General features: G+C 34.9%; 5 protein-coding genes, 1 long non-coding RNA gene and 1 pseudogene across 12 annotated transcripts; 4 read left to right on the forward strand and 3 right to left on the reverse strand.

The window, feature by feature from the left end:
• Window positions 1–8,206: 8,206 nt before the first annotated feature.
• On the forward strand, window positions 8,207–18,668 carry UPL4 (ubiquitin-protein ligase 4). Of its 5 annotated transcripts, none has more exons than XM_016327807.3 (19): window positions 8,207–8,269; window positions 8,436–8,592; window positions 9,305–9,971; window positions 10,084–10,194; window positions 10,353–10,469; window positions 10,587–10,745; window positions 10,849–11,010; window positions 12,188–12,340; window positions 12,422–12,543; window positions 12,631–13,783; window positions 13,919–13,996; window positions 14,876–16,102; window positions 16,233–16,460; window positions 16,552–16,656; window positions 17,380–17,460; window positions 17,559–17,630; window positions 17,746–17,874; window positions 17,972–18,055; window positions 18,173–18,668. In XM_016327807.3, exons 3-19 carry the CDS (start codon window positions 9,339–9,341, stop codon window positions 18,236–18,238), a joined length of 4,680 nt encoding a protein of 1,559 aa, XP_016183293.1. In that variant the 5' UTR covers window positions 8,207–8,269; window positions 8,436–8,592; window positions 9,305–9,338; the 3' UTR covers window positions 18,239–18,668. The 5 variants fall into 5 exon arrangements, with proteins under 5 accessions (XP_016183293.1, XP_016183296.1, XP_088361498.1 ...); XM_016327810.3 differs by having other exon boundaries at window positions 17,562–17,630; XM_088505372.1 differs by lacking the exon at window positions 8,207–8,269 and having other exon boundaries at window positions 8,388–8,592.
• Window positions 18,669–24,471: 5,803 nt separating this feature from the next.
• LOC148573711 (uncharacterized) lies at window positions 24,472–27,177 on the reverse strand (annotated as a pseudogene).
• An 18,446-nt stretch (window positions 27,178–45,623) lies between these two features.
• On the forward strand, window positions 45,624–47,613 carry LOC148573712 (uncharacterized). Its single transcript, XM_088503469.1, has 4 exons — window positions 45,624–45,810; window positions 46,418–46,693; window positions 46,796–47,292; window positions 47,365–47,613. Exons 1-4 carry the CDS (start codon window positions 45,624–45,626, stop codon window positions 47,611–47,613), a joined length of 1,209 nt encoding a protein of 402 aa, XP_088359595.1.
• A 288-nt stretch (window positions 47,614–47,901) lies between these two features.
• Window positions 47,902–48,294, forward strand: LOC148573713 (uncharacterized). The gene is made up of 3 exons (XR_015904871.1): window positions 47,902–47,928; window positions 48,007–48,075; window positions 48,151–48,294. It is a non-coding gene; the product is annotated as an uncharacterized LOC148573713 (long non-coding RNA).
• A 793-nt stretch (window positions 48,295–49,087) lies between these two features.
• Window positions 49,088–49,715, forward strand: LOC148573714 (uncharacterized). Its single transcript, XM_088506444.1, has 3 exons — window positions 49,088–49,149; window positions 49,273–49,338; window positions 49,423–49,715. The coding sequence occupies exons 1-3, from the start codon at window positions 49,121–49,123 to the stop codon at window positions 49,709–49,711; spliced, it is 384 nt and encodes a 127-aa protein (XP_088362570.1). The 5' UTR covers window positions 49,088–49,120; the 3' UTR covers window positions 49,712–49,715.
• Window positions 49,716–52,723: 3,008 nt separating this feature from the next.
• On the reverse strand, window positions 52,724–54,709 carry LOC148573715 (protein FAR1-RELATED SEQUENCE 5-like). The gene is made up of 4 exons (XM_088504198.1): window positions 54,632–54,709; window positions 53,455–54,179; window positions 52,898–53,301; window positions 52,724–52,809 (listed from the first exon to the last, which is right to left on the reverse strand). The coding sequence occupies exons 1-4, from the start codon at window positions 54,707–54,709 to the stop codon at window positions 52,724–52,726; spliced, it is 1,293 nt and encodes a 430-aa protein (XP_088360324.1).
• Window positions 54,710–56,181: 1,472 nt separating this feature from the next.
• LOC107625223 (obscurin-like protein) lies at window positions 56,182–63,957 on the reverse strand. Of its 3 annotated transcripts, XM_088505384.1 has the most exons (8): window positions 63,473–63,957; window positions 63,211–63,258; window positions 61,370–61,954; window positions 57,685–59,340; window positions 57,460–57,598; window positions 57,196–57,343; window positions 56,857–57,102; window positions 56,182–56,639 (listed from the first exon to the last, which is right to left on the reverse strand). In XM_088505384.1, the coding sequence occupies exons 4-8, from the start codon at window positions 59,327–59,329 to the stop codon at window positions 56,361–56,363; spliced, it is 2,457 nt and encodes an 818-aa protein (XP_088361510.1). In that variant the 5' UTR covers window positions 59,330–59,340; window positions 61,370–61,954; window positions 63,211–63,258; window positions 63,473–63,957; the 3' UTR covers window positions 56,182–56,360. The 3 variants fall into 3 exon arrangements, with proteins under 3 accessions (XP_088361510.1, XP_088361511.1, XP_088361512.1); XM_088505385.1 differs by lacking the exon at window positions 61,370–61,954 and having other exon boundaries at window positions 63,473–63,924; XM_088505386.1 differs by lacking the exons at window positions 63,211–63,258; window positions 63,473–63,957 and having other exon boundaries at window positions 61,489–61,606.
• Between the last annotated feature and the right edge of the window lie 7,094 nt (window positions 63,958–71,051).

The raw sequence follows: 71,051 nt of genomic DNA on the forward strand, positions 1-71,051 counted from the left end.
GCTACTGTTGAACTGTTTTTCATTTTGGATGACTATAATAACTCTAAATACTGCTGCACTTTTGGTAGTTTAGTTAGTTCTTTGAATTGTGATCTAACTCTTTTCTGCAGGATTCAAGGCATTGTTTTCGTTGATAATGCTTATTATCCGCCCTTGATGACAAAAGGGGGAGTAATAGCAATAGTGGTAAATGATTGGAAAAAGTGTCCTAGGAGTCCTAGAAATTTTTTGCATTGCTGCAGCTACTAGTATTTCTTTTGGGATTTTTGTCTGATTGCTGCATTAAAACTTGCTTTCACATGTTGAATCTTTTTGCTGCTGATATTAGCTTAATGTTGGACTAATTATGTGGTGTTGTTTGTTTGATATTCCCTAGACAAAATAAATGTGTGTAGCTCTTTATTATGCTCTCTTTAAGTACAATATAAAACAGGAACAAAGAGGAAAGCATAAATCCAGGGGGAGCTAATCTTGAAAAGAAAAGGGGGAGCAACATAAAAGCAAATGACAAAAATCAAAGGAAGTTTCTAAACCTTACTCAAACTCATTTCCTTTTGGTTATTGCTTAAATCATGTTTGTCATCAAGGGGGAGATTATTAAGTTGAGAAATTAACTAAATTAATTAGTGATGACAAACATTATTTTTGGGCAAAATAAATAATTAGTGTTGAGTGTTAATAATTATATGTTACTAATTATTTATTATATGTTGCAGGCCAAAACTTAGTTTAGCAGCCCAAATTGGTATGAAAATAATATAGCAAGGCTGATGGATCAATAAAACAAGCAAAGCCCAAAAGAAACAAAGCCAAAGGAACCAACGGGGCAAGCAAATCAAACCCGATCCAAGCCCGTGCCCATCAATTCAAGTTAATCCCACCAAGCTTCTCATGCAAAATTGAAGTCTTCACTCTTTCTCATTGCTTCCAAAGCAACATTTCTTTCTTCTCTGTCCCAGTCAAATCACTAAACTTAGAAAAAGTAAGAAAGAGAGCTTAGCCACTAAGCTAGTCATGAAAGAAGAAGGAAAGAGAAGGTTAAGCAAAGAAGGGTGAGGTCTAATCATCCATATCAAGAAAGGATCAGAAAGCTCAAGGTAATCCATTTCCTCTTACATGCAACACACTTTCCTCTCTTCATCTTCAACCCTCTGTATCTCCGTTTTGAGGTATCTGGAAAAGAGAATTTATGTTCCTCTCTGTTGTAAATCTACAGTCTCAAACATGTCTTGGGGACCAAGTTGGTTTTCAAGGGCTAAGATCAAGTTGACCATTGAAAGACTTTTGTGGTTGCTGCTTTATGGCTTTCGGTCAAGATGAAGAAGTCAGAAGCAAAGTTTCTACTCTAAGGTTTAATGAGAAAAAGTGAATCTATGGGTTAGTGAAGCTCAAGACTCAAGGTGTTGACCTTGGAAGAAGAACCCAGCACCATGCAAGGAGATAAAAGAAAAATTTCTGCTCGTTCAGAAGCAAGGAGAGAAAACCAGAGTTTGAGAGTTGTGTTCTGAAAAGGAAGTTCCTCTACTTGGATAATGCTTTCTTTCAAAGAAGCATTCGGCCAATACTGAAGAGCTAAGGTTTGCAAATCTGGTTTCGCACATAGCTAAGAGGCTGTTGATGAAGTCAATCTCCTTCATGTTTTGCAGATTGTGATGTACTTTTCTATGTTTATCTTTCTGTAATTTCTTGTGAGAAAAGGCATTGTGAGAAAGTTTAAGAAAAAGCCATGAGTGGAAAAAGGTTGAGAGATACACTTGAGAGAAAAGCCTAGAGTTATTTTCTGATTTCTTTAGGTATGTCTATGTCTTGTATCTTGTACCTGTGAGGTATCCCTTTCTTAGTTGGATTAACACTAAGAGTGAATAGTTAGGTCTTAGCATAGCCAAAGTCAAGTTAGGTTAGAACTTGAGTGTAAAAGAATTGTGTCAATCCTGTGGAATTGGTGTATGTAATACTGTTAACTATAGTGGAAATTTCTCCATTGTTGTGGAGGAGACTGGACGTAGGTTGCATAGCACAAGGCAACCGAACGAGGATACATGCTGGTGTTAGCTTTACTCTTCTCTGCTGTGTTCTGTTATCTGATATTCATGAGACAAAAATAAATTGTCTCATAAATTTCCGCTGCTGAGTACAAACAGAATCAGAATTGAAAGTTTATTTTAAAAGGGTCATAACTGTAACTGAAAAGGAAGGCATAGATTCAACCCTCCTTCTCTAAGCCTACCACAACCTTCAAAGTTGATTGTTGTTGTTGTAGGCGCATAAACAAAACAATAACAAAGAGACGTAGAAACAATGATAGGAAATCAGTTATGGCCTCAGAGATGCTTGTTCTTCCGGATTAATACTTCTTACTGACTACTTTAACAATGATTGATTCATTCAATGGCAATGCTGTAAGTGATTAAGCCATGGGTCATGGTCATTAATCTCCTCAATCCAAACCAAACACCAGCCGTGATAGTTCAATTTGGAAGAAGGTGAAGCTCACACAATTCAATCTTCTAGATCGGAGAATGATGCTCTATTATTCTAGCCTTGAACGCCACAGGGACCTCAATTACCCATGACTAACGAGATTTTATGTCACATATTCCAATTAGTCCAAATAACTTGTTGGAACATGTGATGTACTCTCAAGCTGTGGCTCAACACTATTCGGGTCAGGACTCGTAAAGAACTCATGTAGAATAAGGGGTCATACTTTCGTTCCACCCCAGATTCGTAAGAATGAAGAACGACAATACAGCATAGAATGGAATCAAACATATATTAAAGTAGAAAAGTAATAATATTAATCCATTGGAATGAGTAGAGCTCCTATCCTTAACCTAGGAGATTTAGCCGCTCATACTTTACAAAGAAAATAGAAAAAGTAATGTGTTTGTGCTTCTCCCCTCCTGAGAGGCATAATCCTCAAGCGGAAGGAAGTCCCTTCTTTATAATAAAAAAATCTAAGACTAAACCTAAAAGATATTGTTTTTAATTAAAAATTACAAAAAGAAAATAAAATAAGTTAAGAAGTGCTAAAATTCACTTTGGGGCCCACTTGGTGAGTGTTTGGGCTGATTCCTAGCGTTCAAATCATGTTTTGGGCGTTTCCTGCTCCCTGGTTTGCGTTAAACGCCAGTTTTGGGCGTTCAACACTGGCCTTGTTCCTTCTTAGGCGTTGAACGCCAGAAAGAGAGTAAGTTGGGCGTTTAACGCCTGTTTTGGGCAGTTCTTTCCAAAGAAAAGTATAGACAATTATATATTGCTGGAAAGCTCTAGAAGTTAGCTTTCCAACGCCATTGAGAGCGTGTCAATTGGTCCTCTATAGCTCAAGAAATATTCATTGAAATGCACAGAGATCAGGATTTGATAGCATCTGCTATCCTTTCTTTGCCTCTGAATCATACTTTGCCAAAACTTGCCAATTTCACCCAAAAATCACCTAAAATCATAAGAAAAACACAAAAACTCAAAGTAGCATCCAAAATGTGATTTTTGCACTAAAACATACTAAAACATAATAAAACTTGATAAAATATGCTGAAAACACTAAGAAAATGATACTTAAAAGGTATAAAATATCTGCTCATCACTGCTCTCTATTTATTACGAATCCTATTAAAACAGGTGAAGTTTCACTCCAAAAATTGTTATCTACATAACAATCTTTCATAAATAGATACGTCACAATAGTTAACGGTACATATAAGAATCACCGTTAAATTTTTCATGATAAATTGATAGAGGAACATAACGTGTCTACTGTTTGCTATCGTGGAGGACTAATATTGGTACTTTATTTTTTTAAGGGCTAATTAAATCAAAGTAAAAAATTTCAAGGACCTAATTGTCACTTTATTTAATTTTTTATTGTTTTATATTTTTTATCTACATAGGACCGCTTTTACGGATTCAACCAGTAAACTAATAAATCAATAACTTGATTAATTTGATCATCGATTTGATTCTGACAACTATACTCACTCTCACCGCTGTTCTCCATGCCCCCTGTTCCCCTTCGTCGTCATTCTTGTCCGTCGTTAATTTGCCTATTGCGTCTTTGTTTGTTGCTGTATTTCACAGTCACATCGCCGCCACCAGCATAATCTTCTCCTTCGGTAGACACTTCAAAAATTAATGTAAAAATTAACTCATATTCGCTAAGGTTCTATATGTGTTTACTTAAAACTAGTATTTTAGAATCTCTTTTAAAGAACTTTAAACAAAACACTCCAAACATTAACGCTAACATATTTCATCATATACAAATTTTAAAATCAGAAGGATTTTTAAGTTCTTTTTTTCGGATATTGAAAAAGAGAAAAAGTAATATACAAAATCTCCTTTTTTGCTTCTCATGTACTTTTATCTAGTTCAAAACAAATAGTTACGAAAATTCTAATTAATTTATAGATTTTTGTATAAATAGAATCAATATTATATCTTAACTACAAATGTCAAGAAAAATTTAGAAGATTCTTGTAGGGAAGGAATCTCTTCTCTGCCTGTTTTCTGTTTATAATTTAAACACGTTTTTTAAATTCAAAAATGTTTGATATCTAATTAATTTTATATTTGTTGTTATTATATATAATAATAAATAAAAAATAAATTATAAAAAATGATACACTAAGACTTAGTTTGTACATATTAAAATTTAAAAATCTAATATAAATATTAAGTAATTTTTAAATTTAATTTTTAGATTTATTTTTATTATAATATTTTTAAATTTTAAAAATTATTTTATTAAATATAATTATTATTTATATTTACTAAAATTATTTTTAATTTAATTTATAAAATATAAATATTATAATTTTTAAAAAATTATCTCTTAAAAATTAATTTTTATAAATTATTTTTAAAAAATAAAAATTTTAGCAAAACAAACATCACAATTCACAAGACACCAAAAAAAATAATAATGCTCCACATCCATGTAAAGAATCTAACCAAGTCATCCAAGCACTTTTTTGTTAACGCACATCCTCCCTCCCCCAAGTTATGTGAAATAGATGCGTCTCCTCCCCCTCCTATTAATGTAACAAAATTACGTAAAATTTCTTCTTCAACGTAAACATTCTTCAACGTTAATGATTTGATTGCAATTTTTGGATCTTCTTTGCTGCTCGTCGTTCTTCTTCTTTTTCTTCTCTGTTACTCGTCGTTTAGTATTATACAATGTTTTCATTTTAATAACATGTTCGGTTCATTATGCAGACAGTTGTTCGAATTTGAATTTATATAATGGATAATGTTCCGTTCATTTAGTACTATACAATTGTTTCGCTTTAATAATGTGTTCGGTTCATTATGCAGATAGTTGTTCGAATTTGAATTTATGTAATGGACAATGTTCCGTTCATTTAGTACTATACAATGGTTTTGTTTTAATAATGTGTTCTGTTCATTATGCAGACCAGGTGTGTTGTGGATGAACAATTTGTCCCAAAAGTTGGTATGATTTTCAAGACATTAGAAGAAGTTAGAAAATTCTACAAAAATCATTCCAAACTTGCTGGTTTTTCATTTGTGCATTTTGATAATATATGATTTATTTTGTCTTTTGCAGTTGAACCTTTTAGACGGTGGATCAATGATTCAGTCAAGCTCAAGTCTTTACGATGCACATGATATGAATTATCCTAGAGAGGATTATAGGAGTTTCAATTTTTATTAACATAAATTTCCATTCATGTATGAGCAATTTTTGGTTCAATGAAATAATAGCAGGGTTAATTTTTTATTGATGTTAGTCTTTATTGAATAGTCACTTTTTTGTTTTTGAAATTAGCTTTCTAAAATTCTTTATGGAATAGTCACTTCTTTGTTAGTCATTTTATTCTGTTATGTCAAAGAGTTTAGGTGTTTCTGAAATTGAATACTGATATAAACATTTTTTTCAAATTAGCTTTCTGCAATAGTGATATATGCACTTTTTCGATTCATCTGGTCTATTATTTTCGGTTCATTTGTATTTTTGGGGCTCTTAATGTTTGATATATAACATTAGATTTTCATTAACATTTACATTAATATTCATATATATACATTAAAGAAGAAGTGTTTGCTTTTTTAAACAAGTTAAACAAATTAGTGTTAATTACAACGAGTCAAAAAAACTACAACCTATTTGCTATCTATATTGCCAAATTTGAATTTACAGAAAGGACGTGAGAGGGCAGCAGATGACTTGGGGAGTCTTATGACTTCAGATGCGTGAATCACTTGGTCTCTTATTTTGTTAATTTTGTTCGTTGACTGCTGAGCCTGATATATTCTGCTTCAACTCCCTCTCCGTCCTCCATCAAAGATTCTACCCCAGCATAAACGCTCATCTGGGATATTATTAATCCTTGAAAAGGATATAAAAAATAAAATCAGGCATAAGGAGGGGTGCACATGGGCCGGTGAAGCCGGGTTTGATGTGACCCAGACCTGACCCGAAATATACACCGGGTCTATTTATTAGACCCGAACCCGACCCTAGACCCGATGAAACCAATACACTTTCGGGCCACAATTATACCGAGTGAAAACCGGGCTGTTAACGTTACATTACGTTGATACCTTCTTGTAAGCTAGCATGTAAAAATATCCAAATTTCCAAGACTCCAACCATTATAACATGGTAAAATTCACTTAGAAAAATATAACAAGAACCAACCCTTCTTCAAAATTAAAGCATAACCACAATCAATACTAATATTGTCTAATAATACCAAATACTTAAATCAATACAAATAACATAATATTATGCATTAGTCTAAAGTCTTATGCATTCTAAACATAAAACATTAATTTATAGTCTTATAATGACTAATGACACAAAATATTAAGGTTTACAATACTTAAATTCCACATAAGAATAGTCATGATCCATCACTAATAACACAAAATATTAATTGTGTATGATGACCGAGCCACCGGGCCAACTTCGGGTGACCCGAGCTATGGCCCGGACCCGACCCGAAATAATGGCCGGGTCTATTTTTGAGACCCTTACCCGGCGCTAAATCCGATGAAATCACACCAAATTAGCCCTTAAAGTGTTTGGGACCGGGCCGGGCCTTCGGGCCGGGCCGGGTCATGTGCACCCCTAATTTAGGAGTGATTGAATAAAACGTGATAAACATTCAATCAACGAGAAAAATATTTTCTGCATGCAAATGAACTCAAGTGAACACTTAACAATCAAGTGAATCTAAATCACCAACTCCAATGAACCGAATTGCTTTCATGTTTGAATAAAACGTGATAAACATTCAATCAGTAAGAAAAATATTTCTGCATGCAAAAGAACTTAACTGAACACTTAACAATCAAGTGAATGTAAATCACCAACTCCAATGAACCGAACTCCATTCATATTTGAATAAAACATGATAAACATTCAATCAACAAGAAAAATATTTCTGCATGCAAAAGAACTCAACTGAACACTTAACAATCAAGTGGATCTAAATCACCAACTCTAATGAACCGAACTCCTTTCATGTTTGAATAAAACGTGATAAACATATTTCCATTCGTAAATCACTAACTCTAAAATATTTTTGTATGCAAATGAACTCAAATGAACACTTAACAATCAAGTGAATGTAAATCACCAACTACAATGAACCGAGTTATATATCACAAAAAGCAAATAACGACACATGTCCATTCGTATGCCCTAGTTATGGAGAAAAAAATGGAATCAAAAGAAGTCGATCTACTAAATGCACCAACTCAATCCACTAAACCTTAAATCGAACTAGGAGAAACGCGAATTTTGTGCGAAATTAAATGAACATAATAACAATAGTTTTTCTCATACTTGGAGAATCTCTATTCTTGTTTTTGTTTATTTTTCTTCTTCCTTTCGAAAGCTTGATGCGATTCTGGAGTAGCGGCAGTTTCTGTAGAGAACATAAACGAAGTTTGAGAGATTTTGAGAGAAATTTAAAAATTTTCAGTAACGATTTCGACAGTAAAAAATGAACGTTGTTTCATATTCAAGTGCGAATGATAACGTTGGAGGGAGAGAGGGTTTCACGTATATATACATCTTTCATTTAATGAGATTGAGTGTTTTTAGTTTTGGACTACTTAGATGGACTTAGATAAAAAATTGCTTGCATGTGTAGCCCAAGTGCCAAAAAAATATTAATAATCACAATAAATTGATATATGATTAATCACCTACATCTACATATAAGCATTTACACTTTCACCGCTCTATGTTGCAATCCAAGTTGCAAGCTTTTGTTTGCAATCACCCTCTTCTCTGGTTTTCCTCAATTACCTTTTCTTCTTTTAATTCAATTTAATTTTTTAGAAGTTGAATTTTTTAATAATCATCAACGTCGTTACCGTATTTATCTTAACGATTAATTCAATCTCATATTAATATTGTTATTCTTCTCTCTCTCTCTCTCTCTCTGTCTCTTTCTCAGAAGAAGCAATTTCGGCGAAGAACAACAAAGAAGAAGAAAGCGTTGGCTTTAAAAATCAACACACAATATTGGCTTCTCTTTTGTTTTCCCTTTTTCGTTCATATAAAAACTGGGTCTTCGACTTTCTCTCGAAGACCGATTAAGAACTGCAAACTAGGTACTTCAACCTGAGAATGAAACGACAATTGAAACTTGCGTTTTGAGTCTTCGAAAACTTCCATGATTGTGTTCTTCCACTGATCGTGTTCTTCTTGCTCTCATTGTGTATTTGTGTTCGTCTGATGATTGTTAAAATTGTTTGGTTCGTGCTTAATTCTTTTTCTTATTGCTTTTATTTGGTTTTTGTTTTCAATTTTGGCTTCTATGGATGAATTTTGGTTTGTGTTTTTGTCTTTCATGTACATGTGAATCTGTTGTTTTGGTCTTAGGTTTCTGGTTTTTGTCAAATTTTGAATCGATTTAATTGTTTGTTGCTAATGCGATTTACATGGTGAGAAACAAGGTGGCTTGTGAAGTTTTAATATTCGTAAAAGTGCATCATCAACACCGATAGCTAAACCAATTGCACCAACACCACTTTTTCTTTTGTTAAAAATTAATCATCCTACTTTTTGATTGATTGTTTTTAAGAATTTTGGATGAGTACTTCAGGCCACTTGTGCTATCTATAATTGAATGAAGCTGTGAAAACAGCAAGATTTTGTTTGTTCTTGAATGGATTTATGAACCAACAATATAGTTTTCTCTCTGACAACATGATGCAATAAATGTGTTTACTACTCACGATTCAGACTTAATTTCACTAATTATGGTTTAAGAATTTATGGAGATCAAAGAAATTGATATGATTATTGTGTATTACATTGCAGAGGGTTCTGATTCCATTGGGGATAATAGCAACTAATGGAAAGTCGAGGGCAAAAGCGTCCAGAAATGGTGGATGAACTTCCTGCGGATAAGCGGGCATGCAGTTCACTGGATTTTAGACCTAGTTCTTCAAATTCCTCAGTGCAAACCCATATGAATTCAACCCACTCGACATTGGAGGCCCATGATCATGACATGGACACTTCTTCGTCTGCATCGGCTTCAAGCCGATCAGAGGGAGAGCATGAGAAAGATTCGGCTTATGGTTCGTGTGACTCGGATGAAATGGATCAGCATCATAGTAGTCTCCGTGACTATCAGAGGCGGAGAATGTCAAGTGATCATGGGAAATTTAAAAGCATTATATCAAGCTTGAGTGGACAAACTGAACCTTCCGGTCAGTTAGCTGTACTTACTGAACTTTGTGAAGTTTTGTCGTTTTGTACAGAAGGTTCACTCTCCAGCATGACTTCGGACTTGTTATCACCGCTACTTGTAAAGCTGGCGAAGCATGAGAGCAATCCAGATATAATGTTGTTTGCTATAAGGGCCATCACTTATATATGTGATCTGTACCCTCGGTCAGCCGCTTTTCTTGTTCGCCATGATGCTGTGCCTGCATTATGTCAAAGATTGTTGGCTATTGAGTATCAAGATGTAGCTGAACAAGTAATTGTTTGTTTGTTTGTTTCTCGTTTGTAAAGTTTGCACCTTTTTTACTGTCATCATTTTTTTATAGAAGAAAAGGAATATAAGGTTGTTGGTGTTGTATTTAATGTAGTGTCTCCAAGCATTGGAGAAAATTTCGCGCGAGCAGCCACTTGCTTGCCTACAGGCTGGGGCGATCATGGCCGTCCTCAATTATATTGACTTCTTTTCGACGAGCATACAGGTAAGCCTTTAACACAATGTGGCATGGTCTTTATGAGTGATGACCATTTACCCCCTTTTTCCATAAATAAAATATGTCTTTTATGATTTTAATTAATTAGAGGAGTGAAGAATTTTATTTTTCTCATGATTTTCATTTCTCTTTTCTGCTGTCATTAGAGAGTGGCTCTGTGTACTGTGGTGAACATATGTAAGAAGCTTCCTTCAGAAAGCCCTTCACCTTTCATGGAGGCTGTCCCAATATTATGCAATCTTCTTCAGTATGAGGATAGGCAGGTACTAATGAATGGTCTTCAGAAATCAGAACATTGTCCTTTACTCTGACCAGATTGTTATATGTTGCGAGTTTCATCTTTCTATTATATTTACTGACTGGAAAATGTACTTCCTCAGCTGGTTGAAAATGTTGCTACCTGCTTGATTAAAATTGTGGAGCGAGTTGCTCAGTCCCCTGAAATGTTGGATGAACTTTGTCAACATGGATTGATTCAGCAGGTCACACATCTCTTAAGTATTAATGGGCGGACGACCCTATCTAAATTAATTTATAATGTAAGAAACTTTGAACATTCTTTTAATTTTTTAATATATTCTATGATTCTCCCTTTTTCCTTTATGAACTTTGATGTTATCTATTTGTTATTTTGCTTGCCAGGGACTGATAGGAATGCTTGTGAAACTTACTTCTGGTTCAGTTTTAGCCTTCAGGACTTCATATGAGCTTAATATTAGCAGCATATTGAGAGATATATTAGCTACATCTGACCTCTCACATGGATTGCCAACATCACATGTTATTGTTGGACATTGTAATCAGGTTTGAGGCTTAGATTTGGCTTTATTATTTTTTATCTTCTGCCGGTATATTACACTATAGACCAATTAATTTGCTGTTCTCAAAATTGAAGATTTTGGCATATGCGTTTGTAGTTATTAATAATTAAATAATATACTTGTTTGATATGAAGCCCCTAAAGATATCCTTTCTCTTCTAAGAAGTGAGAAAATACTAATAATAACTACAAGAAAATGACCCAGATGCTGGCACACAGTGTAACCGCTGATGATGTTAGGGATTTTTTGCGGTCCAACATGACTACAGTTTGTAAGAAAATTTAGTGTAAATTTTATCTAGAATGATGCAATTTTTGGCACTTGGAAGTTTATTTTAGGCCAATTAATGGATCACTTTATGCTGTTTGAAAATTATGTTAGTCAAATTTCTTTTGATCATCTTCAATTCATGTAGTACCAAGCCTATGGAATATGGTGTTGAATTTGCTATGATCCAACACTACTAAAAGCGCAGGTTGTTAAATACAGGCACTTGAATGGTTTTTCATCTGACAAATGTCCGCGTTTCTTTTTTTTTTGGTGGATATATATTTTTCTAATATGTTTGGTGGGTCCAGTGAGTGATTCACTAAAAGACCAGTTTCAATTGCTTGCATTGGTACATTGTTATTTTATAAGATGATCTAGTAATAGAATGATATAAATATTCTATTCATTCTCCGAGTTATATTATACCTATGCCATAAAAGTTTTCAGAATTTAACTTACTAATTTTATAGGAATCTGTTGTTGACATTTATTCAGTAATTTTTTTGGAAACATTGATGTATACATTATTAACAAATATTACATCAGATTAAAATTTCCAGGTTTGTTGACATTTATTGAGTAATTTTTTTGGAAATATTGATACATACATGATTAAAAAATATTACATTAGATTAAAATTTCCAGGTTGTTTTTATCCACAATAAATAAGTAAATAAATTCTGTGTAGCATTTATTATGGGAAAGACTAGGAATCTTGCCATAGGTGGTTTGTTATTCAAGGAAAAAGTTTGTAAAAGACCCTAGTAAGCTTGTAGAAGGGAAGGGAAGATTTCTTTTTAATAGTCAAATCAATTCATGTTTGTATGATTTGTGGGCTTTCTCATAAATGACCTGTGAAACGTTTTTCTTATAAATTGCTGACCTGTTAGGTGTATGAAGTACTGAAATTGTTAAATGAACTTCTCCCTGGCATTACAAAAGATGAGAATGATCAACAAGTGCAAGACAAGGAATCCTTTCTAGCTAATCACCCAGATCTCCTCCAAAAACTAGGGACTGATGTGATTCCCATGTTGATCCAGGTTAGTTTTGTTTTCTTGTGAATAGTTAAAATTATTTTACTTTATTTAATTGCACTGCAATGATTCTTACTTCCTGAACAGGTGTTTAATTCTGGTGCGAGTTTATATGTTTGCCACGGATGTCTATCAGTTATGTACAAGATAATTACTCTGAGTAAATCTGATATGCTTGTTGAATTGCTTAAGAAATCCAGTATTTCAAGGTGAAGTAGACCTGTCTCATCTTTAGACTTGCAGTCATAAATTGATTTTGTTAAAGGTACTGATTTTTCTCCTGCTTAATCTGGCAGTTTTTTGGCTGGAGTGTTCACTCGAAAGGATCACCATATGCTAATGTTAGCCTTACAAATTTCGGAGACCATCCTTCAGAACTTTTCAGATATTTTCTTAAAGTTGTTTATAAAGGAAGGTGTCTTTTTTGCTATTGATGCACTCTTAACACCAGAAAGATCTACGCAATTGATGTATCCAGTATATAGTGGGATTCAGTTGTCAGTGGATTCCAGTCAAAAGTTTACTTCTAGAGAAGCTCTGAGGTGCCTATGCTATGCATTTTCGACTAGCCAATCTCCTACTCCTTCAGAAGGTGGACACTGCAAACTTGACAAGGACTCTGTTCATAATCTTGCACAGAATATAAAAACAAAATACTTAGCACCAGAATTATATGATTCTGAGAAAGGATTGACTGATATTTTGCAGCAACTAAGAGCATACTCTAATGATTTATTGAGCATGTCTGCTGACAACAGTGTTTGTGCTCAGAATGAAGAGAAGGTTAACAGTATATTATTGTCTCAGATTATGGACAAGCTTACCGGCAAGGAACAAGTCTCTACTTTTGAGTTTATTGAGAGTGGAGTTGTGAGATCACTTGTCAATTATTTATCTCAGGGTCATTATGTGAGTGAAAATGATGGAAAAGGAATTGTTGGTGGTAACTATGCTGCCATAGAAAAACGATTCGAGGCCCTGGCAAGGGTATGTTTACATGGTTCTCGACCTTTCTCTAGTGACACAGCCCTTCCAATATTAATCAGGAACCTGCAGAATGCATTGACTTCATTGGAGGCATTCCCCATTGTTCTAAGCAATGGACCGAAACTGAGACATTCATATGCTGCTGTTCCTAGTGGATGTTCCATTCCTTATCCTAGCCTGAAAGTTCGTTTTGTCAGGGCAGAGGGTGAGACTTGGCTGAATGACTGTACTGAAGATTTTCTTACAGTTGACCCTTTTTCTTCTTTGCATAGCATTGAAGGATATCTTTGGCCCAAGGTCAGCAAGAAAAGCAGAAAGCAAGAAAAATCAGTATCAAGCCACATAGTGTTGCAACCGGAAAGTCCACCCCTTCAATCAACATCAAATGCAAGTTCCTGTCCAGCTGAAATTCCGGTAATTTTGGGGCCTGGTGACATGTCAACAGATCTCCCTGAAACACAGGTTGCATTTCTAACTAAGCTTATTGATTTATTACAATGCAGCCTACTTCTGTGTTTATTTATATAAAGTTGGTGATTGAGGGCTTGTTTATTAATTAGCTCTCCTTTTTATGTTGTAACTATACTTGTTTTGAAGGGAGAAGAACCAAAGTTATCACATCCGGATGAAACAGCCAAAGTGAATGCTGGAGAATCATCTTCCTCTGGAACTCAGGTTGTAATCATATTAGTTAGTTAGTTAATAATGCAAAACACTTTTGGTTATTTGCCCAAAAATTAGTTTAAAGTTGTACTAGACCGTTGTTCTTTATGCATCTTCTAAAAGTATATCATTTTATGGATTAGTATATCATTCTTTAAAACCGGACATATTTATGTGTTATAAATTCTGAATTCTGAATTCTGATCACTGACGAGCACTTTGAGATTTTTTTAAAGATGGGTTAGTATTATTCCGGAGATTATATCATCCAACAAGTCATGCAATGTAAGTAACTTGGTCAATAATCCCAAGTAACAGGGAAATAGGAGATGTAAAGGATTCATGCCAGCTTGATAAAATTGAGTAGTAGTGTGGTTGTTCTCTATGATAGGAAAGTACCAATCAAGTTTAAAGGAAACACTTTTACTGGATAACTATAAAACCTGAAAATATTATGTTACATTGACCACCGTGTGTTGCAAGGGGAAAGGAAGTTGCAGAGATGAAGATGCTGCAATAAATGAGTCAACACACTACACAGAACATAAACAAATATAAATGCATTAGAAAGGAAGTTGTGTAGTATATATAAAAAAAATGGTAGAATTCCAAACTAGGTGGTTGTATTATGTGATTATTAGACTTGTAAAAGCTACAATAGGAGGAGTGGATTAGATTGAGCGCATTCCAATAGTTGGGGGTAGGGTAAGAGAAGGATTTGCTTGTGTACATATTATGTGCTATTCTCAAGTAAAGTTTAGTAGTTATGATGCTGTTATAAAACTCTACCTCTAAATTCCAGAGTTTTAAATTTCTTTTTCATCTTGATTACGAATCTCTTTTATATGTTATTATCTTTACTTACTAAATTTTTGTTCCCATATCTAACAGGGATCTGTAGAGAAGGAACTGCAATCCAATGCAGAACCAGACTCAAAATTGGCAAGGCAGCATCTTGCATCTTGTAGCAACGAAGCTGCTCAAAAACTCAATTTTTACCTTGATGAACAGTATCTGGATCACCAATTGACTCTCTATCAGGCAATCCTTCACCAAATAGTAAAACAAAATGACTGTTCTTCTGGTTCAAAATTGTGGAGTCAAGTACATATAATAACGTATAGAAAGGCTGTGGAATCCAAGGACATATTGCCTACAGAGTGTCTGCCTTCACCTCAGGATTTATCTCATGATGAAGTTTTAGCTTATTATCAGCAGACACCTTTCTTCTCAGACATCTTCTCTTGTGAACTTGTTTCCGATCTCCATAGGCCAAGTCCAACTTATGATGTTTTATTTCTGCTTAAATGCTTGGAGAGCATGAACAGATTCATGTTTCACCTTATGTCTCGTGAGAGAATTTGTGCTTTTGCTGAAGGGAAAGTTGATAACCTAGATAGCCTGAACATATCAGTTCCTAGTGTCCCACAAAATGACTTTGTGAGCAGTAAGTTGACAGAGAAGCTGGAAACACAGATGAGGGACTCTTTGGCTATCTGCCCTGGTAGTATGCCATCATGGTGTAATCAGTTAATAACTTCATGTCCTTTTCTGTTTAGTTTTGAGGCTAGATGCAAGTACTTCAAAATGAAAGCGTTTGGCCAGCCCCAGATCCAACCCCATATGTCTTACAACTCCTCTGGAGCAGAAAGTGACAGACGACCAAGTCTTGGTGGATTGCCTCGAAAGAAGATTTTAGTTTATCGTAACCGGATTCTTGAGTCTGCTGCTCAAATGATGGACCAACATGCCCGCAATAAAGTGGTTCTTGAAGTAGAATATGATGAAGAAGTGGGCACTGGCCTTGGACCAACATTGGAATTTTATACCTTGGTATGCCGTGAGCTACAGAAATCTGGGCTGGGCATGTGGAGAGATGATCCTTGTTCCTTTGCCCTCAAGTCAAATTTACAGGTTGAGGAAATGGGAATCAATTCTCTTTATGGATTGTTTCCTCGACCGTGGTCATCAACACTTGATACATCTAATGGCATACAGTTCTCCGAAGTAACTAAGAAGTTTTTCCTTTTAGGCCAAGTTATTGCTAAAGCACTTCAAGATGGAAGGGTCTTAGATCTCCACTTCTCTAAAGCCTTCTATAAACTTATACTTGGAAAGGTAAGCAACTCTGGATGCAATTAATGAACCTCAAAGGAGCTCTCCACCCACCAACGAATAGCTAGATAGATAATGATGTTGCTTATTACTAACTAAGTTTCTCTATTTGCTTATGGATATGTCATTTTAGGAACTTTCTCTCTATGACATCCAGTCACTTGATCCGGGGCTTGGTAGGGTGTTGCAAGAGTTTCAAGCACTCATTAACCGGAAAAAATTCCTCGAATATTTCAATGGAGGGAATGAATTGGAATATGGATTAAGCTTCCGGGAGACCAGAATTGAGGATCTCTGTCTTGATTTCTCGCTTCCTGGGTATCCTGACATAGTTCTTGCTTCAGGGCATGATCACACCATGGTTAGACATGGATCAGTATTTTTACAGTTCAAGTGTCTTCCATCCTTGCATTGGCAGAATACTAATGTCAAATATTCTTCTTCTGTTGTAGGTAAACTTGACAAACCTGGAGAATTATGTTTCGCTTGTTGTCGATGCAACTGTGAGGTCTGGAATTTCAAGACAAGTGGAAGCTTTTAAATCTGGCTTTAACCAGGTATTGTACCACTGCTCACTCTGTCTTGATAATACTTGAATACTTTCTAGCTAGCTATTTATTAAATGCTCCACTGTTTAAAAAAAGAACCTTCTTCGTTGTGCATAGTTACTGTCACTATTTAAAAGCTGTAATCAATTGCATCATAAAGAGTAGAAAAAAACTCGGGAGAATTGAGGATTTTTACATAATCAACCAAGTGTATCTGGCCCTGAAACAAACATACATAAATCCCTTAAATTAAGATTTTGTTTTAATCTCATCTAGTTCTCAAATTCGACTCATCTCATGATCTCATCTGATCATGAGACGTTAATTGTACAATAGTTTTCCCCCCTAATATATAGAGGTTTTACAATAGTTGGCAAACATGTTTGTAGAGTCATTGTACATAGCAGTAAAATTTCTTGCATTGCTTTGTGTCTGATGTTGGCTTCAATATTTTGTTATGCATCCTTCAGTGCCCATATTCTCTTTATGATTTATAAATGCTAAAATAAACAGCAAATCAACAGTTAGAGCTTGGAGAGAGACGTCTGATGCACAAGACTGCTTAATTGCTACCTTTGTTTAATTTATTATATGAAGTCCAAACTAGGTTTTATGTCTTCTAACCCATTCCTTGTCTGTCTTCACTCTTCAGAGCAGGCAACCAATAACAGTGTACTGAATATTTTGGTTTTATTTAGGATACTGCTTAAAATTCATATTTTCAACTTCCAGGTTTTCTCCGTCGAACATCTTAAGATTTTTAATGAACAAGAGCTCGAGCGCATGCTTTGTGGAGAGCATGATTGTTGGGCTGTATGTATTAATTTCTTTCTTAGTTCATGTTTAATGTCGCCCTGCCCTTATAAAAGCAACTCAAAGGGAAAAACTGAATTGTAATAATGCGTTGGTAGCAGATAAATGAGCTCGCTGATCACATTAAATTTGATCATGGATACACTGCTAGCAGTCCTCCCATTGTTAATGTAAGCACTTCAGCACTTTTGATTCCTTTTGATATTATGTTCTGATTTTCTTTCTTTTTTCCCTATTCTTTTCCTTTTGTTGAATCTCATAAACTGCCTAATTCTTTGGATTCAGTTGCTGGAAATTATTCAAGAGTTTGATCATGAACAGCGTCGATCCTTTTTGCAATTTGTGACTGGTGCACCACGGCTTCCTCCAGGAGGATTGGCATCTCTCAATCCGAAGTTAACCATTGTTCGAAAGGTGTGTAAAAACTGTACCGCTATTTTTCAGTATGCAGGTTTCACTCTTCACATGTTTTTTTGGTCTACTTACACCCTTTTGAGTATTTTCCTTGCAGCATTGTAGCAACCGAGCAGACTCGGACCTACCTAGTGTGATGACTTGTGCAAATTATCTTAAGCTACCTCCATACTCATCAAAAGTACCTTTCACTATTTGAAACTCACAATAACAAACAAACATCAAATAAGTTTCTGCAAACGTTGTTATTACTTTTGAGCCTAACATTTTTTTTTCCCACACTCAATTTCAATTTCAGGAAAGGATGAAAGAGAAGCTCTTGTATGCCATTACAGAGGGTCAAGGATCGTTCCACCTCTCATAAAATCCGTTATCTTGGGTTTGGATCTGGTACTTGGAATTCTGAAGCTGTAATTATTAGGTTAATTGGTAGTAATGTAGATAAAGGATCTCGATGAGCTTACTTGCTGGCAGTGATCTCAATGAGCTTAATTTACTGGTAGTGGTGTGTCTCAATTAGTTTACTTGGACATGAAGGAGCTGCTGTGTTTCTTCACTGACTACAATTGTTGGGGGTGTGTACATAAAATGCCTGCTTATAGAGTTAGAATATGATTGACATGTGTCGCCTGTACAGAGATGGAGGGCACTTGTCATGGTCGGTCGGTTGGTTTCGTTGGTTATGCTTTGATATTTTAGTACAGTTTTATTATTATTGTTTTTTGTACAGGAACCTTTATTATGGATAGACTTTTAAATGCAATGATAACAGCTTGCTATCTTTACTCTGGCTAGATTTGCTATTGTTCTGTTGATTCAGTTATTAGTGAAACTTGTTTCTGTCGTTTTTCTCTCCCCCTCTGTCGCCTCCCTTAAATTCCATTTGCAATTTTGGATTGGGAGAAATCTTACTTTGGGGTGGGGTCATGGGTAGATTACTTGAGCTTAAATGAAGATGTAGTTTAATTTTTGCTCACTTGTTGAGATTTAAGAATGTACCAGTATTGCTCATTTCTTTCATCATAAGAGCCTCATTCAGCACACTTATCATCTGAAGATTTTATATATGGTTTAATCATTATGAGATTTAAATTAGGTTATATCTTTTTTATTAGGTTGCTATGTAAAACTCTTGCATGAAAAAATTTATCCTCCTAGAATTTTATAACGTGGAAAATATACTATTTATAAAAATAAATGCATAAATTTATTCACATTATTTTTAAGACATTTTTTTTCTCCTACTAATGCCATGTTAACAATATTGTTTACTTGATAAAATTTTAGAATCAACCACTCAAATTTTGTTCAATTATTATTTTCAAATTAGCAAAAAATAAAATATACAAAAAAGATACAGGTAATAGGAATAAATACAAATTAAACTACAAAATTACCAATGACAATAATTAGAAATTAATAGTATCTAATTAAATTTGTAACCTACAAGAATCAATATCCTTTTATTTATTATATTTTACCGTTATAAACATTACAATAAATTTATAACTCCAATAATTAATTTATTAATTTTTATAAATAACTCATTAAATGTAATAAACAATGTTACAAATGTCATAATAATCTATTAATCATAATAAATTTAACATTATAAATATTTAAATTTCATTCTATTTGAACTACTTATATAAGTCTCTTATCACTATTTCTTCAAGTAACATCAAATTTAGCACAAGAAATTTATTTTTGCACTACACCACATCTCAAACTTACTCAATGGAGTATCATTCTTTGGATAATATCACCAAATAAATAGACAATTGGTTTATCAAAGTTCGCGTGGTTTGTCTATGGAAAACATTAATACTCACAAATGAAGAAGAGTTTCTTTGCTTAGAAATGATTATATTAGATGAAAAGGTACAAAACAAATATATTTATTGTATTTTTAAATTGAACATTTTCCAACACTATTTTGAATTTGCAATACTTGAGATATTGTCTGATAGAGTGGGTCAAAAAAAATATATTAACAGGTAATTTCACTTTATACTATTTCAATTATTCTTATTAAAAATAACTTATTTAATGAAAAAATTCTACATATTTTTGTTCTTTTTATTGTAGATGCCATTGAAAAACTGCATGTACATCAAGAGATTAAGGAGAAACAAAACCATACAAATTCAATACATATCTTCAGAAGAACATACATGCAAAGATGAAACAAATAATACAATAGAAAGTGCATACAATTCAACAATTCATAAAGAATATGCCTTCACAAGAATCTATGACAAAAAAAGGACGACTAGTGCCATATAAGGAGACTAAATTCATCGACCAAAACAAATGCAAAAATCAAACCACCAAATAAAAATGTCACTTTGTACAACTCTAACATTCAAATTTTTTATACTACAAATTATTTTAAACAAAACATCTTTTAAATTTAACTTTAGTTTATACATATTTAATTTAATTTTATAAAATATAACCATTTTTAATATTTATTATATACTATCATTAATTTACCGCCTGCGCATCTTCATTCTAGTTTATATAAGTATGTTATAATATAATGTGGATGTCTGGTTAACAGTGCACACGTTTCTCACTAAACCATACTTTGGTATAAGTCAAGTTTGTTTAATTCATTTATAATGTATTATATTTTAATACTTTGAATTGATGATCAATTTTGGCTATAAATAAGTCAAGTTTATGACATTCGTAATACAACAAATAAGAAGAAAGTGAAAGTGTATATTGATGTTGCTTTGAGTGATATTATTGTACTACATAATAGTATATTACTATATTTCTCGTTTAGAATATGATATAGTATCTCATACAACGAGATCCATATCAGAGAAGGATTAAGATTTTTTAAAGTGAGGAAGTTAGTAGAAAGTGAGAAAATTAGTAGAATAATAAAGTAAATAGTTAATTAAATTAAGATAGTAAGGTATATATTTTATAATTTTCAATATTTCAACAAAAGAATTATTTATTATTAAAAATAAAAGTTAAAATTCATATTAATTAAATGGATCCAAAAGACACTATTAAGACAAAATTATAAGCCTTATTATAATGAGTTTGTTTCGAAGATATCATTATAATATTAATCCTCGAATGATCACGTATAATTCATTTAGATGGATAAAATGTTCAACTCTAAATATGTTCTGTGGTTATCTGACCTTCTACAAATCAAATAAATTATTCTTTGATTTAAGAATTTTGCTGAGAAAAGTGTGGTACAATAAAAGCGAGTATTTTATTTTGAAAGATCCTACAGTTTTTTGGAAGAGTTTAAAAAAGATATTATTATCACCTAAAAGAGATGTTTTTTTCGAATCCCTAAAACGACAATTCCATCAGAATTACGTATATTTATTATGAACTAATGGATCCTAAAAATACTATTTAATAATGAAAATTTGCATTCTCGTAGGATCGCATAAACTTTATCGTTATGAATCTTGACAATTCTTTAATTTGCCGCAAGCAATTATAAGAACAATGACTTTGTCGCTAACTAAGCCAAAGGAATAATGGTGTTATTGTTTGCCATAACAAAAGCATATATATATTGTTAAAAGATAATCCTTCCCTGAAACGAATATGTCGTAATTCAAAATTATAATGGATCTTTTAAAAAAATTTGTGTATTCCATGAAAGAAATGTATTAAAAGATTATTTCATGGAGTGAATAAATCTTATTATTCATATTACTTGAAGTATATGAATAAATATTTTGAGATCTTATATTTCCAAAAGTAAATATACCTTTAAGAAAATTTTAATAAATGATTTTACGCAATTATAAAAGTTAGGGCAAAATATCTAGGTAAACCAAATGCATAAAAAAATTATCTGTATCACTCAAAATTAAAACCGGTACTTGTATCACCCAAAACTTTATTTTATATAAATTAAATTAGGCTAATTTGAATTAGGTGGAGTAGATTTAGTAGGTAACATTGAGATGGGAGTAAATCGAATTAGACAAATTCGATTTATGCATGCATGAGGTAAATTAAATTAGGTGGAGTAGATTTAGCTAGCACACGATTTTCACAAACCCATAGTAATTTGAATTAGGTTTGGTCGAATTAGCCAATGGTTTGTGCGCCCATAGTAAATTGAATTAGGTGGTTTCGATTTACCCTATACTAAATCTAACCAATCTAATTCGATTTACATTTCACCGAGGCCTCTATATAAATCTAGCTTGCCTATTTCGATTTACATGTGCATTGCCTATATATAATTCGAATTCACTTCATTCGAATTACATTTCACCACCCATACCCCCACCAAATTCAGAGAAAGCGACGTAGCCAATCTTGATGGGAGACGACCCAGACCGAATCTACTGCTTGGATGGAGTCGCACATATCACTGGCAGTGTGCATGAGGAGGTTAGTAAAATAAAATATTTATTTTGATGTCATTTTATTTATTTATTGTAAGAAATAAAGAAACTATGTGTTAGTTTTGTTTAAATCGTTATATCTTGTTTATTAGCATGATTATAATGTGTAAACTTGAAGTAATAGTTAGAGGTTTGATTTATTGGTCTCCATCTGTTAGATGCTATTTAGTATTTACTGATACTAAACTGTTTAGAACATGAATAATCTATAGATCTTGAACAATGGTAATAGTATTGATAGAATGATGGTAGTGTGTTAGAGTATACCAAGAAAAAATGGATGTCGGATAGGAGATTCTGAGAGTTTAATAGAAATATGGTTAAGGTAAAAATAAAATTAAAAAAATTCGTTTTAGATAATTTATTTTTTGTAAAATTTTGGAATTGTAAGAGTATTTTTTTTTTGTCACGCAGCCCCACCGCTGCATCTCGAGTATGAGGAGGCAGTATGGTATGCCATTAGATGAGAGGATCATGTTGTACCTCCAAATGGCGGGGCTATCCTATCTTCCGAGGCTCAATGATAACTGGTTTAAGTTGGATGAGCCGTTAGTCAGTGCATTTGTGGAGAGATGGCGCCCGGAGACTCATACCTTTCATCTGCCGTTCGGTGAGAGCACGATTACGTTACAGGATGTAGCCTATCATCTAGGACTCCCGATCGACGGTCACTATGTCAGTGAATGTTTGACGGACTTCGAGACGCACATCGAGGGAGGACGGTCGGCGGGCGTGGTTTCAGGAGTTGTTGGGTGTGATGCCGCCACCAGACTGCATCGATAAATTCACTGTGAAGTGCACTTAGATGCAGCAGACCTGCAGTCACCTTCCACAAGGGGCAGATGAGGAGACAGTCCGGAGGTACGCCAGAGCATACATTATGATGCTACTATCGATGTAGCTCTTTGGCGACAAGTCCGGTACTCGTATGCATATCAGGTGGCTTTCGTACGTGGCGAGGTTAGAGGTCATGGGCAGTTATAGCTGGGGTTCATCGTCATATGCTCGAACCTCCGCCCTTCATCACGATGCTGAGTCCACTGCGCATAGTCAATCCGGTTGGCCCAGTCACACATGGCCGGATCCTCAAAGCGGAGGATCTCAAACCAGTAGTCGAACTCTACCTCGGTCTTCGCATAAGCAGCATTCACTAGAAACCTCCTAGTATCCTTGTCCTTAAAAATGAGGGCAAAGTTGGCTACAACATGCCGGATACAAAATGCCCTATACGCATTGGGTGGAAGCCAACCACCATCAGAAGCCTCTAGTGCAACCTTGATCCCATTGTGCCTATCCGATATAACAAGAATGCCTAGTTGAGGCATGACGTGCTACCAAAGATGGGATAAGAAGAATGACCACGACTCTGCATTCTCATCCTCCACAAGTGCGAATGTGACAGGAATGATGTTGGAGTTCCCGTCTTGCGCGATCGCCACGAGAAGTGTTCCACCGTACTTCCCGTACAAGTGGGTCCCATCGATACTAACTAGAGGTTTGCAATGTCACGCCTCGATGCACGGTGGAAAAGTCCAAAAAAGACGGTGGAAATATGCTTACTCCTCACTCACTTGGCCACCCAGTCGCACTGGACTCGTCTTCAATACTGCAACACCGCCTGGCATCGTCATCTGCACCCGTAGAACGCATCACGGCAACTCATTATATGACACTTCTTAGTCTCCGTAAATCTGAGCCATAGCCTTCGGCTTAGCCATCCAAACCCTCCTGTAAGTCGGTCTAAAACCAAAATGGACCTCTGTCGCCTGAATTACCTTGATCGACACGGCAATATCGGCCCTGATTATAGGGAGTATGAGTGCCGAGATCACATGGTATTCGAGCCTCCTATGATCACTAGATATCGAAGTGGCTAGACAAGTATGCGGTCTATTGTACCATTTCACCTCCTAAATGCCTCTGCGCTGCCGGAGACTGTTCCGAATCAACCATGTGCATCCATTGCCAAAATACTTACACTTCCCATGGTACATGTGGTAAGCAGACTCCATCACTTTATACTCAACTCCACGTTGGATGCTGTACGTCTTCACACTCAATACGGCCTCGTCTTTATCCAGAAATTGCTGACCAACTTGGAACTCAGCTACTCCTTCGGACACCTGTGTGTCTCTAGCCCCAAATCCAACAGACACGGCGGGATCCCCCTGCGGTCTCATGGAATCCAAGTTCAAAGCTGAAAAGTGCTGGGGTACTGTGGTGTTCCTGAACTTCCTGTTCCACCATGCACAATCGGAGTATTCCTCTCATCCTCATCATCGCTATCATTGGCAATGGTGGCGGGCTCCACATCATCATCATCCTCATCTTGAAATACCTCTTCGACGCCATCCGAGGCTCCACCCTGTCTGGGTTCTAGGACCATATCATCAATGCCGGCCACCGCAAATGTAGCATCGACTACCGGCACAGTATCAACCCGTTCTCTGTCACGAGTGCGGTCCAGATCAGTAGTGAAGGACGGGGAGGCCACCAAACCTACATCAGTCTCAATCACGGGCAGAGATGAAGAAGCACCAACAGGCCTCAAACTCGACCCGACGGCCATGGCTGAAGGCAGAGGAATGCGGTTAGAACTTCCTGCGCTAGAGACCACATCCACAAGGTTGGCCAACAGCTCAGGGGTCCTGACCTCCGGGAATTGCCGACAACAATAGAACAAAACTTCCAAATCTTCATCGCTGCCTATGACGAACGAATCATACTTCACATCATCCCGCAAAACCGAGATCGAAATTCTGTAGAATAACTTCTCCACCCGTTTTCACGCCTTGCAAACCCAGTTTTCGGATTATATTATCCTTAAACTCAGTGAAACTCGTCGAAGGTCTAATGAAGATACTAAGCGGATCCTTATCTGCAAACTTAATTCAGGAACGTATTTTTTTCTTAATAAACCTTCTATAGTGTAGCAAAACCAAGAAGCTCTCATCACTAGCTATTGTGGGACTCACTATGATGGAGAATTCGGATTCCACACCTATTTATACAACTAATTCCCTACTAAATCGAATTAGCCAGGCTCCATTTAGATATGTTGCTAAAACTTTAGTAAATCTGCTCAATCTAATTCGATTTATGGTTGTAGGTCTCCAAAAAGGTAAATCGAATTAGCCTATTTCGATTGACCAGAAAAAACCCAACCATTTATAAATCTACTCTACCTAATTCGATTTACTCCCATCTCAACGTTACCTACTAAATCTACTCCACCCAATTCGAATTAATGCTAAAAATTATAATTCGAATTGACCTAATTCGATTTACATAAAATTAGGCTTTGGGTAATACACGTATCAATTTTAGTTTTAGATGATATAATAATTTTTTGATGCATTTGATTTATCTAGGTAGTTTACCTTAAAAATTATTATATGGATATTATTTTTCTTTAAATAAAATTACGTAAAGTAAATTAGTTTGCCTAATCATAAAATTTTTGTCCCTAGTATTTAAGAGGAATGGAAAAATACAAATATAAAATTGGTATTCGAATAAATAGTTTGACCATTTGATTAAGAATATATTTTATTTTCTCATGATACATTATTTATATGAATCTCAAAATTATTCATGAAATTTTATTTCTAATTCTTTTATAAATACTTGAACCTGCATGAAGGAGAGATATCATTTATTTTAAATTTTTAAAATTTGAAAGTTTTGTTATTTATTTTGTACGCCATCATTAAAATATACGAATACCCATGGTTTTATTTTTCATTATTTTTAAACAAAGTAAAAAATAAATACCTTGTTTGAATTTAAAAAATTCGAATAGAACATACAGTATATATATTATTCACTAGATAGAGATACGTATTATTCATTGTATAGTACTATTTAAGTATAAGGTACTATACAAATGTACAGTATTAATTATATACAACATTACTGGGTGTACAATTTTATTTTTTGTTTTTCATCATTTTATATGCTCCATACATAAATTTACAACATACTATAATTTGTATTTATATGTATAACAAATTATTTTGTATAGAAAATATTCTATTTTTATAGATACTCCAGAAGACTCAATTTTGTTTCTTAAATAGAAAATTATAAATTAATTACAATCTCCATAAGAGTTATAATTAGTTTCTTGAAAAAGATTATTTGAGTTTTAACTCAAATGCTAAGAGCTATTATTTTATTTATCATAATATTTACAAATTTTAAAGATATTTGTTGAAACGAATATCACAGTGGTGGGACAATGAATAAGCGAAATAGCAAGTACTTCTATATTACTAGTTGTGATTTAAATAATTAAAATATTATATATATATATATATATTGGAAGGATATAATCTCTTATATATGATAGATATTACACTTACAATAATGGAATTATTGAATCACATGTATAATAAATCAAAAGTTCGCTTGTTCAAATGGTTTATCATTTGACATCATCAAACGAGATATGCAAAAATAATAATTATATGAAAAAAAAACTTATATGATTATTTATAAAGTCCAGAAGATTCTTTAATATTATAAATTTTCTTGTAAAGTATGTTCTTAGTATTTTATAGCCATAACAACAAAAGTTTGAAGAAATTCGGTGATTATCATCGAATTTAAACCATTAGATTTTTAGTGGGATGTTATTGGCATTTTTATTATCGGATTTTCAGTGGAACGTTATCGGCACTTTCATCATCAAATTTTGTGTGGGATTGTTATTATATTTTATTTGGCCAAAAGTTATCGTTGGATTCGACATTCTGTCCCAAAATTTAACGGTAAGTTTTAGCACGAATAAGCAATTTAACCGTGCCAAAGTTACCTACAGAAAAATTCGATAATAACGCTCAACAATAAAATGCGCCGTGAAAGATTCTTCCCGCAAGCTCTCCTCCATCGCCATGGCAAGATCTGTTGTGTCTCCTTCTGCCACCGCCACTATGTCGTTGCTGGTGGAGGTTTCCATTGCCTTTGTTGCCGTAAAGGTCTACTATGCCAGAGGTAAGTAGTTTCTCATTTTCTCTAATTTTTGCAAAAATAGAAAAATCTTAAATCCTATTTTACTAAATTTTTTTTTTTTTTTTTCAAAATGTGTGGTTAGGATTCTAATATGTTATTTTTAGATTAATTTAGTCTTATTAGAAATTTGATTATTATAGGAAATGTGTGGTTAGGTGAATTTTAAATTAAGGTAATTATCTAGATTAATTAGTTTATTTTTTATTATTTTATAATTTTATTCAAATTGTTATTAAATGAGGTTATATTTAGGGTTGAATTTAGGTAAAGTAAGTTAATTTAGATTTTTTTATTTTTAATATTGGAGTGGTAGTGGTGTTTTTTTAAAATGTGGATTGTTGGGGTGTTATACTCAAATGTGGAATCGCTTAATTAGAGAAGTAGAAATCGGACCGTCCGATTTGTTAGAGGTACAGAAATCGGACCGTCCAATTTCTAAAGGTACACAAATCGGACCGTCCGATTTGTGGGAGGTACACAAATCGGACCGTCCGATTTGTGGTAAAAAAATTTTAGGTATAGAAATCGGACCCTCCGATTTATGTACTTCCACAGTTTTGAAAAACATCAAAAATTACAATGTTAAGGTATATCACCTCTTCTACTTCCATAACAAAAAAAAGTAGCCGTTAATTTAAGGTGAATTATGATTTTTATTCATTTTTATTATTAATTTTGTTTATTATGTTTTAACTTTTACTAACTTTGTCTCTATTTTAGGATTTTTTTTGTTTGAATGTTGTGTAGTATTATCGAGAGTTGTTCGTACTGCTTATGTACGTGGGTTGTTCGTGCAGCTCTGAGGTTGGTTTTTTATTGCAGAACTTATTAAATTGTTTATATTGTGTGAGGCTTACTTTCCTAGGATAAAATTTTAGGATGAAAGTGGGAGAAAGTTGCCTAATGACATCTTCTTGAAATCCTTGTTTACTGAAAAATTGCGGAATAATAAAGGGTTGCGTACTAAAATGGCTAGGTATATATATTTTCTTAAATGTGTTTTTTGTTTTAATATATGGTTGCAACTGTATTCATTTGAAAATTGAGAAATTTTTTTGGTGGAGGTTTCTGAATTAAGAAAATATTTTGCCAAAATTTTGTTAAATTTGTTTAAAAACATGTTTTGGTTTGTAAAAGTTAAAAGTTACATTTAGTGGAGGTTGCTAAAAATGGGTGCAACTCTACCAAAATTTTTAAAAAATTTAACAAAGATGTATTGGTTGTTTGTTTTAATACATGGTTTTAATTGTTTAAATTGTAAAAACTGAAAATTATTTTGGTAGAAGTTTTTAGATTAAGAAAAAATTCTGACAAAATTTCTAAAAGAAATTAATAGTTAAGTTTTGTTATTGATTGAATCCTAAATTTTTTGTGGTAAAATGATTCCAAGTCATCGTTTGTGAATGTACGATAGGGATAACGTGCAACTGAGGGGGGGGAGGGGGCGGGGAGGAATAAAACTTGAGTTCTTTGAGGGTGTTGATAAGTTCGTATCATATGTGTTCAAGATAAAACCTTATAGGTATCAAGGGGTATCTAGGTGTCTATGTTATAAATGTCGGCTGACTAAGTGGCTAAGGACTTCTGATATAACCTTGTACTTTTATTATAATGATTTCAAGAATGGGTACTATGTGTGGACTGAACATAGAGAAGTCGATGAAAATGAAATCAATTGGTCTGTACTTATTTCTAATTGAGCTGACGGTCGGTCAAGAAGGGGTAACTTGGTCAAAGAAGAAATTACGGAATACGTGAATTGGGATGATAACTAGGAGAGATAGAATAGATGAACTTCAATGCAATTGGGGTTCAAGCTACAGAAAGTATCAAGGAAGAGCCTAACCTGCAATTTCGGGGTGGCAACGGGGCGGGTAGGGCGGGTTTTTGCTCTACCCGACCCCGCCCCGCCGTACAACAACCCGCATAGAACCCACCCCTCTTCTACCCGCGGGTAGTAAAACGTTGAACCCTAATCCGCCTCTGCGGGTACCCGTCCCGCCCCTACCCGCCCCTATAATTATTAAAATCCAATAAATAAAATTAAATTTCAAAATTTATATAACCATCATCACATACATAACATAAATTAAAGTAAAAATTTAAATATGATACAATATTATTAATCATTTACTAATTATTTTACATATATTATACATATTATATATTAAATTATATATATTATATATATAGCAGGGCGGGGTCGGGTTACCCGCCCCGAACGGGTGAAGCGGGGTGAGTACCCGCAGGTTCGGGTAGTATTGCCATCGTGTTTTCTCAAGAGAAAAAGTCTTGTTTTCAAAAGCAAAAGTAATAAAAAATTAAAAATAAAAAAATTTATGTTTTTAAACATAAAAAGTAACTTTATAAAAAAAATTTTATCTGTTGATTTACATTTAAAGGTTACAAAAATAATACACCATTGGGTATGTATTATAGTTATCAAAACTGAACCGATAATTGACCCAGTCAGCAGTCATACGACTAGATTACTGGGTTACTGGTTCAATCGGTGAGTCATTGATATATCTTATTGACCCGGTCATAATTAAATGAAAATATAAAATTATAAAAATAAAATTAAAAGTTAAATGCATGTTTTCAAAAATATATTAATAACAATCAAATATCAATTCTTAGATATAGTTTATGGTGCAAAAAGAGAATAAATTAGTTACTAATACAAAATATTTTCTCAATTTAAATAAACGAGAGAAAATAAAAGATAATACAATCAATATCAATATATCAATATGTTTATATATCATGTTGATGAGTTTGGAAAACTCTAAATTAATATTAGTGATTACTAATCATTATTAATATGATTAATTACAAAATTATTAATTTGATTTCAACTCATATATGTTAATTAAAATAATTTTACTGTGCAGGTTTTGATTGGGCCGAAAAGAAAAGAAAAATTGTTGCAAGCCCAAATATGAATTTTACTTTCAGCCTTGGTTAAATTGTTTGACTGAATCAATGTTTTGTTTATGGGTCAGATTCTATTAACATTTTATTAGTCCAATTCAAATTTTAGATGAAAACCCAAAGCTTGGTCCGAAACCAATGATTGAGAGAAAGCAAATGTTTTGCTTCATACTTCCAACGGATCTCATTTCTATCATGTGGTGGAATTCAAATTTTATTAAAGTGAAGTTAATATAGGCATTGGAAACATGAAAGAGAAAGAGAAAAATGATTTGATGGGTTTAATGATGCTGCACGCTACCTAAAGCAAAGGGAAGTGGGAAACTTATTTCACTTTATCAAATCCATTAATTATTGTTCAAATTTCTCTTTCTTCTCTCTCATCTCTCTTCTTCCTTCGATCATATCACAGCAACTATGGAGAAAATTTTGAGCTACCACCTGAAAGAAGAAGAAGCTAGAAGAAAGCTAAAGACCATTGTAATGATGGCAAGAAAAAGAAAACAAAAAGTATGTTGTGGCTGAGATCTTCACCAAAGGAGGTAAGATTTGGTGAAGTAAGCTCAACCTCTCCATACCAAAAATGGATGAAGAAGATTTCGGTCAGAAGAAGAAGATCTCAGAGGGATGGCTCGTCTCTGCTTTGTGTTCACTCATCACAGAAGGTAGCTAGGGAGGCTACATGAAGGAGGAAGCAAAAGTGGAGCAGGAGGAGCTGTCATGCATCAAGAGGCATCAAGGGCTAGGAATCCTTCTTGGAGTGCAAGTTCAAGATGGATGGCTCGGATTGATGAAGCTTGGTGTAAAGGGAAGACTCAGAGGTAATTGCATGTTGGTTTTAGCATTCGGTTATCTCTCCTCTCTCTCTGGCCGAACCGGTTTTTCCTGAAGAAGAAGAAGTTTAGCTTGGTTCATTTGATTTCAACCGTGGAGGCTTCCCCCTCTATATAAGGGAGAACAGCCAGGGCTTGAAGCAAGGAGTGAGAATGCAAGGCACAGGGTTCTCATAGCTACCCAAGCTAACAGAAGTTCTACTCCTTCAATGTGTTTCATGTATTTTTCTGTTTAATTTTTTTGTCTTCAGTCTCATGGAAAAAGGTAAACAGTGAGGTTTGTAAGAAAAAGTCATAGAGCGAAAAAAAGGCTGTGAGTGCAAAATTAAAAGAAAAAGTCATAGATGTCCTTAGAGGTCCTTTGTACATTTGTGTTGTGTTTCATGATTCTGTGGGAATCCCCTTACAAGTTGGGTTAGCACTTAGCAGTTGAAAGCTTGGCAGTGACCAAGTCAAGTTCAGGATTGAAGGGTAGTTCCTAGTGAGAATTGGTGTATGTAATCATGATGATTATAGTGAAATTCCATCATTGTTGTGATGGAGATTGGATGTAGGCTGCACTGCATTTAGCAGCTAAACTAGGATATATCTTGGTGTAATTATCTCTCTCTTATACTCCATTTCTGTTTCTGCTGCATAGAAGATAAAACTGAAAAATATCTCGTGCCGGGTTACAAGATAAAAGGAAAAAGTCTCGTGGCTGGGTACGAGACAAAAATAAAAAAGTCTCCAGAAGTTGTTTCAAAGACCAGCAAGTGTCATTAAGTGAAAAATGGGCTAAGATTCAACCCCCATTCTCTTAGCCACTGAAAACCATCAATTGGTATCAGAGCTTGGTCTCAAAGAGATCAAGCTTTGCAGTTTGGAGAAAAGATCCAGATGGCAGAAAACAGTGGCTCAAACCTGGTGTCTTACAACCTGACAAAAGAACAGTCAAGCAACAGACCTCCTCTTTTCAATAGGAAAAACTACACCAATTGGAAGGAGAGAATGAAGATTTTTGTGCAAGCAGTAGATTACAGACTATGGAAGATCATTCTTGAGGGTCCTCAATTTCCAACCGTCACAAGTGCTGAAAGAATAATTTCTCTTAAACCAGAAGCCAACTGGACCGAAGAAGACAGAAAGAAGGTGGAGCTCAATTCTAAGGCTGTCAACTTGCTCAACTGTGGAATCAGATTCGAGGAATACCGACGGGTATCACGATGCACAACGGCAAAGGAAATATGGGACAAACTTCAAATCACTCATGAAGAAACCACCATAGTAAAGAAGACCAGGATAGACATGTTGAACAGAGAATATGAAATGTTCTCAATGAAGGAAGGAGAATCAATAGATGAAATGTTTGAAAGATTCAACATCATCATTGCTGGCTTGGATGCTATGGGAATTATGTATCCTGATTCTGTGCTTGTGAGGAGAATTCTAAGATGTCTCACTAAAGAGTGGGAAACTAAAGCTTTAATCATATCTGAGAGTAGTGGTCTAGATTCCATTACATGTGATGACTTGAGAGGAAACCTACTTGCTTTTGAAAACACTTATTTGAAAAAAAGATTCAAAAAAGAAAGGAATTGCTTTTACATCTATTACTAACCCCCTGGATGATGAATCCAGTGATAATTCCTCTGAAAATGAATTTGTGTTGTTTGCCAAAAAATTCAGGAAAATGGTGAAGTTCAAGGAAAGAAGCTAGGGAAGCAGTTCTAGGAAACAAAGAAAAGATCTCAGCAAGGTGATATGTTATAACTGCAAAGAAACTAGGCATTTCAAATCAGATTGTCCTAAATTGAAGAAAGAAGAGAAGCCAAAGAAGGGAAAGAAGAAAGGTCTGATGGCCTCTTGGGAGGACTTGGAAAACGATTCTGAAGATGACGAAGAATCCGAAACCAAGTCTCAACCATGTCTTATGGCAGACCACGTTGAACAGGTAGTCATTCATAACCCTAACACTGAAGCTCTTTATCTTATGATAAACCACCTTTCTGAAAAAATTAGATGCTTCTTGCTGGATAATCAAGATCTTGAACAACAAATCACCATTCTTAAAGCAGAAAATGGTTTTCTCAAAGAAAAACTAAGGGAGGCTGAAACTGCTGTTGATCTTGTTGAAGAAAACAAGTAGTTAAAAACCCAACTTAGGAGCTGTAAAAGTGATCATTATGTTATTGCATATGTAAATTGTTTTAAAGAAAATGAAGAGTTGCTTAAAGAGGTCAAAAGGTTTAAAGAAGACTTAGCCAAGTTCACTCAAAGTTCTGAAAATCTAAATCAAATCTTGGCTAGTCAAAAACCTCTTTATGATAAAGCTGGCTTGGGCTTCTTTAAATCTGTTGAGAAATCTTATTTTGAAAACATTGCCTCATCTTCTAATGATACAAGGTTTCAAAACCCAACAAGCTTTAACAAAACAGCAACTCCAAGGTTTTGTAGACTATGTAACCGAAATGGACATTTTCCCATTCAATGCTTCTTTGGTGAAAGGATGATTGGTGATAAAGTTTACAAAGTTGTTTTTTATTATAATGATTGGGACATAAGAGATGGTTTAACGTGAAAGGATCCAAGAAGATTTGGATACCTAAGGTCACTTGACCTCATTTTGTAGGTATGCCTAGCATCCAAGCGGAAGGACAATATGTGGTACATGAACAGCGGATGCTCTAGGCATATGACCGGAAAGACAACCTTCTTCATAAAGCTTGATGAGTATGATGGAGGATTTGTCACTTTCGGTGATGATAGTAAAGGAAAGATAGTGGCCATTGGAAAAGTTGGTAAAAGCTTCTCATCTTGTATAAATGATGTTCTTCTTGTAAATGGTTTGAAACATAATTTACTTAGTGTAAGTCAATTGTGTGATCTAGGATATGAAGTTATTTTTAGAAAGTTTATGTTCTTAGTTGTATGTGAAAAAACTGGGGATATTTTGTTTGAGGCTAAAAGGTGCAATAATGTGTATCGATTGACTCTCGAGGACTTGAAAGAATAAAAAGTGACATGTTTTACTTCTCTTGAATTTGAAAAATAGCTATGGCATAGAAAATTGGGTCATGCTAGCATGTACCAAATTTCTAACCTAGTCAAGAAAAATTTGGTTAGAGAAATTCCAAATATCAAATTTGATAAGGATCTTACTTGTGATGCTTGACAATTAGGCAAACAAGTAAAATCCTCTTTTAAACCAAAAGATGGAATTTCAACCAAAAGGCCATTAGAGATGTTACACATTGATCTTTTTGGTCCAACAAGAACTCAAAGTTTAGGAGGTAAACACTATGGTCTAGTAGTGGTGGATGATTACTCTAGATTTGGTTGGGTACTTTTTCTTGCTCGTAAAAATGATGCTTTCCATGCTTTCTCAACCCTTTGCAAAAAAATTCAGAATGAGAAGGATTTAAAAATTGCCCATTTGAGAAGTGATCACGGAAAAGAATTTGAAAACCAAGATTTTGAAAAATTCTGTGATGATTTTGGAATTCCTCATAACTTTTCATGCCCTAGAACCCCTCAACAAAATGGCGTGGTTGAGAGAAGGAATAGAAGCCTTCAAGAATTGACTAGGCCATGCTTTGTGAGAATGAGATTCTAAAATTTCTATGGGTTGAAGCTGTAAATACAGCTTGTTACATTTTGAATAGGACCATTATTAGAAAAGGGTTGAAGAAAACTCCTTATGAGCTATGGAAAGGAACCCCTCCAAATCTTAAGTATTTCCATGTTTTTGGATGCAAATGCTTTGTACTTAACAATAAAGAAAACCTTGGTAAATTTGATCCAAAATCCTATGAGGGGATGTTTGTTGGATACTCCACCACTAGCAAGGCCTATAGAATTTACCTCAAGGAACATAGGACCATAGAGGAATCCACACATGTCTCTTTTTGTGATTCTAATTTAATTCCCAGTGCTGTGATAGAAGATGATATAGATTGTGAAGATGTTGTCAACAAGGAAACTAGCGAAGAAAATCCCAAGTCTGCTCAAAATGAAGAATCTGTCAGTCCAGTTTTGTCTCGTCAGAATGGAAAAGACATTTCCATTTTGTCTCCTGAGCCAGCAAGAGAATCTGAAACAGTAAGAACCACTGAAGCTCATCAAAGCTCAACATCACTCCGGAAGCCAAGAGAATGGAAGTCCATGAGGGGTTATCCTCATGACTTTATCATTGTTGATCCCTCTCAAGGTATAACAACAAGATCCTCAACCAAAAAACAATCTGAACCAAGCAATTTTACCCTCCTGTCACAAATGGAGCCCAACAATGTAAAACAAGATCTTGAAGATCCATCATGGGTCAAAGCCATGCAAGAAGAGCTTGCTCAATTCGACAAGAATGAGGTTTGGACACTAGTACCTCATCCGGATGGTAAGAAGGTTACGGGTACTAAGTGGGTTTTCAAAAATAAATTAGGTGAGGATGGAAAAGTTGTTCATAACAAGGTTAGATTAGTGGCTCAAGGTTACGATCAAGAAGAGGGTATAGATTTTGATGAGTCTTTTGCTTCGGTAGCAAGAATGGAAGCAATTAGATTGCTTCTTGCCTATGCTGCCTATAAGGGTTTTAAAATGTTTCAAATGGATGTAAAATGTGCTTTTCTTAATGGCTTTATTGATAGAAAAGTGTTTGTGGCACAACCCCCCGATTTTGAAGATAAAGAATTTTCAAACCATGTTTTCAAACTCTCAAAGGCTCTTTATGGCCTTAGACAAGCTCCAAGAGCTTGGTATGAAAGGCTTAGTGCCTTCTTGTTGGAAAATCAATTTCAAAGGGGTACCACCGACACAACTTTATTTATTAAAGCATCTAATGATGATATTCTCCTAGTTCAAGTTTATGTGGATGACATTGTGCTTGGGTCGGCCAATGAGTCCTTGTGTGAAGAGTTTGGAAAACTCATAACTAGTGAGTTTGAAATGAGTTTAATGGGAGAGCTAACTTTCTTTCTTGGCCTCCAAATTAAACAAACTCCTAGTGGTACCTTTATTCACCAAGGAATGTATGCACAAGAACTAATCAAGAAATTTGGCTTAGAAAATTCTGAACCAATGGGAACACCAATGCATCCAAACACTAAACTTGAAAAGGATGATAATGGAAAAGATGTGGATGAAATACGGTATAGAGGAATGATAGGATCTCTTATGTACCTTACCTCCTCTAGACCGGATATTGTTCAAAGTGTGGGTGTATGTTCAAGATTTCAATCTCACCCAAAAGAATTCCATCTTTCAGCCATTAAGCGCATCATTAGATACATTAAGGGAACTAGTGATTATGGCTTATGGTATCCAAAATCTGATGATCGTTGTACAGTAGGGTTTTATGATGCAAATTATGCGGGAGATAGGGTGGATAGAAGGAGCACATCCGGCATGTGTTGCTTCCTTGGAAGCTCACTCAACATGTGGTCAAGCTAAAAATAAGCTACAGTGGCTCTATCCACAGCTGAAACTGAATATATTTCTGCATCTGCATGTTGTTCACAACTAATTTGGTTGAAAACGCAGTTGGAAGATTACAAATTAAAAATCAATAGTATACCCTTATTTTCTGATAACATGAGTGCTATAAACATTTCTAAAAACCCTGTTTTGTACTCAAGAACTAAGCACATTGAAATCAAATATCATTTTATTAGAGAACATGTGCAAAAGGGTACTATTGATATTCAATTTGTAAAATCTGAAGACCAACTTGCTGACATTTTTACAAAACCCCTCTGTGAAGACAGATTCTGCTCTTTGAGAAAAAGTTTGTGAATGATAGATTTAAGTTCTATTGATACCTTGTGAAATTTTTTTTTATTCTGTTGGTTTTGTCTCGTAGGAAAGCAGGAGACAAATTTCAGGATGTGTTGAACGGGCCATGATACAGGGGGAGACTGCGCAGACATTAATTATCTTGGACCCACCAAATTTCTTTGACCTTACTCTGACCAGTTTTTGAGTCCCTCTTTGTGTTAATCACAATTTTTTAAGTTGTCAAATCAAATCTTTTCCCTTTTCTCATCCCTTGATTCTAGGAGCCAACTCTTCAGTTTTAATTTCAAAAAAGAAACTTCCCCTGGTTAATAACCGCGCCATAATGGGTAATAACTACTCCACTTATCTCTCTCCCATTAGCATTTAATGCTTCCCTAACCTCCCACATCTCTCCACTCACTTCGGTTCTCTCTTCACCTTCCTCCTCTCCACTTCTCCATTTTTAATATCATGAAAAAGAAAACTGCTCCAAGGAAAAGTGAATGAATCATTCTCTCCAAAAAATCTTCCACCCCTCAAACCCACACACATATACACATTCACTCCACATCCTCATCCTCTCCCTCACCATCATCCAAGAAAATGGACACCATGAGGAGAAAGGTGATAGCAACAAAGACTTCCTCAAGAAAAAAGAAGGAATCCGTGGTTGAAGAGGAAGAGGAGTTTCACACCTCACCGCCTCCATCACCGCCGAAGAAGGCAACCCCTGGGCGAAGTTCACAGAAGACCAACAGATTTATGTTACATAACTCGAGGGAACCAGCCAATCTGGAATCAGTGGAATTCAAAAATAAGTACAACAAACCTCATTCACACTATGATCCAGCAAGATTCAATTCGTATGCCTCTTATGAGTTCGACAAGGAAGTATTGGAGAAACGCCACTTATGTGCCTCATACTTAGCGAATCTGGACTCACTCGCAGCCAAAGGAATCAATTTTTTTCCTTTGTTTGAGAATCTGAAATGGACTCCTCTGCTCCATATTCAGAAACCCATTTACCCAGGATTGGTACGAGAATTTTATGCTAATATAAGGCTGATCGATGGTACCATTCACTCCTACGTAAAGCGGGTATACATGACTCTGAACTCGGAGACAATCAGCGCTGCCCTAAGCTACACTGATAAGGGACCAAGAGCGTACATGTGTGAAAAATGGGATTCTCGGGTTGGAATCACATACAAGATTGCCCTGCAACAAGTTTGTGAGAACTTGTCTGGCTTGGATGGCACCATCCCTACTCACAAGGCCTTCAGTCCCGAGAACTCATTGCTACATAGAATCATTACTCATATTCTGACTCCACAAAGTGGTTCACACAACAGAGTAACTATTTCTTACTCTCTTGTACTTTTTGCTATTGTTACTTCCTCTCCTATTTCTTTTGCATACCTTATGATAAGGCATATGTGGAAATCTGTTAAAAGTACCAAAAAGGTAAATCTACCCTATGGCATGTTTCTCACCAGTATTTTTGAATATTTTAAAGTTGATCTAACAAATGAAGCTGTAGAGAATAAGGTCTCAATCATTAAAGGAAGAGGAGTTACAGGTACAATGAAAGGCAACAAAGGGAAAAAATCTATACTCTCTGATAGTGAGTTTGAGAGTCGGCCATCTGAGTCTTCCAAGACGATAGAATCGATCAAGGAAATTCTTACTAAGTTCTCCAACATGTCCAAACTAATGGTGCAATCATACAAGGCGGCCCGCAAGCAAGCTTATGAAAACGAAAGGGCTTGGATGAAGTGCAAAGACAGGGTGGGTCTAATGCTGCAGAGTTTTGAAGAAGAGCTGGGGGGCTGCCAGTGATGATGATGCAGATGGCTATGAGTACAATTTATTTGATGATTGATCACTGTGTTTATTGTTGATTTCTGGCTTTGTTTGGCTTATTTTGATACTATTGTAGGTTGTTATGGATACTTTATACTTGTGATACTTTTGATTTGTGATACTCTGTTATTTTGTTGCTGGTAATATTTTGGATATTTTTCTTACCATTGTAATTTCTTTGCAGGTCCCCTTTGATGACAAAAGGGGGAGGAAATGCTAAAAAATTGAAAGGGTTTGTTTTGCTGAAAAATTGAAAGGTTGCTTTGCTTGAAAAGTGACTAGAACTAAAAACAGGGGCTGAAATCAAGTTGATTCATGATTACCCCTGTACATGTGATGTTCTGATTGTGTTGCTCTGTTTTATGTTTTTTTTTATACTAATTTTGCAGGTTTATGGTTATCATGATTTGTTTTTGGTTGTGATAAGTTTGTTTAAAACTTTGGTATTTTTAGTTTAATAATCTGCAAATCTTATTCAGTTTGGATAATGACCTGAAACAGTTTCATAGATTGTAAATTATTGTTTGGCAAATTCTTTTGGCAAGAAACTGCTTTTTACAAGAATCTGTTTTGATCCAAAGTATGTTGAGTTTTGAATATTGAAAAGTACTCTGAAGGTACTCAAGCATACCTTATTTTTTGATTGTTTAGATTGAGCAAAAAATTTTATGATAACAAATTAAGTCTTGTTTATCCTCAACTCTGCTCATAAATCAAGCCATTCAACATTGCAGAATTTTATATGTTGAATAACATAGTTGCTTTAAGCTTGATTTCAAAAGTTACAGGTAAAGCTTCCCTTGGTAAAATAGCATACATTAAGGGGGAGCCATGTAACAATTGGAAAGGAAGGAATCCAAGTATTCATAAAGTGAGTACTCTAATTTTTTATCTCTTTCCATTTCAATTTTTAATAATGTTTGTCATTAAGGGGGAGATTGATGAGTTTGGAAAACTATAAATTAATATTAGTGATGACTAAACATTATTAATATGATTAATTGTAAAATTATTAATTTGATTTCAACTCATATAAGTTAATTAAAATAATTTTACTGTGCAGGTTTTGATTGGGCCGAAAAGAAAAGAAAAATTGTTGCAAGCCCAAATATGAATTTTACTTTCAGCCTTGGTTAAATTGTTTGGCTGAATCAATATTTTGTTTATGGGCCAGATTCTATTAACATTATTATTAGCCCAATTCAAATTTTAGATGAAAACCCAAGGCTTGGTCCGAAACCAACGATTGAGAGAAAGCAAATATTTTGTTTCATGCTTCCAACGGATCTCATTTCTATCATGTGGTGGAATTCAAATTTTATTAAAGTGAAGTTAATATAGGCATTGGAAACATGAAAGAGAAAGAGAAAAATGATTTGATGGGTTTAACGATGCTGCACGCTACCTAAAGCAAAGAGAAGTGTGAAACTTATTTCACTTTATCAAATCCATTAATTATTGTTCAAATTTCTCTTTCTTCTCTCTCAGCTCTTCTTCCTTCGGTTATATCACAGCAACTATGGAGAAAATTTTGAGCTACCACCTAAAAGAAGAAGAAGCTAGAAGAAAGCTAAAGACCATTGTAATGATGGCAAGAAAAAAAAAACAAAAGTATGTTGTGGCTGAGATCTTCACCAAAGGAGGTAAGATTTGGTGAAGTAAGCTCAACCTCTCCATACCAAAAATGGATGAAGAAGATTTCAGTCAGAGGAAGAAGATCTCATAGGGATGGCTCGTCTTTGCTTTGTTTTCACTCATGACAGAAGGTAGCTAGGAAGGCTACGTGAAGGAGGAAGCAAAAGTGGAGCAGGAGGAGCTGTCATGCATCAAGAGGCATCAAGGGCTAGGAATCCTTCTTAGAGTGCAAGTCAAGATGGATGGCTTGGATTGATGAAGCTTGGTGTAAAGGGAAGACTCAGAGGTAATTGCATGTTGGTTTTAGCATTCGGTTATCTCTTCTCTCTCTCTCTGGCCGAACCGGTTTTGCATGAAGAAGAAGAAGTTTAGCTTGGTTCATTTGGTTTCAACCGTGGAGGCTTTCCCCTCTGTATAAGGGAGAACAGCCAGGGCTTGAAGCAAGGAGTGAGAGTGCAAGGCACAGAGTTCTCATAGCAACCCAAGCTAACATAAGTTCTTCTCCTTCAATGTGTTTCATGTATTTTTCTATTTAATTTTTTCTGTCTTGAGTCTCATGGAAAAAGGCAAACAGTGAGGTTTGTAAGAAAAATTCATAGAGCGGAAAAAGGCAGTGAGTGTAAAATTAAAAGAAAAAGCCATAGATGTCCTTAGACGTCCTTTGTACATCTGTGTTGTGTTTCATGATTCTGTGGGAATCCCCTTGCAAGTTGGGTTAGCACTTAGCAGTTGAAAGCTTGGCAGTGACCAAGTCAAGTTCAGGATTGGGGATTAGATTCTGGACTTGTCCTGGATAGGAAGGGTAGTTCCTAGTGAGAATTGGTGTATGTAATCATGATGATTATAGTGAAATTCCATCATTGTTGTGATGGAGACTGGATGTAGGCTGCACTGCACTTAGCAGCTGAACCAGGATATATCTTGGTGTAATTTTCTCTCTCTTCTACTCCATTTCTGTTTCTGCTGCACAGAAGATAAAACTGAAAAATATCTCGTGCCGGGTTACGAGATAAAAGGAAAAAGTCTCGTGGCTGGGTACGAGACAAAAATCAAAAGGTCTCCAGAAGTTGTTTCAAAGACCAGCAAGTGTCATTAAGTGAAAAAGGGGCTAAGATTCAACCCCCCTTCTCTTAGCCACCGAAAACCATCACATGTGATGTTACTTGTTTGGTATTCGTGTCAATCCATGGTTAAAAGGATAAAATAAAATTATTCATGGTTTATTGTTAAATACCAAATCGGTACTCGAAAGATTCTGATGCTGACAAAATTGTTCCTGACTTTTGTTTTTGATAAAATAGTCCATAAAAAATTTTAAAATTTGACAAAATCACCCAATCGTGAATGAAAAACGCTGATGTGACCGTCGGAAGAGAGCTCCGATGGTAGCAAAGAACTCCTGCAACCTTCTTCTTTTTCTTCAACACGCCGATGTGTCCATTTTCGCATCCTTTTCTGCCAGACCGCCATGGCACGTCACTGCGTCCCCTTCCGCCATGGCAGTAATACCTCGTCGCGTTCTCATGTTCGTCATTTCTTCTTCTTCAACATGCCGTTGCATTGCTTCCGCGTCCTTTTCGTTAATGGTAGCATCTCGCCACTGCGTCCCCTTCCGTTGTGGCAAAGAAGCGTCCCCTCTGCCATGATACAACCTCATAGTTGCATCTCCTTTCGCCATGGCAAGAAGAAGCGTCTCCTCCGCCATGGGAGCATTCTGCTGCTGCGTCCCCTTCCGCCATGGTGAAGAAGAAGAAGACTAGAAACATCGCCGAAGCTCTCTGCCATCATCGGAGCTATCTGTCGACGGCCACATTATCATTTTTCATTTACTGTGACGTCATCTTTTTACGGTTGGGTAATTTTGTCAAATTTTAAAATTTTGCAAGGGCTATTTTGTTAATAATAAAAGTTAGGTACTATTTTATCAACATCAGAATCTTTCAGATACTGATTTAGTATTTTTCCTATTTAATTTTTTGTAACATATATTATTAAGAAACAAGATGGCGGAGTGACAAGGGGGAGGCGTTGTATAGACTTTGTCCTGTAGCCAATTTTTGGCCGATTTTTAACAGATTTGACCACCGTTGTCCAGTTCAAAAAACAAGATGGCGCAATAGCACGTTGTCCTGTTTTCGAACCCTCCTTTAAACATTTTTAGAGTTGTAGTGGACGGGAGCTCCTATTATGATTTGGCGGCGAGCGGGTGGATCGTAGACCCGTGCGGGTTTATTCATTCTGTAGTGCGAACCGGCCGATTTTTAACGAGTTTGACCATCATTAACCGATTCGAGTGTAAATTCGGTCTAATTTACTAACTAAATTGGTCAGACCACAAATTTATTGATTTTTTAATCAAACCGACCGATCCAGTCCAGTTCTAATAACTCTGGTGTGTATTATAGACCATCAAAATAGTACCATGCTCCTATTTTAAGAGAAGCACCACAAATTTTGTCTAAAGAAATTATTTGATTTGCACATTAGGCCACATGGACAACTTTCTTCATATTTCTTGGTTATTGGGTCAAGCCTATAGCTAGTGGTTGAATTATTTTTATTAAACAAATTTTCACTTATAAGTTATAACTTTTAAGATAAAGCAAAAGAAATATATATCAATTTAAACACCAAAAGTTAAAGGACCGGTATATATTAGTTATGAAAAAAAAAATAGCTTTAAATAATAAAAACTAAAAAGTATTAACTAAATCAAATCATATATCAATTGTGTATTGTTTTAAAAAAAAAAACTCTCGCGATTCTTATTATTATTTGTAATAATATTAACTAATAAAGATGTTTTTTAATTACTCTTTTTTTATTTCATAATATATATATATATATATATATATATATATATATAATACATTAATTTTGTATATAATTAAATATTAAATATATTGTTTATTTTAAATATAACTTGGTTGAATCTCAACTAAAAAATTATATCTCTAAACTTTTAAATCGGTAGTTTTAATCGATCGTTTAATATGAGTTTAATTTTCAAAATTGTGTTTATATAGATTTTTGTGATTTTAGTTGATATTATACTTTTAATTTGTGTACTTTTAAAATTTATATTAGAATATGTTTATATTTTTATGTGTTTATTTACATTTTTATATATTATTTTATTATAATTCAGTTATCTTGATTAAATCATAATTAAATCAAGGAAAATATTAGATAAACAATAATTATTTTGAACAACATGAACAACCACTAATCACATCAAAATACATTACATTCTAATTTAATGCTATTAATTAAATTTAAAGTTAATTTATTCTTTTAACTCTATTAATTTACATTATTTAAAAATATTGTTGGTTATATTTTTCTTAAATTAATTGGATCGCAAAATCAATAAATCAATTGCTAAAGCAGTTAGACGATGAATTCAGTTATCAGAGTCTCGGTCACAGTACTCACCAAAAATCGAAACAAATTATGCTAACCCTACATGGCACTAAAAAATCCTAATAGGGCGGCAAGGCACTTTATATGTGACAATAATATATGATATGATTATGATGTATGATTTGATGTACTAAATGTATTGTATATGTATATGTTATTGTTGAGTTTAGTAAATAATAATAATATTTTTAGTGATGATAAATATAGTTTTAATTGGGTTAATAGTCTAAAAATATTTTTGATGAATTATTTAGTAATGGAGACTCAAGTGTTATTATGTAGCTCAAATAATAGAATCAATTATCTGAACTTTAGCTACTTCCACCAAATTCTTAGTCCAGCCATTATCTTCATGAACACCCCTATTTTCCAATCCATTTAAGATAATATTGCTTTTGTTAGGTTTGTTTGGAATAAAATAATTTTAAAATAAATTTGATTCAATTTAAAATGAATTAGATTGAAAATGGATTGTTGTGTTCCAAATTAATTCTTACCAGAAATTCATTTGATTTACAAATTAATATTTATATTTGAATTACAATTTAATAAAAAATTATTTGGTTCGAATTTATGATTTTACATTTTATAATTAAGTTATCACACAATTCTCTGTCACCAATTCTCTGTGAAAGCTCTTATGTATAATTAAAACTGATTGTGGGTAGCATATCGTCAAAGAAGTTATTTATGATTTGATTTTTCTATTTGTTTATGGTAATGTTAAATTTATATATAGATTGATTAATAAATAAATTTATTATCTTTGATTTTTAGGTGAAAAACTTTATTATCAAACTGTAAATGATGATGATGATAATGCTGTATCTGAAGTCATAGACTAGTGATGTTGTAACAAATGGAATGTTTATGGAGACATGAAATCAAATAATTTTATTTATGTTTATGTTATTTACTTAGACAAAGACTTATGTGTAATTTAATATTTGATGGTTATGTTGTGTATGAGATATTTGTGTTATTTGTGGGATAATTTGTCTTGTTTGAATACTTATGTTATTTGAATGCTCATGAGATAACTTGTGTTATTTGATGGTTATGTTGTGTATGAGATACCTGTGTTATTTATAAGATACTTGTGTCATTATAATATTTCTTTTTGTCAACCGCAGGTAGGGTTGGATACCCGCAGATTGAGTACGGGTAGGATTAGGGTTGGATTTTTCTCAATCCGCGAGTAGGATATGATTGAGTGTTGGTTAAAAACTCAACCCGCGGATATAGTTAGGGTTGGGTTCAAACCCTACTCTACCCTACTCATTACCACCCCTAGATCGAATCACCATCGGGACCAGGCTTCCATTGTCCACTCCTATGCTGCTGCTAGTAGCCGCACCTCCCTTCCCAGTGACCGGACCATCACTGTAGCCTTGTAGGTAAATCAAATCTTCCTTGCCAATGACTGGACCATCACCAAATCTCTTCTTCTTTCACTCTCTAAATAGATATTAAATAAGACAAATTCTGATTGTTTTTAAAAATTTTAAAATATAATTTTTTGCTTTTTAAATAGCTATTAGATAGTAGTGTTATTATGTGTATCATTAATTAATTATATTTTAGTACATTATACACCTAAAAACATTATTTATCAGTAACTTAATATGTATACTGTGTATCGTAATATAACAATATCAAGTAGCATTTTTCTTAAAAAAAAAAAAGTATAAAATATAAATATATGAATATGTAATAAAACTTACACTTAATATAGACTAAAATAAAAGTAATAAACTATCCCATTTAAATATCGGGCCTGCTACACATACAAGTATACAAGCATCCAAGTTGGCCCAGCCCAAATCGAAGACACGCGCATAAAGAAGCATAACATGGCGCGTCAAAATCACGCGCTCAACACAAACGGTTACGTATGGCAGACTCTTCCACTTCCTCCACTTTTTCCACTTCTCAAAACGCTTCGAAAACAAGGAAACGCTCCCATTTTCGAGCAAAAATCAAAGTTCAAAATATACAAATTGTTGTTCGAAACCTCCATCAAAACAACATCAAACTCTCCGTGAAGAATCTGAAGAGAAAACAAAGCAACAACACTCAACGTAAGTTCATTAAGATTACTGTATATTCTACTTTTCTTCTACGTCGTTCTTCTAGGGTTTACTGGGCTACTATTCTTGCTTCTTTGTTACACTGTTCTAAGTTCTACGTCGTTCTTCTAAGTTCTACGTCATTCTACGTTCTTGTTCTAAGTTCTCCTGCTACTGTTGTTGATTTTTGGGGGTTTATTCCGTAGATTGGGGGGTGTATACTGCTTGAACTTGTAATGTGGCTTGATATTGAAGCATGTTTGACTGATATCTGACTGATATATATATGAATGTATCTGAATAATATCTAGCTGTTATCAATGGGTGTATCTGATTCTTACATATGGGTGTATCTCACTGTTATCAATGGGTGTATCTGACTCATATATGCATGTATCTTACTGATATCTCAATTAATTTGATATTGAAGCATGTTTGAGTGATACCTGACTGATATATATGGATTTATCTGAATCATATCTATGGGTGTATCTCACTGTTATCAATGAGTGTATCTGAATCATATCTGTGGGTGTATCTTACTGTTATTAATGGGTGTATCTGACTCTTATATATGGGTGTATCTTACTGATATCTTTGGGTGTATTTTTCGTTTCAGATAAAATGGCAGCAAGAAACCAAACGAAAGACCTTAAGTGTGCCACACATCTCCTGAGTGATAAGTTCAGAAACATGACTGAGGAGAAGAAGGCAATTGTCAGGGATCTCGGATTTGGTGGGTTGATGCACGTCCCACCTCTAAGGGTGGATCACCAACTCTTAAGGGAACTGGCAAACAACTTCAAACTTGGGGAGAACAGACTGAAGACAGGATATGGTTCTTTCCAAATAACACCAAAGACAATAGGTGATGCGCTTGGCATCAATGCAACAGGTAACTATAGGTGTATATTAAGTTCATGATTGGGTGTATTTAAGGTTGATGCTTGGGTGTTTTTGAATCGATTTTGATACTTTGTTGTTTCCTTTTTTGTAGGAAATCTGTTTCCTGAGAAAGTTGAGTATAAGCAACTTTCTGATGATGACAAAATAATTTATAGAAGATTCCAGGGTAAGACCCTCAAAAGTCTTACCGATGAAATGATGGAAATAGGCGTTGGCAGCGAAGAGGAACGCCTGATGTTCAAGAGGATATTCATCCTCTACATACAGATGGCGTTCCTTTTGCCAACGACAATAAACAAAATATCGCCCGTGCACCTCGCCCCAATTTTTAAGATGGACGGCATATCGGAGAGAAACTGGGGGGGGGGAGGGCATGTTTTGACCTTCTTGATTAAGGGCATCACAGACTACCAGGAGAAGAAGAAGAAGGCAATTGATGGCTGCCTCTTTGCCCTCATGATAATATACTTTCATCTTTCTGAAAACAAAGGCAAGAAGAGGGCTGAAAGACCACCAAAGCCTTGGATTGCCAACTGGACTAAGGAGCAGTTGGTGGAAAGAATGACTGCAGAAAGAGAAGAAATTTTGGTAAGTAAACATAATATGTTGCTTGTATTTTATTTACCTGAATGCTGCTAGCTAAAATATCTCATGTTTCAGGGGATTGTGAAGATGGCGGAGACAAGAGCAAGAGAAAAAATGAAAAAAAAAAGAAAAAAAAGAAAAAAAAAACAAGAAATAAAAAAAACAAAAAAAGGAAGGCGAGTCCAACATCGTCTTCGGAGACAGAAACAGCTACTGACAGTGACACTTCTACCTCTGAGTCTGAGACTCAACAAGACTCAGAGGATTCAGCAAGAAAACACCCCATCAAAAAGGGGAAAAAGTAAGTACCATACTTGGGTGTAATTTCTTTTTCGAGTTGGGTGTATTTTGTTGATCACGTTGGGTGTATTTTTAGTATGTTCTAAATAATCATTGTTTGCCTTCTAGAATGGACTCCAGAAAAAGAAAGCAGAGGCAAGAGGAGCCAGATTCTGATTCAGAATCTGAATCTGAACAAAGTGATGAGTAATGTCCTGAAATTATTACTCCTTTCTTTTGGCTTCATTATAAAGATTTCGTGTATTAACTGAAGTGTCTATTATTAACTTATAGGAGCGAAGAATCATCACCTGCAGAGAAGGAGAAGGAGAAGAAAAAAACAAAAACAACACCAAAAAAGTAAGCACTTCTTTGCATAATATTCTGTGATAAAATTAATTTTTTATTTCTGATTGGTACTCTTTTTTTTCCACCCAGAACACAACCAAAAAAGAAAAAAGTTCTCGTGGAGGATTCACCTCCTAAAGAAGACCAATACTTTGACGGGTACAGTACCTCGTAAGCTATATTACCGTCTATCGTCGTAATTATTTTTGTTAACATCTTCTTTTATGAATGTAGTGAGACATATGAAATATCAAGTGACGAACTGGATGAATGGCTAGGGCAAAACGTTGATAAATCTGCTGCAGAGGGGTATGTCTTGCTGGGCTGTCTATTTCATATTTTGTTGTGTTTTGTATGCTAATAATTGTTTCTTGTTTCGCAGCGAGAACCAACCTGACCTGCGATCGACAGAAGGTCGCTATGTGTCGTCTGAAACGTAAGAAGCTTTATTATTTAATAAAATCTTGTTATCATGATTTGGGTGTGTCTTGAGGAACCATTTGGGTGTATTGTGTGGATCAAGTTGGGTGTATGTTGTTTAATAAGTTGGAATATTAACTTTGTTGTGTTGGGTGTATATTGTCCATTCGGTTGGTTGTATCTTGTGCATTCATTTGGGTGTATTTTATACCTGTATCTTATTTTGTCTGAATAACATGAAATCTGTTTTAGAATACCGGCTGTGAACTTGGGAAGTGATGGTCCTTCCTCTCAAGGACACACAGAACAGAGTAGTGTAAACCAGCCGTCACAGAGCATGTAATTTCTCTTTCAAATAACCGTTACTTTTGTTCTTCTATTACCCTTCTACTTCTAATTCTGTATATATTTTTTTTAGAAAAAAAAGCCCTTTATTATTTTATTCAAGAAAAAAAAGGCAGGAAAAAAAAGCAAAAACTGCAAGTATGTAAGTTCTCAAAAAAACAAAGCCTGTCTTCTTTTTGAATTGTTCGGGTGTATTTCTTGAATTTCTTTGGGTGTATTTTAGGTTGAGTCCGTCTGATTCGAATATGATGGTTGTGAGGGAACAGACACCGTCGGAAGCACTTGCAATGTGAGTTTTCCAATAATATTTCAACCTTATAACCTTATTATTTTCAAAGGCGTTGTTAACCTTTCATTTTTCTTCTTGTTTAGAGTCCCGATTCAGGTTTTTGTGCCGGCATCCCAAACATCCACTGAGACAGATTTTGAACCAACCCCTATGCTACAGATTGAAGGGACTACAGAAACGTAAGAAATAGTATTGAGTGTATATTTGTTTGGAGTTTGGGTGTATATTAGCTAACAGTTTGGGTGTATATTGTTCCTGATTAGTTTCTTTTACGCCGTGATTAATTTTTTGTAACTGTGCAGCACTCCTGAAACCCCCAAACAACTTCAAGAGACCACACCCACGGTTCCCCCAGCTCCAACTAAAATGTAAGTTCATCAGACTAAAATCAATCTTTGCTTATCATCCGTATATTCTTATTCTTATTCTTATTCTTATACATGATGACGCAGTCATCCAGACGCAGAAGACGCTGCTGCCCTGTTGATGATGGCACGGACAGCTTCCTATGTTCCTAAAACAGATCCAGGGGTGCCATCATTCAGCCTTGGATTGACTGATTCAAGCCAGGAGGGGGCGTCAACGCAGGAGACAGAAAGGGAAAAATCTCCAGAAGCTGCGAATTTGATAGAACAATTGGACAGTTTGGTCCAAAGAATAGCAAGCAGCGCGACGAAGGGAAAAAAACACAAGTCCACAAATTCAGAGGGAGACTGGGGGAGAAAGTTCTGCAAAGTTTGAAACTCCTGGGGGAATGAATCAAATTCCAGATGATATGAAACAAAAGTGCTACATCTGGGGGACGAGACTGAAGGAAGATGCAGATGGCAATACTAACGAGTATGAGGAAATGTGCACTCTGATTGGCCAAGGAGAATACATTTTGATGAGAATGCACCTTGCCTCCCTCCAGGCAAAAAGTGATATAGAATCTCAGGTAATATTAGAATAACATTAATCTTTTTACACCAAAGTCAATTACAATGCTTATTAATGTAAAATTGATTTTGGCATATATTTCTAGATTGTATCTGCCATCTGCCTCATCCTCAACAACAAAAATGAAAAGAGGTTTAAAGAACAAATATACTGTCTCCCCCCCCCCCCGATATTGTGGTAAGTGTTACTTCTCCGAACTTTGGGTGTATTTTCTGTATTGATTTGGGTGTATTTTTTATGTTCCATTGGGTGTAAGTTTAGTATTTCATTTCTTGTTTCGCAATTCTTGCAGTGCATGGCACTTTCGGATCACCCAAACGGGGAATTCATATCACCGAAAATGAAAAAGGAATTCAGGGTGGAAGCCTACCCGAGTTTCATTCCCTTCATAGATAGAAAAAAATTGACTTCGCACCCATATGTAAGTTTTCATTTGCTAAATTTGTTAGTACGCTTATTTACTTATTTGCAAAATAAAATAACACACTGTTCACGTGTGGCAATCCTTCAGATTTTTGCCCCTGTCTGCTACTCGGGGCATTGGTGGTTATGGCTGATAAATACAAGAAAGCGGAAATGTCAAATACTTGACCCGCTACACAAAAAAGCTCCCACCGATGAGAGAAAGGCCATTAATAAATTCACTGTAAGTTGCCTCTGTCTTCTTTACTTTAATAGATAGGTCTATTTCTTTACTTCTGATGGGTGTATATTGTCCATTCAATTGGGTGTATCTTGTCCATTCATTCGGGTGTATTACTGATTTGTTTTCGTATTTAAGGGATACGTATTTTCAAGATTGATAACATATGCCGGCGGGGAACCTCTTTAGAAAGGGGAGAGGGAGAAGGAAATTAAATCACCATATGTTAAAATATCTGGCCAAAAAACAAGGTATAAATTTGTAACTCTGAACATTAAACTTTTGTAAATGAGATTTGTAATTTATTTTCTTTGTTTTCAGCTATGACTGCGCTGTGTACGTTATGAAGTGGATGGAGTTAATTGAGCCGGAAAACATCAAAAAGGGGAAGTATCAATGGGATAATTGGCCACAGGTAACTGTCTTTAGAACCATATAACTCTGTATTACTTTACTGAATTAATATTGCTGTTTAAACAGAATATACTTTTTAATTGTAGGAGGAGGTGGACCACTATAGAGTGAAGTACGCATCCCGGATACTATTCAGTGAGATGAATACACAGAGAGATCAGGCAATTAGAGAGAGTAGTGCTATAAGGCTGTCGAAGCCATCCTCTATATTATTAAGTCCGTTTTGTCAGATTAATTCTGCTGATATAGAAACTGGGTAATCCAACTGCTTGGTAATTTGTAAATTGAACAAATGATGTAAATATTTGCCATTTATCAACAACTTCTATTCCATGTATATTTTTTCCCATAGTTAAACTATCTGTGCTGGTAAACTGTCTGTGATGTATTCAAAAGCTGTATTACAGGTGGTAAAATATGAAGGAAAAAATCAAGGCATATATAAACTGTTACACCCAACGCAAGTCTAATAATACACCCAAGATTGCATAAAATATACACCCAAACTGTCTGTGATGTATTCAAAATGTATGAATTACATGTACTAAAATATGAAGAAAAACATCAAATCAAATATAAACCCATAACCTGAGAATTTTTACAGCTTTTGATCTATATGTATCTATATATGTGTCTATATGTAAATTGTGAATTAACGAAAATACACCCAAAATAACGGTGCTTTTACACCCATATTCTGTAAAACTATACACCCAACGAGTTATCCCCTGCTGCTGGTACCCTGAACTGATAACTCATAACGTGTCCTTGATATTGGCTGCAATTTGAATGCGCCGCTGATGCAGCATCAAAAAGGTTTATCTGAAATATAACACACACACATTACCTAAACTATTAACGAGAAAAATAAACTCAATTGCCACAAATTTAAAGAACAGTACTTTTACCTCGCTTAAAACTTTCGTCTTCTTCTTCTTTGTGGCATTTGCGATCTGTTTCTCCAGCTTTGAACCTAGCCTGTTTTTTGGACGTCCTCTTGTTCGAATCCTTGGCGGGCTTTGAAGCTCGTTAACGGATTCCAAGTTGGCGTCTTCGTGCGATAAAGAAGATGTTCCCTTCCTTTTGGCTTTTAATGATTCCATCTCGGCCATGACGTTATCGTACGCACGGTGCAGAATTGCAGTCAGCTCCTCCGATTCGGAGGCAAATTCGCAGATATTTTGTGAACGAAAAACCAATTGGTCGAACCTCTTGCTTCTTGGCCCCATTAGTGGCTCGTCGTGGCTGCTCTTGATGTGTGTGTGTCGCCTCTTTACCTTCTTGCTCCATCGTTCCAGTATGTATCTCGGTGACACTTGGCTTACTTGTTCGAAGCTTAACACGCTTAGTGCGTGACGGCACAGTATCCCTCTCGACTCGAATAATAAGCATTGGCATTTTACCTCGGCTGCCACTGAGTCGTAAGTAACCACGAACTTGTTGAATATTGAGCTGGAAACTTGTTCTCCGACGTCGTATACTGAATAGCCTAGAGCGAAATTCTTTAATCTGGTGATGCAATTCGCCTTTCCTCTGAATTGCGCTTGGACTTCCCTAAACTTTGCGTGAGTGTACGCATCTTGAAACTGAGCTTCAATGCAGGATTTGGTTGCACACGGTATGAGCGTATGAAAATCTGCAGCATCTGATTCTCTCTCTGCTTGCTCCCCGCTTCCGAGGCAATTATCGTATTGTTTGACGAACTGAATAAGCGAGCTGTTCCGGGTGATATACTTGTTAAAAAATGAATGCATGCTCTAGCTCCTTTGTGTGCTTCTCATCCCTGCCCAGAAGTGCTGATCCAGATAGATAGGAACCCATATGTGACGGTCTTCGTACAGATCTGCATAATACACCCAAACACAGGCTGTAAATACACCCAAGGGGACATACAATTTACACCTCTGCTGCAGATTTTAAAAAGACATTACCTGAAAGCCACTTGTTGTCCCCAAGACCAAAATTCAGCAGAAAATCATTCCAATTCCTATCGAATGAGTCTTTGCTGTGAGAGTTCCAAACAACTTGGCTCATTTCTTGTTCGATATCGGCATGTCCCTTGTACCCGTTTAATTTGCTTAGAATCTTCTTCATGATGTGCCAAATACACCAGCGGTGAACTGTTGTTGGCATACAGGCCTCTAAAGCCCTTTTCATGGATGCGCACTGATCGGTGAGAAACCCTTTCGGAGCGTTTCCTCCCATGCAACGAAGCCAGCTTTGAAATAACCATTTGAATGATTCAATTTCTTCGTTCTTCATCAAAGAGCATCCGAGAAGTGTTGATTGACCGTGGTGATTCACCCCAACAAAAGAACCACAGACCAAATTATACCTGAAACAAATTATCATGGTCCAGAATGCAAAATCATTAGTTACACCTTAACAAATGCTTCGCATACACCCAATGAAACAGCCAATATACACCTCTGATGCGGATTCGTAAAAATAAATTAATTTAGCATCATAAACAGGGGCAGTTTGTTACCTGTTTGTGTTGTAGGTGGTGTCGAATGAAATGACGTCTCCGAAATACTCAAAGGCGGCTCTGCTTCTTGCATCGGCCCAAAAAGCCAGCTTAATCGATTGATCCTCTTTGAGTTGGAGCTCAAAAAAGAAATTCGGATTCTTCTCTTTCATTCTTAACAAATATTTCCCGAATTCCTTTGCATCTTCTTGTTCGGAAACATTCCGCACTTCCCTGGTAATGTAATTCCTCACGTCCTTTTCGATAAAATTTAGCTCGCGGTGACCCCCAGCAGCCGCAACAAATGATTGGTAGGTTTTGCTAAGTCTGATACCGGCCTCCTCGTTATTCTCTATCGTACGACGAATGGACATGCTTAGTTCCCTGTGTTGTTTGAGCATCTCTGCTTTACTTGGACAGCAGGGGTGTGAATGATCCAGCACAACCTTTGAAATGATCCAAGCACCAACATCCTTCAATGTGTGTATATAAATTCTTGCAGGACAGTTTAAACCGGCTGTCGGATTCGTCTTCTCGGTCGGAGATATTTTAGATTTCCATTTTCCCTCTCTGCTACATATAATCAGTTGGTTCTTAATCTCGTTTCCCTTCCTATTTGTGCACCGAACTCTTGTAGAGAAACCTGCAGCCTTGGCGTAGTTCCTGTAAAATTTTCCAGCATCTTCAAGGGTGGTAAAGGTCATTCCGACCTTTGGAACAAGCTCATCATCAACAACTGAGAGAGACTGCAAAATACACCGTGTCAGAACTGTGAATACACCCATAGATATGATTCAAATACACCCAATCATGTCTAATACGATACAACTCAACTACAGAATGACTTTTAAAGCCATAAACTGTAAATACACAGCCTGCAGATATACACCATCTCAAAAACTAAAAACACAGCTAATCATGTCTGATACACCTGAACAACAATAAGTCAATTAAAATAACAAAAAACCAGTAAAGTGTAGATACACCCACACTTCTAGCTAAAATACACCCAAACAAGAATTGATCTACACCCGAGCGTCTGCTACAAATTTCAGGTAATTAATCACAACTAATACATTGAATCGACAGATTCAGGTAAACGTGTTACTTTCACAGTCAATGTTCAGCAATTTTTCAACTACACAATGCTATACAAATTACTGAAAGAAAATTCATACTAATCTTATGTAAATCAAACCTCAGGGACTTCGTTAGATTCTGACTCATAATCCACTTCGCCTGCATTCAGCTGACAATCTGAGGTTGAATGATCCATTATCTTCAAAACGAGATCAAACTTTGATTTCAGAAAACAACAAATCAAAAATAGAAAACAAAGCTCGAGTTGCAGAGAGAGAAAAAGGTAACCTAAACGAAGAAGATGCTAGTGAGAAAATGAGACGAAAAGAACGATGGAGAAGAAGGAGGGAAGACGCGCGAGAAGAAGAACAACGAAATCTCAAAATAACGAAAACGAAAAGGGAAAGAAATATTTTAAATCTGGTAGTTAGATATACGCGCGATGTTATATAGCGCGTGTAATCAACGTACCTGAAACAGCGCATATTTTGATTTTATTGTTTAATGAACTTGTAAAGCATACAAGCCATTAGGGCTTGTATGCAGAGCTTTTCCGTTTAAATATTAAGATGATTCAAACAAAATAAAATTATAATTTATTTTTATTAAAATTTCATTATGTTTTTCTATCCACTCTGTAAAGAAAGGTTTTAAATTTTCTATCTTCTCGTTCTAGGTTTCTTTCTATTATACAGTGGAGAGCTCTTGAAAAAAAAAAAAAAAAAACCTTTTAGCGGATGGTATAATTGTATGTATTAAAAAGGAAATTACTTTAAAATTTACTTGAGAAATAATAATTGATCATTTTAGCTCCATAAAACATCCCTAAACAAATCTAAAAGTATCAAAACCTTAAAATATGTTCAATTTTGACTTTTATCTCATGTAATTATTGACTTGATATATATACATCCTATAAATTATACTTTGCTAATTCTTATGTTTATTTTGGTCCCCTCCTGTGAATTTTCTGGACCTGCCACTGCTCTAAACTTCCTCTTTTTCGTTAGTACCTAATTGTAAAAATGATGAAGTAATCAAATTATGAACTTAAGCATTACAAGCAAATTCAAAACTCAAAATCACACCTTCAAACAATATAATCAAGCATGATATACTAATTTTAATTTATCCTAACCTAATATTTAATTCCAAACAGATAATTAATAATATATCACAAATCCTAAGCAACCAGTTTATATAAACATAACAGTTACTAAATCCTTAAACTATCTATATCATAACAATTAATTAATCTACAAAGTTTTCGTAACAAAATATATCTTACGTTTCTATATAAAAAATAAAAATAAAAAAAAAATGGAAGAGTGACTAACCTAAATGCTGCTCAAATAATGCAGAGAAAAGTTAGTTTATGGAGAGATGTTAGAGAGAGAAGTGAAAATGAGGGGGTCCACTTTGTTTATATACTATTTTGACATCAAGAACAATATGATCGACCCAATTAGAAAGTGTGCTACCTTGGGTAATGAGAGATAAATTTAGATGATGAAAACTTTGCTCCACATAAGAAGCAGCATTGCAGCAACAAGATGCACTAATTATATATCAAGACTACCAGAGACGGGCGAAGCCACATAGTCTGGAAAGGAGGCAATAGCCCCCTTAATTTTTTACAAATAAATGATATGTAAATTTCAATTTAGCTTCCTTTAAAATTTTATTTTAATCTTATTTTATTATATAAATATTTTTAATCCCCCTCTAATATTTCATCTAACTCTGCCCCTGACCATAGGAAGGGGGGGGGGGGGGGGACCAGAAAGTAGACAACAGGGTATATAGTACAAGGTATAAGAAAACATAAAAGACTGGTCCTAAATCTCTTAAAGTTGTGCAGTTAGTCTAACACTGCTCGATGGGTCTGCAACACGTGCCAAAGTTGGATTCTCTTCACTTTCACTCTCTTTGGAAGCTGCATTTTGATGTGTACCCATTGCGCAAAGATAAGACAAGGACTGTAGCCATGAAACCAATGTGGGTTTGCGAATGACATCATCAGAATTTGCCACTTGAGAATATAACTCATTAAGAACCGCATCTTGTGCATCTTGTGGCAACTTGGTAACAAGTTGGGCCAACAGTTGCATCAACTTGGGCAAGACCTGAGAAGTAACAAAGGGCTTGCGTAATCTAGCTTAAGAGTAGTATTTGACTAATATCATATGCATAATGAAATAACATAATGTCCAATTAATACACCATGCAACTTAATAGTAAGTACCATCCTTGAGCTTTTATGATCTATTGTTTAATTTTGCATGAAGCGGTCAAGCATAGTACAACCCAAAGCAGTTAATGTTTAATAAATTAACAACTTACTTGTATATCAACAAGAAAAACTAGGCGCAGGATCAAGCCCAATAATTTCTTGCTTGGTTCTGGCTCTCCTTGCTGCCTCTTCCATGCATCAGCCTCCGAAACATTGGCTTCAAAACATAGTTGATTGGCTTTGTCAACAAGACTCTGAATGCAATAATAAGTGGCAGGGCTTCCAGCAGGAACATGTTGGACCAGCCCTACAACCCCAGAAGCCATACCCTCAAAAGGAGTAATTCCCGGATATCCCTATATTGATATTAGGTGATAGAAAGAAATTAAATATCAAAACAACAGGTCTTAGAAGAAGGATCAAGCTCTTTAGTAGGATCAATCAAATACCAATAAAGATCTTTGTATGTAATGGAAAACAAGTTGCTCCTTGAATGATGCTATATCATTCTCTTCAGATTCCTTTCCCATAGACATAAATGCCGCAAACAAAGAATGAGAGGCTTGGGCTACTTTTCCATTTGGGTGCTCCAAGTATCTAGTTTCATATATATAAGGAAGCAAAACATGTAGGATGCAAAAGATAACACTTAGCTGAAATGCTGTTTAGTACAAAAGACAAGCTAAATCAAACATGTAGTTGATGTAGGATACAAGAACACCGTTGGAGCTATCATATTTTTGAATGCAAGGCTGGGCAAATACTCGATAAAAGTTGGGATAACTCGCAGGTAAAATAAAACTCGAGCTGTTTGGACTTCATCCTTCGACCATAAATAATTGGATTTCTGGTCTAGAAGACATAGAATATTATAAAACGCTAAAATAATTAAAATAAATGAGAAGCCTACATTATAAAAGAAATTGAGTAAATCATACCTGGGCCATTTGTCAAATCAGAATACGAAGGCATGGAATTCACAAAACATGTACAAGCATACTCATTCTTATTTACAGTTGCAACTACTTTACGAATAGTTTCCATATACTCTGGCAGGCGGACATGGCGAAAATATTCCATGCAAGAAAATGATATTAGTATCTTCAATGAAACTTCCATTTGCATTTCTTGAGAAAATTTGGAGTTCAACTTATGCTTTGTTACAGCTAATGCAAAGACTACAACCATAAGGAAAGCAGATTCAGCAATTTTTTCCAAAACCTCAAGAAGCTCATTTGCCTTGCCTTTAAGAAGCAAAGCTACTTGCCTATATCCAAAGTAAACATCTTGACAATATTGCCATAAAAAGTTTTCAACTATATTCTTATTTTCTTCATCGGCTGAAAGATATTGATTGCAGAAAATCCCAGTTATTACTCCTGCTTCCTTGAAGAGGATACTATCTACATGTTCTTTGACTTCATTCAGCTTCAGTCTGCCTGAACTAAACACTGATTCATACAACTGGGGCAATGGAAACATTTCAGTTAACAATGCCAAAGCAAGACAAACAAAGAAAGAGGAATTGCTCGAAAAAGAGCCAGTTCGAACCAATGCTAACGAGACACACTGAAGCAAAAGCCTGTTTTTAGAATCATTTCTCAACTCTTTGAATCTCAATGCCTGGGAAACCAAATCACTAACTAAAGCTTCCATACAAACAACTGCAGAAGTCCTTATTCGAGACACAATGTCCAATTTCACACCACTTGATGTAGACCTATTTGCAGCTCTCAAAACTCCAGCAGCAGCCATGAAAACAACAAACGGAGTGTAGTTTTCCTTAGAGGTTCCAAAAGTTTCTTGGAGAAAAATACGCACTTTATCCAAAAACTGGAAATTGATCAAGTTTGACATAACCCAATCAGTCAAATACAGAATCATTAGTCCATGAGAAATATTACCGTGAGGCCCATCTTTCGTTCCCCAAATTTCAAACAATGAATCCAATATTGTAACATAATGAACAGTCACAGAAGATGATAAAGCATAACCAACTCCAGCTAAAACATCAGGCAAAAGTTCTGTGAATGAACCAAGTACCTGACGTTTCTCTACAAACACTCTAGAGAGTAAATCCAGACAGAATGTTTTTGTTCTCTCAAATGCCGAAGATGCAAAAGAAAAGGAACCCAACAGGAGAACACTTTCAGAGAAGAAAGCATGACAGTTTCCAGAATCAAATTGAGAAGAGAAGAGGTTAGAGAGGACATCCATTGCGGAATCAATTATAGCAGCAGTTGGCTTGGAAGCCTTTCGTACCCATATGTAAAGAAGCCTAAAGAAAAGAGGATATGATTCATATGGAAGAGAAATGTTCGAAGATGAAAGAATGCCAAGGACAAGTCTTGCTTGGGGGTCAGCAACATGGAGAGAGGTTTGAGAATCAACAAGGGTTCTAAGAGATTGCAGCTGACGTTGACTAAATGATGAATTTTGAAGGGAGCCACGGAGCTCAGCCCATGCCTGAATGATGGCTCTGGCAGATGAGGAATTAGACTTTCTAGTGACAAATTTATCAGGATTGATACATTTCCTCTTTAGCCATTCCTCCAAGAACACGATGCCAGGTTGTGCCGACATATTATCTTACACTGAAACAACAGTAATAAAAAATTTAATTAAACAGCTATTCATCATATTTCATCATTCTGTACAATCAATTGTAGTTTTCAATGCATTATTCCATGTAACATTTCATTGATGTTTATGCAGGTTCTACTTTTCAGCAAATCTGTATTGGCATATATGGGAAGAAGTGAGAGGTAAGCATGTGAATATGTTGATGGGGATAAAATTTCTGTAAGAGGATTGAGTTCAATCTCATTGAGATAGGGGTATTATAATGACCATGATGGTGGGAAAACCACATTAACCACTTTCCCACATAGCAAATCAATTATTGTTACTGGTTTAAACTAGTTCACAAAAATATAAAAGCTTTTAGTATTGAAAAAAAAACCAGTTTTACTATATATATACTGTTTAAAAGACCAGTTTATCACCATTTACAAACACACACCGATTTTCAAGATGAAAAGGTTGGTTTATACCTGTTCTCAAAGCAATTAAAACACAAAAACCGGTCAAACTGATTTTAAGGAATTTCAAGATTTTAAAAGAATAATAATAAGTTTATTCCTTTTTTGGACTCTATTCTAAAATAAAACAACAAAAGATGCCTACTATGACATAATTGAAAGATACTATCTGACCCAAAAAATAATTGATGTCATCAATTACTAATGAAGGAGAAAACAGAACATGGAAAGCTACAAAGCAAACACAATCTAATACTCAATATTTGTGCTCAACCATCCTACACATATCACTTAAGTTTCAAATGAAACGACGAATGATAAAACTTAGAATAATGCTCTCTGAGTTAAACCTTTCCACTGATTCTCCTCAGAATGAGGTGCATCTAAAATCTCCAACACTTGTTAATCTAGCATAATGACAAGATTAACATGAATTCAATGGTGATCTTTTAAGTCTTAATAAGTGATATTAATGGAAACCAAGATGCATGCTTTATAATTCTAACAAAAATGGTCTATATATTTTATTCAAAGTTAAAAGCTAAAACTAAAAAAAATCAACTGTATAAAACATATACACTAGGATGAAGCCAACTTCTTAATACAACCAAAGCTGTATGAGATATTAAAAAATATTATTGAGTTCTACATAGATAATAGAGGCAGAACATACTTTACGATACTCTCTAGAGCAATAGAAGAGCTCCATCATCAGAATACAGAAGACAAAAAGCATAGGCCATAAAGTAGTGCTTAGTGTTGCATAGAGAGACAGAACAAACTGCTCTCCAAATACTCAGATATAAAAGAAACAAATAATTTGTTTGCCATTTTTTCCAAATATTATTAGGAATCCCATAATTCAATTGAAGACGTAAAAAATAAATAATAAACAGTGTTAAAATCTAAATGTCCAAACAATGCTTGCCCCTAAATATCATTTTGAAACTTGAAACAATAAATGTTGCAACTTGCAACTACTTTTTCCACCTAACTTCCTAATAGGACCTCTGTTGCAGTATATATCAAATTTTAACATAAAAAGAGTATATATACACACAATCTCTACTCCCAGACAAGCGTGCTAAATAAATTATTTGTTCAGAAACATGTCCAAACTCCAAACCAATTCCTAAATAGGCTAACGGATAAATCTGAAACATACTCCTAAACCAAAAGGAACAAATAGAAAAGAAGATTAAAGTGAAGAGGAAAACCTACTTACTAGAATCAAATGATGGAGTTTACAAATTTATGGAAGAACAAACAACACTACAACAGTGATTGCAAAGTATTTGTTTAAAATTATGTTTTAGGAAATATTTACTTAAATTTTATGGAAGAACTAAAGACAGTGATCCTTTCCACTTTTCCACCATGAATACCATCTGACATTTTTATGTTCTTCAGAAACATCCATAATTATTATCAAAAACCTAAGCACTAAAGCAATAAAGAAACACAAATTCCCTCAAAGAAGTAGAAAATGCATAACACAAAATTCCAACCAATGTAATATTCTCATATATCAAATCATCAAAGCAAAATAGAAAAGAGAGAAAGAGAAGGAAATATAACATACCGAAAAATTGCTGAAAGATCAGAAACAGCAACAGCTATAATTTCTTGTTGAAAGAAGATGGTGTGGGTGCGAATAGTGAAAACACAAAAAAAGGATGTTCATAGGAAAGAAATGTTAACTTGTCTGCTTATTTCTCGAAGAGGAAAAACAGGGAAAAGGATGCAAGTGACGGGGCTGGCGGCGGCGGTGATGACGGAGGATGCAGGCAGAACGCGAGCTTCGTGCAGCAGCAGCACCTTCCAACCACGCACAACACAGGAGAAGGTAACGAGAAATCCGACGGAAGAGAGGAAGAAGAGGAGCACCGCGTCGACGTGGCTGTCGGAGAACAGAATAAGTAGCGCTGATGTAGGCTCAGGGAAGTTGAGTTAGGGTTCGTAGGGAGGGAGGAGATTTCTGTGTGCTATTGACGAGGGACTGAGGGAGTTTTGTGTTTCTGTGTTTAAAAGATACGTTGAAGTGATTCCCAACGGATTACTAAAGACAAATTTACATTCCGTCGGTAAATTAAACGCGAAACGCTGCAGTTTGATGCCGAAGCTCTCAATTCAAGATACAATTTGATGCATCAGTTCAACAGTGAATCTGCTAGGAATAGAATAAACCAAGGTTCAAAAAACCGGACCAGTCATCAAACCGTTCTAGTTACTGGTTCACTAGTTCATTGGTTCAACTGTGGTTCAACTGGAAAAACCATTTTATAATAAACACCTGATTCTATAAAAATTCAATGAATAAAGCAACTGGTTCTAAACACTCTTCTACTGCATTTTTTTACTTCAAAAGGGGATCATAAACAACTAGTTCTATGAATAAACAAACTACAATGATATGCAATGCCAAAAATAGGCCAATGATAAAATAATAAAGGGTTTCTCTCTTTAATTCTATGTTCAAACTTGTAGCATACCAGAATCAACAAAATAATACCGTTAAAATAGTCTTCCTTCTTAATTCTTATATACCTCAAAGAATTTCCTACAAAATGAAAATTGAACACAACACACAGCTTTAAAACAAAAACAAAACAACACTCAGAAATCAATCACCTCTTCTAAACACAGCCTTAAAACAAAACAGAACAACATTCAGAGTATGAGCATTAATCACAAAAAATTGATTTCTAAAACAACAAAAACAGCAGAACAACATTCAGAGTTTGAGCATTGATCACAAAATATTGATTTATGAAACAAAACAAAAACAGAAGAACAACATTCAGAGTTTGAGCATTGATAACAAAAAATTGATTTCTGAAACAAAACAAACACTGCAAAACCAACAGAACAGCATTTAGAGTTTGAGCATTGATCACAAAAAATTAATTTCTGAAACAAAACAAACAATCAACAAAACAATGAAAACATGAAGCATATAATAAATCAACGATCACCAATATCCAGCAAGAATCTCAAAGACAACAATAAATACACAACAACAGTTTAGCAAATAAACAAGAACAAGACCTAAATAGAAAATCCAACAAATTAAATCACAGAAACCTAACAATTTAGCAAATTAAAACAACAGCAGCCCAACAATTTAGCAAGTTATCAACTTAACAAGTTCAAGAACAGAAAATCACAACAAAAAAAATAATAAAAATAACAGAAGAACAACAGAACAACAACACAAGAACAATTAGAAAATTAACAAGTTCACACTAACAGTTAAAATTTACCAGAAGAACACTAATGCAAGTGGAATCATCATGCTAATATGTTTTCTACAAAGATGCTATTTGTGCAGCTAAAATTTCCTAATTACTAAGATCCAATTATTCTAATTTCACATGCAATCAACTTACTAAGTTTCTAAAAGCTAGAAATGATAAAACCAACCTGAAATATGGTTAAAGCATTTCATCAAACATGTTGAGTGCGGTAAACCTGAAACGAAATAAGAGAATTCAAAGCTTAGTATCAATGTGATAGAGAAGAGAACATCACTATTGTATACTTTAATTCAGTCTATGAAAAAAATCCAAACCACTGCCAAATCAAATAGTTACTTATTGTAATAGAAATAAGAAGTTGCAGAGTTTGAAGCAGAGTATTGGTGTTGTGTGAGTGTATTGTCTGGTGGTGGGTTTAGGGAACTCACGGCGGCGACAAAAGAGAGCAGTTCGACGGCTAGGTGGAGCGCGCGGGTTGGTCGCAGAGTTTGAAGCAGGGCAACGTGGCTTCCAGACGAACGCTAACCCGAACGGTGAACGGCGAGTGAACGCGAACGGTGAACGGCGAGCAAACTTGAACGGCGAAGAACGCGAATGAAGACGACGGCTGAACGAAAACGCGAACGTTAACGGCAACCAACGGCGGCGGAAGCGCGGCTGAGCAGACAAAGACGACGGACGCCGAGCTCGAGGAAGCAGCTGCGATCGGTGACAGCGAACGGGGTTTGAAGACTTGGAGCACGAGGGAAGCTAGATAGACGGACGGACGGCGGCAGTATGCCACTCCTTGCGGCGGCGGTGGGGTAGGCTTACAGTGCTAGGTTTTTTTGACTGAGTTTCTGTGAATGAGATAAAGGGAGGAAGAAAGGGAGAAAGAAACGAAGGAGCTTCAGAACCAAGAGTGAAAGTAAGCAAATTTGGCAAAAACGACGCCGTTACTTTGAAACCGGTCGGTTTCCTGTCCGATTCAACCGGCCGGTTCGACGGTTCTTCTCCAGTGTTTAGAGAAACGATTTTAGGAGTAAATTGAACTGTAATTACTACCGATTTACGATTAGACTGATCGAACCGATGAATTCGGTCCGATTTTCAGAATATTGGAATAAACAATAGAAAAAGAAACTTGTTAGCATGGATCAAGGCAAAAGAAAACGGCATGACCCATACAGTCCGAGCGAAAGATTTTATTGCGTAAGATTTGATTACACAACTTGTAGTGTTCACTAATGTTTCTTACCGGGTGTTTGGAAAAAGAATTCAACTTCTATCGGAATTGAATTTAATTATATGGTTTGAAACAAAAATAATTAAACTAGTTTAGATGAAAATTAATTTAATTTAATTTTTTTAAGATAATTAATTTTAATTTAAATAAGTTTAATTTAAAACTTTTTTTATTATAATTTTATTTAAAATTTAAAATATTTAAAATGTTTTTTATTCTAATTATTCTTTTAAATTTATTTTTATTTATCTTTTCTCAAGACTTCTCACTTCTCAACGCACACATTTTTTTTTATTATCTTTATTCTTTTTTCTTTTCATTCTTTCAACTCACTTAGGCTTGGTTTGGTAAAGTTTTTACTTTTCAAAAGTAACTTATAAAAACTAATTTTTAAAAGATGACTTTTTAAAAGTTGTTACATTTATGTTTAGTAAATTAAATTAAAAATAGCTTTTAATAAATACAAGCAACAACAATTGTGTTTGATAAAATAGTTTTTAAAATTTAAAAATACTATAATAGACATAAATGCAAGCATTAAATTTGAAAATTAGTTAACATATGAGGTTATATTAGACTTTTAAATTTTGAAAAGCACAAGCCAATTTTAAAAAGCTCTACCTTAGGTGTTTTCAAAAGTATCCCGATCTTTTAAAAGCTGCAAGCACAAGCACATGATCTTTTTAATTTACCAAACACAAAATGAGGAGCTTGAACTTTTAAAAAGCACAAGCACCTCTTCGAAAAGTTTTACCAAACTTTTTTTTTAATATAATATATACATATTTTTTAAAAGGTCTACTATATAAATTTTAAAAAATACCCACGCGTATAAATTTTATGAGTTTAACTTAGATTAATAACATCAAGCGTTTGCCAATCTGCTACGTCTAAATATTTTAAGTAAAGTTGTATCAATCATGACACTAATAAAAAGTGGTATAATTTTGTCTCATTTTAATATTAATTAGTTGTTATAATTTACTGTTAATAACTGACTTTTGTTTACTTGCTATGCCAATAGACGGGAATGGATCTTTTCAATTTTTTTCGCAATTATTTAGTAAAGTGTGATCTCTTATCATTTAATATATTCTCTCATCTTTTTTCTTGGTCCCACTTAAAGAGTGTAAGGTGAGAGATCACACCTTACTAAATAATTAAAGAAAAAAATTGAGAGGATCTATTTCCGTCGTTAAACCACTCAACAAGTTGATTCTTAATAGTTCATGTTTATTTTTTGTTGTTGGTTTGTCATTGGAATCAACCATGGAGAACCATTTAATTTTTTTAATTAATAACAATATTTTTAAATTTTATACTTTTAAATTAATCCAATTTTTATTTTTTTAAAAGAGTTGAACAAATTATAAATGAAAAATATTATTTTTTTAATTATTTCGTATAATTTAATAAATAAATATATTTATTATTTAAATATGATGTTATATTAATAAAGAATAAAATTATCCAATATAAGACTTTAATTCATTTGATAAACACTGGAATTCAATTCAATTCTATACTATTAAGGGTTTAATTCACTAATTCAGATAAAACAGGAGGTCTAAATACAAAAATCACTTATGTATATATATGTATCTATATATAGGGATATATCTAGTGAGAATAAGTTTTTTATATAAGAATGGGACTATGCAATTGTTCATACTATGACCCAGTAAATAAGAGTCATGCCCAATAACACGCAAAGGTCCACCAATAAAGGTGGACTTCAATACAAATCCGACCTCTTTAAAGAGGTCGGGTACTAACACAGGGGTCCAGTTCTACTTGACTAAACAAGTAACTGCCTCCTTAAATATCTCATACTATCTCTACCTCATCTAGAAGGTAAATTCTAACAAACTCTCAAGATAAATGGAACGCCTATCCATCATAAAAGAGAGAATTACTTCAACAAAGGTGGTTATTTACTCTATTATAAATACACTAGCATCCCTAAAGAAAATCCAAATCAAATAATAGTTCATAAACATAAAAAGAGGCAAATAAAGGAAATGACAAGTAAAACTAGAGGAGCTAGGATGAAGGAACAATAAATTGCAAGAAACACTAAAGGAAAACAAGAATTAAAACCTAGATCTAAAAGGAAAATAAACCTAAGAACCCTAATTTTAGAGAGAAGAAGGAGCTTCTCTCTCTAAAAAACTAACCTACATGATACTAACCTAAAACTAATTGCTTCCCCCTTGTTTGAGCTTGAATTCTGCATGAAATAGCCTCAAGAATGAGTTGGATTTGGGCTTGGGAAGCTCAAAAATCGCCCCCAGCATTTTCACTTTAATGAGGTCACGTGCTGGTTGTGAGGGTACGCATGGGTCACGCGTACGCGTCGTCTGGCTTTTTCTTGTCACGCGTACCTGTCATGTGATGCGTACGCGTCGCCTGGATGACCTCATCTTCACGCGTGCGCGTCTGTCACGCGTGCGCGTCTGTCACGCGTGCGCGTCTGTCACGCGTGCGTGTCTCTCTAAGCACTCCAAATCCTTGTTTTTCCATGAATTCTCCACTTTGCATGCTTTTCTCTTCACTTCTTCCATCCAATACTTGCCTTATAAATCTGAAATCACTCAACAAACATATCAAGGCATCGAATGGAATTAAAGTGAATTAAAATTAGCTATTTTAAGGCCTAAAAAGCATGTTTTCACACTTAAGCACAAATTTAGGGAGAATTACAAAATCATGCTATTTCATTGAATAAATGTGAGAAAAGTTGATAAAATCCCCCAAATTAAGCACGAGATAAATCCCAAAATTGGGGTTTATCAAACCTCCCCACACTTAAACTAAGCATGTCCTCATGCTAAAATCAAGAAAGAGATAAAGGGTATCAACATTTATTCAATGCAAACGATCTACATGCAATCTATCTATATGAATGCAACTACTTGGTCAAAATAAATCAATTTCTAAAAATACATATATAAGCATAAGGGCTAAATGTATCTCAATGAGATCAAATCCACAATTGAATTGAGTTATTAAAAAGATTTTACAAACTTGCAAGAAAAGAGATGATCATGGGTGAAAACATGTAATTGAGCGATCGAACCCTCACCGGATGTGTATCTGCTCTAGTCACTCAAGTGTATAGGGTTGATTCACTCAATTTTCCCCTAATCATGCTTTCCAAGATTTATTTTTCATCTAACAATCAACAATTATTTCATGCATACATACAAATATCATGAGGACTTATCCATAGGTTGTAATGGGGCTAAGGTCAAGGTAAGGATGCATATGGTCAAGTGAGCTTGAAATTTGAATCTTTGATTAACCTAAACTTCCCACCTAACCTATATAACAACCTATACAATTCTAAACAAATTTAACTACCCATTCTTCACTTTTTCACACACTCATGCACTCTTTTTTTTTTTTTCACAACCTATATGCATTGATTATTATTGAACTTCACTTTGGGGCATTTTTGTCCCCTTTTTATTGGTTCCTTTTCTTTTTTTTTCTATATTTTTTATTTTATTTTTTTCTTTTTTTTGATATATATATTTTTTTATTTTGTATTTTTTTTCTTTTTGCAATAAAGTATATACAAAAGTATCAATGCATATGGTTTAACATTTAATTAATAAATGTGTATGTACCCAATTCTCAATATTTTCAACAAAAATACAGAAATACACTCTTATCTCAACCAATATTTCCAACTCTCCCACAATTAAATGATAAACACTCTTACTAGGCTAAACTAATCAAAGATCCAAATTAAGGACATTTATTATTTTTCGCTTTAAGGCTTGTGATGTGCTAAAATTATGAACAAAAGGGGTTTAACATAGGCTCAAAGTTGGCTAACAATGGAAGATAAAAGGTAAGCTATTTGGGTAAGTGAGCTAATTGAAACAATGGCCTCAATCATATAAGTGCATTCATACACAAAATAATGGACATAAAGAATGAAACAAATAAAAGATTACAATCATAGAAAGAGAATAATACACAAAAGAATGAAAATAAGTGGTTGTATGATGTAAACACACAATTAGGCTCAAAACTCACATACTTATGTGTTCTTAGCTCAAAAACATGATCCACAATATATAGTTCAAGCAAGTTCTAAATTTTTTTTTCAATCAATTGGGGTGCCCTATAGATAAATTTCTTGAAAATTTTCATTATTTTGACTAAGCTTATTATGTATATATGCAAAATAAGAAAATGCAACTAAAAATCCTAAAAGACCTAAAAAAATGAAATGCGAAAGTGTTGAGATTAGAAATTTGTCACCCAAAAATATCGAGGGGTCGGACGACCTCCCACACTTAAAAGTTTGCACCGTCCTCGGTGCATTCAAAGATGAGCAAGGGGGTATGACGACTTTTCGGATTGCCACCTTCAGCTGGTGGATCAACCAGTGTTGCGTGTTCTTTCTTCCCGCTTCTGTTTTTGCTTATGGTGATTCATCCTATTAATAGGAAACAGGATATAATAAGACAAGTAAATATACAAGCAATGAAGCATAAATTGTTGGAATGAGGTAAATCACTAGAATGAAGTGAGTGAATTAGTGTGACATTAAGGGAAAATAGTGTATGAGTTCTAAGTTGCGTGTGGTTTAGAACACATACTAGCATAGAGAACTATGTTACAAATATACAAAAGAAAGCATACACTTCACTCATTATAGTATGCTTGAGATACTTTAACAGACTTGCAGGTTAAGATACAAACAAGTAGTGGAGAAGAATAAAAGTATTCAAGCAATTAATCAAGTAATTGTGAATTGGATAATGAATGAATATTGATTGATGTGTAAGTAAACTTAGTGAACAAAATGGTATATGAAACTTTCACAACAATCAATGACACACTTTGAATTTTATTTGTAACACCTAAGTGACATAGAGGTGGAACACATGGGTGCTATGGAACTTTAGGACAAAGATATGAGAGTTGAAATCAATCACATAGCAAGCATGGTCCACAAAGCTTTACAAAGCTAAAAAATATGCAATTAGGTAAGCTTACGATCCAATTTCACAATTCCAAAATCTCAATGCATGAAATAGGTGATGTGAATAAGAGTCAATCATAACAAGCATCACCTAAAAAAATGCATTGATAATACACAAATTGCCTAATCATAATGAAATGCTTTAAATCACATGGTGGCCAAAACATGCAATTTAAAAGACTTAAAATGCTTTGAAGGCAATGTTATACACTTGATATCCAAAAACATTAACCATTAAGAACTCAAAACCAAGCAGTAAAATACAACTTCAACAAAGGAATTCAACAATAAAAATTAACAATAATGATGTTAAAATAACATCTTATCAGTAATCAGCATCAATAAATAGCAAACAAGATTAATAATCCAACACTTATTCTGAAAAATAGAAAATTAAACAGAAATTAAACTAACTAAGTAACTAACTATCTAAAAAAAATGGTGATAGATGGTGCTTGATAGTGTTGGATGATGGTTGAAGGGTGGAAAGAAAAGAGGAGATGAGAGAAGAAGGAAAGAAATGGAAAGAAGAGAAGAAATGGGGGTGGATAGAACAGGGTGCCCACGCGTACGCGTGGGGTGACGCGTAAGCGTGGTGAGGTGAAAGGGGTGCGATGCCAATGCGTAGGTTACGCATACGTGTGATGGTCAAATCAGAGAGGCGACGCGTATGCGTGGGTGGATTTTGTGCTAGAGGCACAATTCCAGCCCAAAATGCGCATAACTCTCTGGAATTTGTATGGGAGCATGAAAAATTTGGATGTCATGTGTACACGTGGGCGAGGTGTACGCGTGAGTGGTCGAAAAACTTGAGGTCACGCGTACACGTGGGTGATGCATACGCGTGGCATGGTGCTCTATTTTTCAAAATTTTTCCATGTTCTTGCACCAAACCAAGCATTCCAAACCTCTAAACAGCTACCAAAACACCATAAAACCTTATTTAACATACTAGACTACTAACTAAACTCAACTAACCAAACAAAACATGAAATTAAACTAATTTTATCAATATTTACAAAAGAAAAAAATGAAAAGGTGTTACCATAGTTGGGTGTCTCCCACCTAGCACTTTTATTTATTGTCCTTAAGTTGGACTTATGGGAGCAATCATCAAGGTGGGTTGTGCTTGAATCCATCCTTGAACATCCACCAATGCTTGGACTTCCAATAAGCTCCATCATTCAAAATTAATAGCTCCAAGCTTTGATGGAGTTCTTCACAAACCATGAGCTCCCAAAATTGATCTAAATCTTGTAATCTGGGATCCCACACTTTGTTTTCACACCTACCTTCTAATTGATTATCATGATTCTTTTGGGGTGGTAAGCAAGCCGAATTCTCATTTGAGGACCCAAACATCCTCCTAGACCCAAGCAATCTAGCTCTACACCGAACCTTGCAATCAAACTTTGAGCATGCAACCATCATGAACCTATAGTGATGTTTCCAACCACTAACCATCTCTCTTTTACTCTTAAAGCCACAAAGAGCTCTAAGTTGTCCATCCGTCTCAAGCAAACCATATTCAAGTGGGATAATAAAGCTTAGAGATAAGAGATTTATCCACTTGAATGAAAGGATGGATGGTGATGGCTTGGGGAGAGGTGTCTCTAATATCCTTGCAAGCTCTACTCCCTTGTGTTCTTCCTTAACAACTTCCACCTCCTTGCTAGCTTCTTCGATTTCAACCTCTTTCTCTTGGTAGCTTTGATGAGAGGAACTTTTGCGTGGTCTAGAAATTTACGGATAAATCCTCGTTGCAAGTATAGTTTCTAAA

Source organism: Arachis ipaensis, chromosome B2, assembly GCF_059453495.1.
Source record: "Arachis ipaensis isolate K30076 ecotype BB chromosome B2, ASM5945349v1, whole genome shotgun sequence".
NCBI classification, from domain to species: domain Eukaryota; kingdom Viridiplantae; phylum Streptophyta; class Magnoliopsida; order Fabales; family Fabaceae; genus Arachis; species Arachis ipaensis.

What these genes read in the sequence shown, in the direction of transcription:
- UPL4 (XM_016327807.3), top strand. Translation starts at nt 9,339, where the DNA reads ATGGAAAGTCGAGGGCAAAAGCGTCCAGAAATGGTGGATGAACTTCCT. An exon ending in AAGAAATCCAGTATTTCAAG is followed by an intron (nt 12,544 to 12,630) that starts GTGAAGTAGACC and finishes TTAATCTGGCAG; the next exon opens with TTTTTTGGCTGGAGTGTTCA. An exon ending in CATCTTCCTCTGGAACTCAG is followed by an intron (nt 13,997 to 14,875) that starts GTTGTAATCATA and finishes CATATCTAACAG; the next exon opens with GGATCTGTAGAGAAGGAACT.
- LOC148573712 (XM_088503469.1), top strand. Translation starts at nt 45,624, where the DNA reads ATGGCAGACTCTTCCACTTCCTCCACTTTTTCCACTTCTCAAAACGCT. An exon ending in GCTTGGCATCAATGCAACAG is followed by an intron (nt 46,694 to 46,795) that starts GTAACTATAGGT and finishes CCTTTTTTGTAG; the next exon opens with GAAATCTGTTTCCTGAGAAA. An exon ending in CAGAAAGAGAAGAAATTTTG is followed by an intron (nt 47,293 to 47,364) that starts GTAAGTAAACAT and finishes CTCATGTTTCAG; the next exon opens with GGGATTGTGAAGATGGCGGA.
- LOC148573714 (XM_088506444.1), top strand. Translation starts at nt 49,121, where the DNA reads ATGCTACAGATTGAAGGGACTACAGAAAC. An exon ending in ATTGAAGGGACTACAGAAAC is followed by an intron (nt 49,150 to 49,272) that starts GTAAGAAATAGT and finishes GTAACTGTGCAG; the next exon opens with CACTCCTGAAACCCCCAAAC. An exon ending in CCCCCAGCTCCAACTAAAAT is followed by an intron (nt 49,339 to 49,422) that starts GTAAGTTCATCA and finishes ATGATGACGCAG; the next exon opens with TCATCCAGACGCAGAAGACG.
- LOC148573715 (XM_088504198.1), bottom strand. Translation starts at nt 54,709, where the DNA reads ATGGATCATTCAACCTCAGATTGTCAGCTGAATGCAGGCGAAGTGGAT. An exon ending in AATCTAACGAAGTCCCTGAG is followed by an intron (nt 54,180 to 54,631) that starts GTTTGATTTACA and finishes TGTATTTTGCAG; the next exon opens with TCTCTCTCAGTTGTTGATGA. An exon ending in GGACAACAAGTGGCTTTCAG is followed by an intron (nt 52,810 to 52,897) that starts GTAATGTCTTTT and finishes TGTATTATGCAG; the next exon opens with ATCTGTACGAAGACCGTCAC.
- LOC107625223 (XM_088505384.1), bottom strand. Translation starts at nt 59,329, where the DNA reads ATGTCGGCACAACCTGGCATCGTGTTCTTGGAGGAATGGCTAAAGAGG. An exon ending in ATAGCTCCAACGGTGTTCTT is followed by an intron (nt 57,344 to 57,459) that starts GTATCCTACATC and finishes ATATGAAACTAG; the next exon opens with ATACTTGGAGCACCCAAATG. An exon ending in TTTTTCTTGTTGATATACAA is followed by an intron (nt 56,640 to 56,856) that starts GTAAGTTGTTAA and finishes GTTACTTCTCAG; the next exon opens with GTCTTGCCCAAGTTGATGCA.